This window comes from Lolium rigidum, chromosome 7 (genome assembly GCF_022539505.1).
Source record: "Lolium rigidum isolate FL_2022 chromosome 7, APGP_CSIRO_Lrig_0.1, whole genome shotgun sequence".
Taxonomy (NCBI): Eukaryota; Viridiplantae; Streptophyta; class Magnoliopsida; order Poales; family Poaceae; genus Lolium; species Lolium rigidum.
In genome coordinates, this window is record NC_061514.1 from 237,990,014 (window position 1) to 238,062,102 (window position 72,089).

The 72,089-nt window shown below is 42.1% G+C and overlaps 1 protein-coding gene and 1 long non-coding RNA gene across 4 annotated transcripts; both read right to left on the reverse strand.

The window, feature by feature from the left end:
- Positions 1–32,150: 32,150 nt before the first annotated feature.
- LOC124675041 (regulator of nonsense transcripts 1 homolog) lies at positions 32,151–42,858 on the reverse strand. 2 transcript variants are annotated; one of them, XM_047211104.1, is made up of 29 exons: positions 42,185–42,858; positions 40,638–40,889; positions 40,368–40,538; positions 40,182–40,232; positions 39,975–40,067; positions 39,727–39,822; positions 39,575–39,625; positions 39,374–39,492; positions 38,869–38,977; positions 38,073–38,195; positions 37,914–37,985; positions 37,439–37,510; positions 37,285–37,351; positions 37,025–37,167; positions 36,860–36,931; positions 36,659–36,787; positions 35,834–35,989; positions 35,627–35,740; positions 35,397–35,495; positions 35,236–35,313; positions 34,680–34,814; positions 34,311–34,385; positions 34,119–34,212; positions 33,632–34,002; positions 33,494–33,556; positions 33,343–33,414; positions 33,058–33,186; positions 32,611–32,730; positions 32,151–32,527 (listed from the first exon to the last, which is right to left on the reverse strand). In XM_047211104.1, exons 1-29 carry the CDS (start codon positions 42,761–42,763, stop codon positions 32,447–32,449), a joined length of 3,786 nt encoding a protein of 1,261 aa, XP_047067060.1. In that variant the 5' UTR covers positions 42,764–42,858; the 3' UTR covers positions 32,151–32,446. The 2 variants fall into 2 exon arrangements, with proteins under 2 accessions (XP_047067060.1, XP_047067059.1); XM_047211103.1 differs by having other exon boundaries at positions 34,107–34,212; positions 42,185–42,857.
- A 19,537-nt stretch (positions 42,859–62,395) lies between these two features.
- Positions 62,396–67,370, reverse strand: LOC124676252. 2 transcript variants are annotated; one of them, XR_006993557.1, is made up of 3 exons: positions 66,220–66,569; positions 64,964–65,047; positions 62,396–62,643 (listed from the first exon to the last, which is right to left on the reverse strand). It is a non-coding gene; the product is annotated as an uncharacterized LOC124676252 (long non-coding RNA). The 2 variants fall into 2 exon arrangements; XR_006993558.1 differs by lacking the exon at positions 62,396–62,643 and adding an exon at positions 67,159–67,370 and having other exon boundaries at positions 64,831–65,047; positions 66,220–66,378.
- Between the last annotated feature and the right edge of the window lie 4,719 nt (positions 67,371–72,089).

Consider the following 72,089-nt stretch of genomic DNA (forward strand, 5'->3'; position numbering starts at 1 on the left):
CGGACTTTTCCAACCGGTGCGCAGGACAACCCCAGAACAATTCCATGGAACGTTGTGTGCGTTGGCTGAAGCATGTTTTCTGTTATGCCCAGCGTTTGCATGGTGTGCTTGTACATTATGTTTATGCTGCTCCCATTGTCTATCAGCACCTTGCTGAACTTGACGCGAGTCGTGGGCCCCTTCATGATTGGGTCCACCACGAGAGCGTAGCCACCCGGGTTCGGCATGATTTTAGGGTGATCCCGGTATGACCATGAGAGTTCCTGCTCTGACCACGGCATGTATTTTGGCACCGCCGGCATCACTGCGTTCACCTCCATGGAACGACGGCGCAGGCTTTGCTTGTCTGTCGGCTCGGTTACGAACACGACACAGCACACATCCGGGTCCTTATAAACGTTCCGGCCCAAGGGTGTCGGTGGAGGTGGTTGGCTGTAGCCTTCTCCCACCTGATTGACTTGCTGATACTGCTGCCGGTTTTGCTGAGGGTGTACCGGTAAGGCGTTTGCCCCGGTAAGCGGTGGTGGTGGTGGTAGCTGCTCGCCGACGCGGCATGTCCGGTGGTGGCATCATTGCATTGCCTCCTTGCCCTTGGGTGTCTTTTACTGCCCCTTTTGCATCAAGTACTTGGTCCAGGTACAATCTTTTGTCAAGTGGTTCGACGGGTGAGCCGGATTCGGCGTGTGCCACCGGCAAGGTTGATCCATGGCCGCTTCCATGGTGTATTTCGCGGGTTCTTGCCAGTTCTTTTTCTGGCCCCAGGGTTTCTTTTCGACCCACTGCTTCTTAGGACCAGCCCATGGCTGCGATCCGGTTCTTTGTCTCTGGCTGCCGCTGGCATCAGAGTTTTCCTGCACAGCAGCAACTTGCTGCGAACCATACCTTCGATCCGGGAAATCTTCCCTCCTTTTGTTGTTCCGGTTGTCCCGGCATCGCTGTTGAGGCGGGTTTGACTGTTCCGGCTCAGCTTGTATCGCCGGTTGCATTGGGTCTCCCAACGCATAGTTTTCCGCCACACGCATCATCTCTGCCAACGTTGTTGGCATGTTCCTCTGTAGCCTTTGCCACAAAGGTGAACCTCGTCGGCATCCTTGGCTAAACCAAGCAATGGCCTGCGCCTCTATCACTCCTTCACAAGAGTTTCTGGTGGAATTCCACCGGGTCAGGTAATCCCGGTCTGTTTCTTGCGAGCGCTGCACGCATAAAGCGAGCTGTTGAGGCCTGTTTGGCCTTCTGTAGGTGCTGCTGAAGTTACTCACAAAAGCTTCCTCAAAGTCCAACCAGCCATTTATGCTTCCTTCCGGCAAGTTGTTCAGCCGGATTCTTGCCGGTCCTACTAGGAACGTCGGCACAATTCTCACGGCCCAACGCCGGTTTCCTCCTCCAGCCTATGACTCCTCCGCCACCAGCAACGTATACCGCGGTCACGTAATCCGCGAGCCAGTCTTCCGGCTTAGTGGTGCCATCGTATGTTTTGGTGTCACGGGGCAACTGAAAGTTGCAAACCGGTGGTGGTTCTTTCATGATCCTTGGGCCAAAGCATTTTGGACCCGGCGGACCCTCTGCCTCGATCATTTCAGACAAGTATACTCTGTCCAGACGGTGCCTCGCATCCCGTTCCGGCAAGTTTCTTTCTCCCAACCGCTCTCCCAAAGGTTTGCGGTAAGCGGTGAGTCTTGTTGAATCAGCCTCATCGTAACGTTCTGGTGTCGCGGCCCTTGCCTGCCGGTACCTTGGTGGAGGCATCTCTTCCTCATCATACGCTGCCCTTGCAGCCGGATAGTTTTGCCCGGTTTCGTGTCTACCGGCATGATTGTTTCCGGCATAGCCTTCCTTGGCGTGGCCTCGCTCTGCCCCTTGGCTTTTTCTACCGGCATCGTGTTGCCCGGCTTGTTGTTTACCGGCAAGGACCGGATCGTACACGGTCATCTGCTGTGCGTTCACTTCTTTTTCTCTTCTTCTGTCCGGATGGGGGGACGAGGCCTGCCCATGGGACTTGCTTCCGGCATTCTTTGTTGAACGCGCGGATTTCGAGGCTATAGCCTTGTTCAGCTTAGCCAGCTGCTCAGCGTTCTGCTGCTCTACAGTATCTAGCAGCTCTCTGACACGCTCTTGTTGCTTTGCCAGAGCCTCTCCGGTAAGCGAGTCACACAGATCTACAACAGCCTTAGCAGCTTTTATGGTTTTATCCGGGCTACTGTACTTAGGTTTCTCTACAATGCTAACAGATGCAGAGGTACTCTTGCCGCTAAGAACTTCCTTACGCAAATCCTGATCTAGATTGCGAGCTTTAAGCCGGTTTTCCGGTATCCTAGCAGCATGAGCGCTAACAGAAGCAAAGCCATGAGCAGCGTTATACTCACGTACGGTTAGGTTCAGCTCGCGCTGCGCCCTGACGACGTCCTTGCCGCTCTCGAGTATCTTCTGGCGCTGCACCTCCAGCTCCGCCTGAGCCGTTGCCGGGTCGATGTTCTGCGCGATGGGCGTCGCCAGCACGTTCATCGCCGCTTGGAGAGGTGTTGCCGGTGGTGCGGAAGACGCTCCCGGCGCGCCGGTGTCGCGCTCCAGCGGTGGCTTGGCCGCACGGGTCGCAGCCGCACGACCAGCAACTTCGTCCGCAGCCTCCTTGCCCGCGCCGGCTACGCCAGCCATCATCACCTCGACGCTGCCGGCGGCGCGGCCTGCACAGAGCCACCTTGGTGGGTCCGGTGCCACCAGCACCGGCGAGAGGCGCTGGCGCACGGGGATGGTGCCGAAGTAGACGCGGTGGCTGCCGAACTCGATGATGCGGCCGTTCTTGGGGAAGATGCCGCCGTTGGCGAAGCAGCCCGCGTTGTCGTTGATGAAGTCGATGGAGTAGAAGCTCTGGACGAGCGCAGACACTGTCCGCTCGCCGGCGAACTCGAGGATGCCCGCCCGAATATGTATTCCAAGCATGCGCCACTTCATGCCCCACGGTGGGCGCCAACCGTCGTCGTGGTGAACGGACGGATGCCATAGGATGGCTTAAGTTGGGGCCGAATGGACGCAAGAGGATTCGGGGAGGGTTTGTGATTAGATGGGACGAACTTCCGGATGGTTTCCTCAAGAACTTAGCCAAGGCTAGAGGTTGAAGAAGAAAGACATAAGGAAGAACTCGCTCTAGATCATCATCTTTATTGATCTCAACAGGCTACAAGTTTCTCAGTACAAGTTCTTCTGTGTTCATGCGCGTGTATCTAAGAAGGGCTGCCCCCCTCCTTATATAGGGGAGAGGGTGGCTTACAGGGCAAGAAACCCTAATGGCATCTTTGACTAGACAAACTACTTTACAAAGCTACTTTAATCATAGAAGACACCGGAGTCCTCTTTAATCAGGGACGCTGACGTCCTCCGGCTTCTTTGACCGTCATCCTTCTCTTTATCGTCAGCCCTTCGTCTAAAGTTACTTTGCTTAGCTCATCTTTGTCTTCTAGCCCTGGAGAGAATCTTTGACCAGTCCTGCCGACCTGCTCGTCCTTCCGGAGGTCCGGTATCTTCTTACCTAATTCCGGTATACCCCTCTTGGGGATACCGGCTTAGCTCCACTTAGCTAAGTTCTTACCTTTAAGTTCCGGTACGAACATTAAACCGGTATCTTGATGGCTCAAACCATCCGGTTTGGCATGCCTTTGGCATACCCGGGGTCATCCCCCCAACACCAATGATCCCCTTTATTTGGTTTATAACGCCGCAGAACAGAAAAACCTTGTTTTGTATATTTTTCACTTTTAGAGACCTATACGGAGTCAAACTGACCTGGGATTTTTGGAGAATCACTTTTTCATCGGGAGGAACAGCATGGGCCCTGGAAGCTCACCTGGAGAGGCCCGAGGGTCAAAAGAGACCAGGTGGTGTGGCCAAGAAGTTTGGTCGTGCCACCCATGCTCTTTCAGCCGTCGATCGCCCGTTTGCCCTAATTCTTTTGCGAACCGACGTATTTTTCCCTAAAAATGACTATATATATGACCCCGAAGATTTCTCGGGATGATAGCACCGCAGAAAGATAGAAACACCAAAACAGAGGCTCATGCAGAGAAGATTGGAGGGGGAAACTCACTGCCGGAGGGATCTCCACCTTCTCCAACATCTTCATCATCATCACCATGACTAAGAGGGAGTAGTCCACCTCTGTACTACGGGTTTGTGGTAGTAGCTTAATCTATTTCTCTCATGTTCTTCATAGTTCTTAGTGCCATATGAGCTACCTATCATGATTATGGTCATATTTGTAATACATATGTGGTGGATCCTTATTCTATGATATTGTTTTATGAGATCTGATCTTATTATATGGTGAGATGTATTGATAGATGCATATTATGTACCTTGTTCATAAGTTTATGTTCTGATCCAACATCTATGCAAGAGTGTGTGTGGGGTGATGTGTGTGTTAGATGGAGTAGCATGGTTTTAGTGATTGGATAGTGAAAATATGTTCAAGATCTATTATGGCTTTCCTTTCTTTTTCTACCTCACTAGGGACAAAGTGAATGCTTGTGCTTTGTTCATCATGTGACAACAATGATGATCTTGTTTGTTCAAGGTAGCATATATTATATTCAAACTTCATGTCAAAGTACTTATTGCCATGCTCTTTTTAATTCTTAATACAAGAATGATGAAGTTTCTTTATTGTGGAGTATAAGAAAGGTGTGTTGCATCATCTCTATGTTAGGACGTGATGCCCATATTAATTCTGATCTTACATATAATATTATCTGCACCTTCATATCTCATTGATGAATTGCTTTTTTGTCCACCACAACTTTAAGAGAGAATATATAGTCAAGTGAACCCATGAATCCCGGTCCACTTTTTATCATAAGAAACACCTTTATATTGTTTTTACATTGTTTCTATTTTCTGCACTATTTTAATCCGAAAATATAAAAAATATTAACTTTTCTTATTTGAATCCAAAACACCAAAAACAATCAACCTCTTTACAGTTTTTACTTAGTTATCTTATCTAGTTCCGTTTTTACTTGTTTTATTTCAACTTGTGTTACTTACTTACGTGAAACCTTGTGCTTGACAACCACACGGTGGAGTTGGGTACACAAGGCATTTACTTTACCTGCAGGTTTGCTTGAAGAATAGAGAAGAATACACTCTTTTATCTAGTTCCCCGAGAGTTCGATACAAACCCTCGAGTCACCCTTGTGAGGAAGATACTCCCTCGATACAACACTCTGCACTTGAAGTCCCAACGTACCAAGATCTTTTTGGTGTTGCTAGTAGCCGTCATCAAAAGTATTTCCCGATGCCGTTGTCGAGGAGCTGAAAATAGTTGCATTACAGTGGTTGTTGCGGTAACATCACTGTGAGCTCTCCTATCTCTTTTAGATTTTGCATCGTATTTTATTTATCTTGTTTTTAGTCTTTGTTTTCTTGTTTTTAGTTTTTGCTTGTTAGTTCTTTTTGTTAAAAAATATTAAAAACTCATAAAAAGTTGTGTCAATCATGTTTAAGCAAGGTAAAAAGTTAAAAGGAGCAACATGGGGTTGTAGCCATATTACATACACAACATACATTAGTTACAACATGAGTCCTAAGATAATAATTGCTATCTACAAATTAAGTTTTGATCATGGGAATGCCTTGAAGCTGAGCATCATATTAAAAAATTTGATGAACTTTGTGCTCAAATTGTTACTTCCAACATAGACCCCGATGTTTTAAGAGCTAATCTATTTCCACACTCCTTGGAGAAGCTACTACATGGTATGAAAGTTTGCCTCAGCAAGATAAACATTGGTTTAATATGAGGGCCGCATTCTTAGAAGCATATGGGGATTGCACCAATAATCATAAAAAGCTTGTGCTTTATTTCAAACAAATGGAAAAGGAAACTAGATTTCAAGCTTGGAGAAGGTTTAAGAAATTAACTTGCAATTTAGAATATGGTTTGAGAGATTATATGCATTTGAATAGCTTTTATCTTGGTCTAAGTCAACACAGTATGCGTCTTTTAAAAAAATAACCTGACACACGTTTCGTCTTCCACAAGACTTGTGATACTATTAAGATATTAGATGGAATATTGGTGGACGATTATATTTATAAGAGCATAAAATACACCGAAATTAGAGATAAATTGTCCACGAAAACTATGAAGTTGAGGAAACTGAACCTTTGAGTGCTACGTATGGGAAAGAAACTCTTGTGCCTACTAATGATAAACATATTGAAGAAGTTAAAATGCTTAGTGAAGTGTTGGCGTGCACTTGTAGTACGCAAACACGCTGTCGGGGAACCCCAAGAGGAAGGTGTGAAGAGCACAACAACAAGTTTTCCCTCAGTATGAAACCAAGGTTTAATCGACCAGTAGGAGAAAGGCGTGACTTCTGAAGGTGTTGCTGGCTGACTAGTGGCTGGGAGCACTACCGGTGTCAGCAACAACGTGGAACCTGCGCACAACACAACCCAAATACTTTGCCCCAACTTATAGTGAGGTTGTCAATCTCACCGGTTTGCTGAACACAAAGGATTAGACGTATCGAATGGAAGATATGTTTGCAGAAAGTAAACAGAATAGGATTGCAGTTGAATTTATCAGTAAGGAAATAGGACCGGGGTCCACAGGTCACGAGAGGTGTCTCTCCATAAAGAAATAGCATGTTGGGTAAACAAATTACAGCTGGGCAATTGACAGAATATCGATCGATACATGACAAGATGATTACTATGATAATTTGGTACTGGGCATTACAACATAATACATAGACCGTAATCCAACTGCGTCTATGACTAATAATCCACCTTCAGGTTACCGTCCGCACCCCTTCTAGTATAAAGTTGCAAGCAACAGACTACCGCATTAAGCAATGTGTGTAAAGTAAACAATAGAATTACCCTCGGATAATAACATTGTTGGGTTATCCCTAGTAGCAACAGCACATCTACAACCTTAGAAGTTATAAAGTCGCTCTCCCAGGAAACTAGAGGCATGAACCTACTATCGAGCATAAATACCCCCTCTTGGAGTCACAAGTATCCACTTGACCAGAGTTTCTACTAGCAACGGAGAGCATGCAAGATCACAAATAACATTTGACATGAATATATAATCAATCTTAACATAGTATTCAACATTCATCGGATCTCAGCAAACCAAACATAGAGGATTACATAAAGATGATCTTGATCATGTAGGGTAGCTCACAAGATTGATACATGAAGCACAAAGTGGAGAAGACAACCATCTAGCTACTGCTATGGACCCATAGTCCAGGGATGAACTACTCACGCATCACTTCGGAGGCGGGCATAGCGATGTAGATGCCTCCAGCGATGATTTCCCCCTGCGGCAGGGTGTCGGGAAGAGCTTCAGAACCCCCCGAGATGGGTTCGACGATGTCGGCCGTGATGGAACTTTTCATGGATTTTGGCTCAGGTATCCAGGGTTTTCCCGAGATCGTGAATATATAGGCGGAGGATTGAGGTCGATGGGGTGCCTGTGGGCCCCACACCATGCCTTGGTGCGTGCCAGCCCTAGGCCATGCCAAGGGCAGGTGTGGGCACCCTGGTGCGCCTCTTCGTCCCCCCTCCGGACTTCGTCTTTGTTTCGGTAAAATATTGACTTCGACTTTTGTTTCGTCCAATTCCGAGAATATTTATTGTAGAACTTTTCTGAAATACAAAAACAGCAGAAAACAGGGAACTAGCACTATGGCATCTTGTTAATAGATTAGTGTCGGATATCATGTAAAAGTGCAACGAAGTGTAACAAAACACATATGAATTGGTGTAAAATAAGCATGGAGCATCAAAAAGTATAGATACGTTGAGACGTATCATGAAGCTAGGGAATCACTCTTGGATATTGATAAATGTAGCTTGAATGAATTGATTGCTATACTTGAGAAATTTTCTACAGATCCCACTATCAATGTTAATCAAGATGGTTTTGGTTCAGAGGTATAATAATGAGGCCATGCTACCACCTAAGCTTGGGTATGTGTGGATCCCCAAGATTTTAATATCTATTGATAAAGAAACACACCATGTTATTCTAGATTTAGGATCTAGTGTTTATGTCATATCAAAAGAGCTATATGAATTACTGATGGTGCTCCGGTGATGGTGCCAGACAATCTTGTTGGCAGTTGTTGTGGAAGCGGTTGGGAAACCCCAAGAGGAAGGTGTGATGAGCACAGCAGCAAGTTTTCCCTCAGTACGAAACTAATGTTTAATCGACCAGTAGGAGAAAGACGTGACTTCTGAAGGTGTTGCTAGCTGACTAGTGGCAGGACACACTACTAGCGTCAGCAACAACGTGGAACCTGCACACAACACAACCAAAATACTTTGCCCCAACTTGTAGTGAGGTTGTCAATCTCACCGGTTTGCTGAACACAAAGGATTAGACGTATCAAGTGGAAAGAGATGTTTGCAGTAATTAAAGAGAACAGAAATTGCAGTAAGTAAAAGAGCAGGATGATTGTATCAGTGTAAAGAAAAGGACCATGGTCCACAGTTCACTAGAGGTGTCTCTCCATAAAGATAAATAGCATGTTGGGTGAACAAATTAAAACTGGGCAATTGATAGAATATCGACCATACATGACAAGATGCTTACTATGAGATTTGATTGGGCATTACAACATAATACATAGACCGTAATCCAACTGCGTCTATGACTAATAATCCACCTTCCGATTATCGTCTGAACCCCTTTCAGTATTAAGTTGCAAGCAACAGATTATCGCATTAAGCAATATGTGTAAAGTAAACAATAGAATTACCCTTGGATAAAACATTGTTGTTTTCTCCCTAGTAGCAACAACACATATACAATCTTAGAAGTTATTGTCACTCTCCCAGATTACTAGAGGCATGAACCTACTATCGAGCACAAATACCCCCTCTTGGAGTCACAAGCATCTACTTGGCCAGAGTATCTACTAGCAATGGAGAGCATGTAAGATCACAAATAACATATGACGTGAATATATAATCGACCTCAACATAGTATACAATGTTCATCGGATCCCAGCAAACACAACATGTAGGATTACATAAGGATGATCTTGATCATGTAGGACAGCTCACAAGATCTATACATGAAGCACAAATTGGAGAAGACAACCATCTAGCTACTGCTATGGACCCATAGTTCAGGGATGAACTACTCACGCATCACTTCGGAGGCGGGCATGGCGATGTAGATTCCTCCGGCGATGATTCCCCCCTCCGGCAGGGTGCCGGGAAGAGCTTCAGAACCCCCGAGATGGGTTCTTTGATGGCGTACGCGATGGAACTTTTCGTGGATGGAGGCTCAAATATCCAGGGTTTTACCGAGATCGAGAATAAATAGGCGGAGGGGCAACGTCGGTGGAGGCTAGGGTTTCCCACACCATCCCTAGGCGCGAGTCGGGGCCACGTCGCGCCTAGGGCAGGTGTGGCCGCCCTGCTGCCCCCGTTCGACTCCCCTCTGGACTATGTCTTCGTTACGGTAAAATATTGACTTCGGCTTTTGTTTCGTCCAATTTCGAGAATATTCCTTGTACAACTTTTTTGAAATACAAAAACAGCAGAAAACAGGAACTGGCACTATGAATTTTTTTTAATAGGTTAGTGCTGGAAAGTGTATAAAAGTGCAACGAAGTATGAGCAAAACATATATGAATTTGTGTAAAACAAGCATGGAGCATCTAAATTATAGATACGTTTGAGACGTATCAATTACTCAACCTTAAAAATATGAAAAAAAACTCTATTGATTTGTTACTTGTTGATGATTCAACCAAAAAATCTATAGGCAAAGTAAAATATGTAATGGTTGAATTTTGTATGGCATATGTGCCTGTTGATTTTATTGTTATGGTCATAGGGAGAAATACCTCTAGTCCTATAATCCTTGGAAGACCTTTTCTAAGAATAACAGGAGCTATCATTGATTCCAATGAAGGGAATGTTAAGTTTCACTTCCCTCATAAGAAGTGTATGGAACACTTTCCAAGGACGGAGGTAGCATTTATGCTAACACATAATTTCCATGTAACTTGAATCAAGTAAGTAAGCCTAGCTATATAGATATAAAGAAAGAGCTTTACAGAAGGCAACCCGAGATGTTTTTATATGTGGTTTTTTTTGCATGCTTGTTGTAGCATGTTAATTTTATTTTAGTTTACTCTCTGGTTTTTTAAATAAAGTATCAAATTTTTACCCGTTTGGATGTTTAAAGTTGCAAACATAATATGGAGTTGCTGATTTCTGCGCTGCACTTTGTAGTGCATGATTTTTGTCTCCTTACTGGTAGCTCCTAAAATTTGATATTAATGTTGTAGCTGCAAATTTTCATCCTATATTTTCACGTAAATTTTCTTAATTTTTTGAGGTGTCTAAGTCATACTAAAAATTCAGTTTTTCTGTAGCAAAAATACTAGACAGATTCTGTCTTACTTTGTTAGATCCATTCTTTTGAGTGTCAAAATGATTTTTAGTTGGATTTTTTGATATGATAGAATGAGTAGAACATTATGTGCTCTTTGGTTCATTAAGATATAATTTTATTCTTGAGTAAAATATCAGCAAACATGATTTATTTGTACCTCTAACATCACCCATAGAAAAGAACGCGCGGAAAAGTTTGTGTTGAAGTTTTTTCACAAAGAATGGAGGAATATTAAACTAAGATCATTCAAGTATGATGAAGATCATAATCTTGGGGGATGCCCATGCAACCCCACTGGACTCATTTAGGATTCCTGGTTTGAGCACCTCTAAACTCTGTTTTTTGAGCAACATAGAATTTTCGCAAAAACTTGAAACGTCCTTGTTTTAGTTGTGTCTAGATTTGTTTTGTTTTATGAGAGGATCGACATATTGAGTGTTTATAATGCATATGATTGAGCTACTGGACCAAAATGTTTATCTCTGAATGTTCAAAGTAAAATAAGTTGCATGCTTTTGAAAGAAAAGAAGGAATGCCTAAAAGCTGAAATTTATTTTTGTATTGTATCTCTAGTTTCACATGCTCTATTGAGTGATAATTTTTTATGTGCTTTATTCAGTGTTAATTCTTGCTAATATACATAGATGTTTCATTTTAAGTATCATTGTTTGATGATGAATGAATAGTCTATGGATACTATTGCATGTTTTTAGACCTCTTGCTAGCCAAAATATTTGAATTCTTACACAAGCATTGACTTGTTTCCAAGCTCAACTCAAATTTAATGCCTATCATATCTATCTACATAGCACTTGCTATTCCAAGTATAATGTGTGTGTTTTTCCTCCAACCTTTTCAAATTTTCACTTTTGTGTAATTTAAAGCTCATAAGAAAGTAAGGTTTGGTAGGAAATACTACTATTTATGTTGTTGGTTTGACTGATTATGAGTAATGAGCTAGACCGTAACCATGTTTATTGGGGAAGTCTTTCAACATTGCACTTTTGGTGTATTACACCCTGTGTTTATCATCAATTGTTTTGTTTTTTATGGCTATCTCTTGTGGAATGAATGGCGGTTATTTTTAAGCTAACCAAAGTCATGCCTGATCATGGTGGAAGTTTCAGCAACAAGCATCCTCAATAGGAAGAGTGAAAAAATAGTTGTGTGAAAAAAGAGTTGTGAAAAAAAGTGTATGAGAAAAGAAACAAAAATATTATGAGAAAAAAGTGAGAGAGAGTTAGAGAGGATGGTCAACGTCTGTTGTTCATGTTGTCCTGGTATGGATGGCCTATAGTTGAGATGCACATTTTCTTTGGTCCTTTGTAAAGGAGGCATGAAGGTACCCCATTGCGACACATGGTTAAAACATGTATGTTGAAAGGTCTTGGTAACTCGAAGTTGTGAAACGAGAGGTGTAGTCCTTAGCATTCAAGAAAATGCGGCAACACAGTTACTCATAAGAGCAAGATCTATATCCCGTGTTTTGTGTGTTTGTTGACAACACTTGAATAATTCTAACCGTGCACAAAGATTGTCTTTGATGGATTTGTAGGTGTACGGTGCCCTCGCTGAACACACTAGGATCGGAAGACTGAAGCATAGATCTTAGGTTTTCTGGTTTTGTGTGTGTGTCGTGAGGTAACATGGTAGGAGAGGAAAAGAGGAAAAATATGTTTTAGCCATAGCGGTACTACCTGTACCAGGAGCGGTAGTACCGCTACCCCTACTAGTACCGCTCTGAGATACCGCTCTGAGGATTGCACACGACATTGTCTCACAGTACAAGTGGTGGTACCTTTGCGGTACCATGAGCGGTAGTACCGCTTGCTAGCGGTAGTACCGCCCACGGTACCGCTCAAGAACCTTAACTCGTTACGGTTCTACCGCTTCGGTACCGCTCCGGTACCGCTTTGAGTCCAGTAAGGTCTGGACCCTATTGCGGTACCTCAAGCGGTAGCGCGAGCGGTAGTACCGCTCTGTGTCCACGTGGACAAGTTCTGTGGGGATTCGAACTCAGAGCGGTAGTACCGCTTCCCAAAAGCGGTAGTACCGCTTAGGCCAAAACAACACATAACGTAAAAAGGCCCCTTCTTCCCCAGCTCGTTTTTAGCTCTTCTCTCTCTCTCTCCTCCATTGTTGCTGAGCTCAAACTGAGTGGATCTCCCTCCCTACCCAATCAATCTTGCTCATACTTTGAGGAGTGGTGGAGGAGACCCCGATCTATCGTTCTACCGAGAGAAATTTCACCAATTCGTGGTAGTCCTTAGTGGATCTTGGTGGTCCTTAGTGGATCTTGGTGGTAGAGTTCCTATGGTGGAATCTTGGAAGAAGTGCATCCATGGAGGCTAGCTTGGTGTTGTACTAGCTCCATGGGTTGTTGGGAGCCTCCTTGTGGTGTGGAGCTCGCCCCAACCTTGTGAAGGAATCACCGCCTCGACCGGTGCCTTAGTGGAGAAGGGGGAGCACCTTTGTGGAGCTCTCTCGAGGAAGAAGGTAAGGCCTTTCTTCGTGGTGTGGCCGTCTAGCCTCTTGTGTGAGGCTAGCACCTCCTCAACGCAGACGTACTCCCTTTTGTGGGAGGAATTGCAGGAAACAAACCTCGCCTCGTCTCCGCGCCCTCCGGTTGTCCCGCTCCTTACTCTTACTATCTTGTGTGATTCCTTTGCTTGTTGTACTTGTCTAGGATCATTGTAGGAACACCGCCATCGCTAAAGCTATCACCTTTACCTTCCGTTGCACCAAAAATTGAAAAAGCCTAAAACTTGACGTAGTGTCCATTCACCCCCCCCCTCTTGATCGCTACGATCCATTCAAGTGGTATCAGAGCAACGTTTTCTTGCTCGGGCTTTACCGCCTAAGAAATGGCCGATCAAGAGGTAGATGTGAATGGAGTCCTTCCCGGTGAGCAATCATCTCCATCATCAATTGTCGATAATACTCTGGCTACTTTTGATGACCTCAAGAAATTGGAGTCATCCATTGTATCTCAAATGAAGGCTATGATGATGGAGTTGATTACTCCAAAACCAAACCCCATCATAGATCCTAAGAGAGGTGTCAATGTTCCCCCACCACAAGTTAACACTTTTCCTCTTGTTGGATTTGTTGAGCAATCGACAAAGCCACCTCGGGAAAAGGATCTTGAGGATGTTGACACCTCATCAAAAGGGAAGGATGAAACTCCGGTTGCGGGACAATTAAGAGATAATCATGCGGTGTCTCCACCAAGTGATTATGCCGTAAATGTCCCAATACTCATGCCTTGCATTTTGACTCATGGTTCACCACCACTACTTGAATCTAATAGCTTTGGAAATTGGAAATTCTTAATGCGTTCTCATGTGCGCAGTGCTTCTACCGAGCTTTGGCGTATCATTGAAGAGGGATATTCACCACAAGACCCAATGAACTTGACAAGAAGGGAAGTGGTAGACGACCAACTCAACGCCATCGCCATCAACATGATTCACTTGGCCGTTACTCCCAAGGACCGCTCTCATATCCGCTCGCTCAAGATCGCCAAGGAAGCTTGGGACGAACTTGACAAGCTCTTCCTCGGAAATGGGAGCATCCAAAGCTCTCGTTTTAATGAAGTGAACAACATGGCCAACGACTTCGTCATGAAAGAGGGAGAATCGGCCGAAGAGATTTACCGGCGCCTTATTGCTCTCGCCGTGCAAATGCAAGATCTTGGAGCAACGTTTGTGGATGACCCTTGGATCAAGAGAAAGTTCTACAATGCTCTCCTTCCTTATGAGGAAGTAAATTTGATGGCCATTCGCCAAAACGGCTCTTTCCGTTCTATGACATCCAATGAAGTCCTTTGTGAAGTCATCGCGTTGGACATATCTAAGAAGAATGCAGAAGACCGTGTTGCTCGCGCCCACAATACCCGCAAGCTCAACCTTGCATTGAAGATGAAGGAGCATGAAGCTAGTGAAAGCAATGAGGATCCCATTGAGTGGGGTCCGGATGATCTCAAGGCCAAATATCATGAACACGTGGCTCTTGCCGTCAAGAGTTTTTGGAGTGGGAACAAGAGACGAAGCTCAAGACCATCTTGCTACAATTGTGGCGACATACGACACTTCGTTGCGGATTGTATCTATGAGAGAAGGGATGAAAATGGTGGATACCTCATTCGTAAGAGAAAGTTTAGATCTCTCTCCAAAGGGCTCACCAAGCTTTCCTCCAACAACGACGACACCAAGATCTCCTTCACCGAGAAGCCTAGAAATAACATGCTAGGAGATCAAGACCATATGATGGAAAAGGAAAGGCTTGAAAAGAAGGAGGAATTAGAGCTTATCTCTCTCGCCCAAGCTTATGAGGAAGAAGTGTGTATGTGTATGACTCTTGAAGCTAGTGCTCTTATTCTTGAAGACTTCAACAACTCTCTCATCTCCCAACTCATCAAGGACCGAGATTATGCTCTTGGTTGGGTGGATGAGCTCAAGGCAAAGAAGTGTTATCTTGAAGAAAACCATGAATGGTCACTTGAGGATGTTGCAACCTTTACCAAGAAGAAAGAAGATGAAGGTCCTAATCCATGTTGTGACAAGCTCTTAGACGAAGTTTGCTTCTTGAGAAGACACAATGCAAAATTCTTGGAAGTCATCTCAACTCAAGAGGAGGCCTTGGATGAATACTATCGCTTGAGTAAAGAGAAGGTGCAATGTTGTGATCACGAAGAAGAGATTGCCACTCTAAAGAAAACACAAGGCCAAGCTATTTGAAGTGAATGAGAGGCAAAATGAGTCCTTGTTGGAGTGGATCCGTTTGAGCAAGGAAAATGTCACTTGTTGTAACCATAAGGATGAAATTGCATATCTAAAGAGAAGCAAGGACAAACTTATGGTGATCAAGCTTATGCAAGATGAAGCCTTAAAAGAATACCAACTCTCAAGCAAGGGACACACTTGTTGTAATCATGAAGATGAAGTTAATCACTTGAAGTCCAAGATTGAGAGTCTCCAAGTCCAAATCAAATTCTTGGAAGGAGTTATTGAAGCAAGAGTTGAAACTTATGAGGACTCATTCAATGAAGGAGAAGTGGCAATCATGCCAAAGAAGATCGAGAGAGGAAGAAGGATCAATGAAAAGAAGAACGTCATGATAGGGCCCATTGAAAAATGGGTTCCTATTTCTAAGTCTTGATCCATGAAGGACCTTGCTTTCGGAGGTGCTTATTGGGTGGTTGATCTTGAAGCCACAAGTCTTATGTCCGGAAGCAAGGAATTTGTTGCCGTCATCGAGTCACTTATCTCTATCATTCTCATGACGTCAACACAAGCGAGCTTAAAGGTATTGGAGCCTTGACAAGGTGGTGATCATGTCCTACCTTGTCAAGACTCTTGCGTATGTTCTCTTTGTTCATTGCATTACACTCTTGGGTCTTTGTACCTACTATAATGAACATGTAGTGGTTCTCTTGTGGAGCTAGTCTCTTCAAGAGGCCACGGTCTAGGACTAATGGAATTTGCTTCTTTGTGTAGAGATCGTGTTTTGTAGGAATTGTGTTGAAGGAAAGGAACCATGATGAAGTTTCTCAAACAAATTCAATACAAGTTCTATGACATGTTCCTTGCAAGAAGGAGCAACAATGGAATGGAGTTTATGCTCAAAGATCTTGGATGTCTTCATTGGCAAAGAAGGAATCCGTTATTTACTCCTAGCCATACTCTTACCCTAACTTCATGGGGTTACCGGAAGTGAGAGACAAACCTAAGATGAAGACACTAAAACATGATGATGGAGTATGAGTTTATTGTGTGGTTGTGTTTTTGTGTGATGAGACTCAATTGATGAATATCAAAGTTCTTTGGAGGAAGCGAAGTGCTTCTTGTGAGAAAGGAGATGCAGTTCCCCCGGTTACCATAGGAAGGATGGGTGTTGGCACTCGCCGATCTCAAAAGCTACCTTCTATGAGTGCCGGGGAAGGACGAAGTTCCACCCATGTGGAGCCATCTACACCACAAGGCCAAGTCTCTTGGACAACCAAGTGCTAGATCACCTCTTCCACAACCTAAAGTTCGGCATCAACAACAATGAGGGTCAAAGCGAGGACCTAAACCATGATGAAGTTCAAGGGACCTCACAAGAATCTATCCTTTTGGTCCATTCTCGCCGGAGTGCTAAAGCGTCAAGACTCTTTCATAACTCAAGCAAAGTACAAGACATACTCAAAAGCAAGATATGAGGGGGTCCAACGGTATAGCAACCCCAAGTATCAACACTTCCTTAATGAGTCCGACAAGACAATGGTCACACTCTCTACCGATAAACGTTGAGGTTTGCTTCTCTACTTTTGTGCTTCTCATCCGGACATTGTGTCAAAAGTGGGTACTTATACAACTCTTGTGCTATATGTCTAGATGTAAAGCACGCATGAACATAGGGGGAGTGCAGTTTAAACTTATTGATCTATCCCTCCCCCCATAATGCATAAAGAAACCCAAAGCATATGCTATTTGTCAATTAAGTGACTATGAGCTTCATATTGAGTTGTAGCCGTGAGTCCTAGGTACTTCTACGCGACCTCACACTACCAAACTCTTACACGGTGGCTTCGGCCACCAACCTCCTCCTTGAGGAGCTTTTGTTCTTTTGTTTTCTTTTCTCGTTTTGTTTTTGTTTTTCGTTTCTCTTTTTCTCTTTGTTTCTTCATGGGAGATTCACCCAAGTTTGGCTTTTCTTGCTTTGATTCTTGCAAGCTTGATTGGGTAGTACCTTAACAGTTCCGTCATCTAATCCTAAGCCATTATCTATCTCTCGAGCCAACTCAGTCTAAAAGCACAAGTCTACACCAAAATCTGAGTGTCTTTGAGTTTGGAGGCCGGTACTACCGGATCTCAGGCCGGTACTACCGCTTTGGGCAGTAATCTGACGAAACTGAATTTTGTCCCCAGAGCGGTACTACCGCCCGAGGTACCGGGTAAGTACCGGTAAGCGGTACTACCGCTTTTACGAGCGGTACTACCGCTTGCGTTTTTGACTAGAGGTACCGGTTGTGTCGGGATTCATCCCAAACCACCACAAACCCCCATCCTCCTCAAGTCAACAGCGCCCCCAAGCTCAAGACCTCGAGGAAATCGGCCCCGATCTCCTCTTCCAGCCGCCGCCGACCAAATCTCCTCAGTGGAGAAGCTTCCCCACCCTCTTCTCCGCCATGTCCTCCGGTATGAACCCTAATCTCTCTCTCTAGGGTGTGTTGAACTCTCTAGATGCATAGGCTAGGGTTTGATGGAGGTTTACGGTGGAGAAGCCCTCTTGGAAGCTCTACATGTGCGGGGATACTAGCTAGCAACAATGTGTGACACTATGAACTACTTTGCCATGTCCTCAATCTCGATCTAGATGTGCTGAGCTTGAGCGGTAGTACCGCTCGTTCACGGGCGGTACTACCGGTTCGAAATTGCGGTACTACCGCTTTGACTAGGTTCACCAATGTTGCTTGTTAGTGTCCTCTTTGATCTTTAAATTCATGGCTTGTGCACTTATCCTCTATTCCCTCCCAAACCTTTGCTGATTCACAGGAACATCTAAGTCCCGTGGTGGTGGCGAGGTCAAGCCATCCTCTCGTCGTCATCGAGATGAAGACAAGCAAGAGGAGATCATTCCAGTGAGAACCACCAAGCGACAAAGGGATGCAGCAGCTGGGGCAAGGGGTCCTCAAAGATCAATGATTGACATCAAGAAAGGCCAATTCATGGAAGTACGAGGGGCCAATCCTTATTTGCTACCAAGAAATGCTCGTCAAGGCCCCAATCACTATTTTCATCATGTCAACCAAGAGAGGATCTACAATGAGGTCTATGGGGCCAAGGAGTTCAAATGTTGCCCCCAATACTCCATCAGCATGGACAAGCTCAACTCCAACCTCGAGTACTTTGGAGAAGCGCTTAAGATATGTGACGAACAAGGTCTTACACCTCTGATGACCTTCTCTCACAACTTCTCCAAGGAGGTGATTTGCCAATTCTACGCCACGGTTGTTTTCCTTGAGGATGAAGGAGGCTTCCGCTCCTTGAAGTGGATGACAAGGGAACATGTGATGGAGACCACGTGGGAGGAGTTTTCTAGATGCATTGGTTATGAGCTCCCCGACGATGACTCAAACACCTTCCGGATTCATCTCCAAGCCAAGCCAATGGCCAAGGAGAAAATGGCCGACCTCTACATTCGCGGGAGGATGTTGTGTGGAAGCACCAAAAACCTCCTTCCCATCTACGACATCATGAATCGCATCTACCGCAGCACCATCAACCCCAAGCACACCAACCATGATGAAGTGCATGGGTTCCTTGTGAACCTTCTTGTGCGTACTCATGAGATGAGGGGCCGCGGCAAGCAACTGGACGTCATGGACTACATTTAGCATGAGATGCGTGATTGTGCCTTTCTTCGCATGCTTCCTCAATATGCGCCCTACATCATGAGGCTCATTTGTCTCAAGTGGGAGCGAGCGGGCCGTGGAGATCTTCTTGAGCAATGCCGGCCCAACATCACTATACATAAGGAGAAGAGTCCTCTTGTCAAGAACCATGACCTTCCAAGGTACGGCAAGGGGGCTCCCAAGGACAAGGACGAAGAAGACGATAGTGATGACTCCGACTACGTGCCCAACTCCGTCAAGACCAAGGGCCTCTTCTCCAAGCTCACCGCTCGCCTCAAGAAGTCCTTTTGCTTCAAGAGGGACCTTGAAGATAGGATGTATCAAGCTCACCATGACAACAAGAAGATCCGCCAACGCCAAAAGGCGATGATGAGGCATATGCAGCTTCCTGTCTCCGAGGGTTCCGAGGACAACATCACTCCTCCCGGTGAGTGGAAGTCCAAGCTTACTTGGTCGAGTTCCGAGGACTCCATCCCCGAGCACATTGTTCGTCCCTCTCCACCACCTCATGGCAAGGGTCTTGCTCAAGATGAAGACGACGATGATGAAGGCGAAGATGAAGAGGAGGAAGATGTTGAGGACGAGGGTGATGAGGATGAAGATGACAACAACGAGGATGATGATGACGAGTGATCCCCTTGGGGCGTTAGTATGATCCTTCTCCCTTTTTGGTGTCTCGATGCCAAAGGGGGAGAAGTTGATCTATTAGGACGGGAATTTGCATGGGGATGCCAAGGGCTTGGTGCTTCTTTTTGGTTTTTCGGCCTTGGCATCATATTTCATCTCTAGTTATTCAGAACTTAATTCGTATTCGTATGCTACTCTATTTGTGGATCTCCCGATCCTCTGGTTTGTATTAATACTTATTCATGGTAGCCTATATTGGTCTTCGTTATCTATCTCATGATTGGCTACATCAATTCTATGGAGGTACTTATTGTGAGGTTGGTTTTTCTCAAAGCAAAGGTATGAAATTCGCCCAAATCTCCTATATGTTCTTGTGTTGCCTCCATAGTGTGCATATGCTATTCATCTTGTCAAAAATCTGTGTTGCATATGAGCATGGTTTGTAGAATCTAGGGGGAGTCGTTTCTCTAGGATGTGTGCATTTGTATACAAATGCATATTTCAAATATGCACGCATCTAGGGGGAGCTCCGCCTACTTCTTACAAATCAAGAGCCTTATCATAATATCTTATGATATATTGCAAATTCTTGTGTTGTCATCAAACACCAAAAAGGGGGAGATTGAAAGAGCAAAGATCTATATCCCATGTTTTGTGTGTTTGTTGACAACACTTGAATAATTCTAACCGTGCACAAAGATTGTCTTTGATGGATTTGTAGGTGTACGGTGCCCTCGCTGAACACACTATGATCGGAAGACTGAAGCATAGATCTTAGGTTTTCTGGTTTTGTGTGTGTGTCGTGAGGTAACATGGTAGGAGAGGAAAAGAGGAAAAATCTGTTTTAGCCATAGCGGTACTACCGGTACCAGGAGCGGTAGTACCGCTACCCCTACTGGTACCGCTCTGAGATACCGCTCTGGGGATTGCACACGACATTGTCTCACAGTACAAGTGGCGGTACCTTTGCGGTACCATGAGCGGTAGTACCGCTTGCTAGCGGTAGTACCGCCCACGGTACCGCTCAAGTACCGTAACTCGTTACGGTTGTACCGCTTCGGTACCGCTCCGGTACCGCTTTGAGTCCAGTAAGGTCTGGACCCTATTGCGGTACCTCAAGCGGTAGCGCGAGCGGTAGTACCGCTCTGTGTCCACGTGGACAAGTTCTGTGGGGATTCGAACTCAGAGCGGTAGTACCGCTTCCCAAAAGCGGTAGTACCGCTTAGGCCAAAACAGCACATAACGGTTGGATTTGAGGGGACCTATAAAAAGGCCCCTTCTTCCCCAGCTCGTTTTTAGCTCTTCTCTCTCTCCCTCCATTGTTGCTGATCTCAAACTGAGTGGATCTCCCTCCCTACCCAATCAATCTTGCTCATACTTTGAGGAGTGGTGGAGGAGACCCTGATCTATCGTTCTACCGAGAGAAATTTCACCAATTCGTGGTAGTCCTTAGTGGATCTTGGTGGTGGAGTTCCTATGGTGAAATCTTGGAAGAAGTGCATCCATGGAGGCTAGCTTGGTGTTGTACTAGCTCCATGGGTTGTTGGGAGCCTCCTTGTGGTGTGGAGCTCGCCCCAACCTTGTGAAGGAATCACCGCCTCGACCGGTGCCTTAGTGGAGAAGGGGAGCACCTTTGTGGAGCTCTCTCGAGGAAGAAGGTGAGGCCTTCCTTCGTGGTGTGGCCGTCTAGCCTCTTGTGTGAGGCTAGCACCTCCTCAACGCAGACGTACTCCCTTTTGTGGGAGGAACTGCGGGAAACAAACCTCGCCTCGTCTCCACGCCCTCCGGTTGTCCCCCTCCTTACTCTTACTATCTTGTGTGATTCCTTTGCTTGTTGTACTTGTCTAGGGTCATTGTAGGAACACCGCCATCGCTAAAGCTATCACCTTTACCTTCCGTTGCACTAAAAATTGAAAAAGACTAAAACTTGACGTAGCGTCCATTCCCCCCCCCCCTCTTGATCGCTACGATCCATTCACAAACTCATGACACATAGATATCTTTATACATGAGATACTTGGTACCCCATCCATATTTTTAGTGTTGACATGAATTGCATAGCTCAAAACCATGTTTTATGCTTTTTTTTTTTGGAGGTTTAACACATACATTTCCTGCTTATTTTCTTGTGTTCAAGAGTCAAAAGAAATATTCCTGAAAAGAGAGAACAAAGTCTTTATTGATTGATAATACTTATCATTCATGTTACTTAGAATTCTATTTAGTTTTATGCATGCTATGTGGAATGTAAGAGTTATCACTTGATGACTCCATATTACTTATTTTCATTCTTTATTGACTAAACCTTGTGATACTTTGCATTATTATTTAGAAGCTATATATTATAAACTCCAAAGTTCATGTTAGTTTTATCACATTCATGCTCGGGACGAGCATAGGTTATGCTTGGGATGTTGATGCATGTAAAATGCATACACGAACTTTGTCCTTTATCATATGGAATTCCCACATATTTGCAACGTATATGATGATAATACCATGTTTTACATTGATTTATGGGGATTTACCAATGATCCCATTTATTTGCTTTATAATGCTCCAGGAAAACCATGTTTTGTGTACTTTTCACTTTTAGAGACCTATACGGAGTCAAATTGACCTGAGATTTTTGGAGCATCACTTTTTCATCGGGAGGAACAACATGGCCCTTGGAAGCTCACCTGGAGAGGCCCGAGGGCCAAAATAGACTAGGTGGCGCGGCCAAGAAGTCAGGTTGCGCCACCCGTGCTCTTTGAGCCGTCGATCGCCCGTTTATCCTTATTCGTTCGCGAACCGACGTATTTTGCCCTAAAACGACTATATATATATATATATATATATCGACGCGGATTTTCTACCTAGGGTGGTAGCTATGCATATGTTGACAGCCGTTGGATAGTAAGGCTCTCTTTCTCTCCAGGTGCTGATCAGGGCAAAGGGGCCGTCATCTTGTGTGACGCCGTCGGTGTGGGGCGTTTCAAAACTGCCACGGATACCATAGCGTGTGCAGTTTGTTGTTTTTTCCTCATTTGACAATCTTGTATCGGGATATGGTTTGAATCCGCTCCAGAAGCCTCTGACAGGTCAAAAAGAAATCCACTGTGTAGCTGCCGTGATTAATCTATCATTTTTACCCAAAATGACAAACAGATAACGGGTGCTATATGTTAGGTTCAAGTACTACCTACGACCCCTACCGTCAAAAAATATCAATCCTTCTCGGTTACGGTCAGCCGATAGCTAACTTCGTTTTTTGCTGGATTGATGGGACAACTCCTTTATCTCGATCCGTTGTTTCAGCCTATAAGAAAGGAGGTCACATGGCAGGTGAACTTCGATATGAGAAACAATCCATCCTATACGCGATGGGTTCGTCCTTCAGAATACAAGCTCCACTTTTAATTGCTTCATGCCTTTAGTCAAAGAATCGATGGCATCAAGTATCATGGAGATAAGGAGAAATATGTGATGGGTACCATCTTACATAATTTAGAAAAAAGAAGTCCAAAGCCCTAGTGGTAATGAAAAATTGTACATAGCCATAATCCCAAATTTCATCGATGGACAACAACAGTCTACGAACACAATTGTAAGTCTTTTGAGTATGACTGTTCGAGCAATTACCTGAGGTAAGTGTTGTTCCTACTGTTTCCGTCAGAAGAGCATCAGGACCATGAGCAATCAGGGGTTAATTTTGCTTGTCTCTAGCGTCTTCTTCAACCCAAAAATTGAAATCAACTACATCAGCCGCAGGTGTGTACCCCATAGTGGTGCCCTCTCCTCTTATCTGATTCCCAATCCAGCTCTGTCTCTCCGCTCTGTTTCTCTCTCAAACAAAGGAAACAACAATTTGAACAAGCGACCTGCTCTATATCTCACGAAATTAGTCTTCAACAACAGCACATACGGGAGGACAATTTGACAAGAACAAATCAACCAAGAATCTAGCTTCTGCAGTGCCGTCCTCCAGCTTGAGTGCTTGACCTCCATCTGCTTTCCCGTTCGGTTTACTAGATCTTTTACACATCAAGCAGGTACTGCACAATTTTTTAAAAAGGAAAATACTAGTAATCAAAAGAAGGCACCAAGCGCAGGGACACACATCTGTGTACCTATACTTCCCCTGGCGTCCGTCAACGCAGCTGCCGTCGACGGGGAAGGATGGGCACCGTGGGAGCCTGCTGGCCGTGGGCAAGGACGGGCGCCAAGGCAAGGGTCCCACCTGGACATCGAGCAGACTCCAGCGTTCCCGAACGGGAATTTGTCCGTATCACCAAGGCAAGGGCAGCAAGAAATAAATAATCTCACCTCCTTCAACCATAAAATCACAAATCCATCGACGCCATAGATTTTTCCCTCCCAGCCCCAAATCCATCAAAGCGCGGGGTGAGCACGGGCTGCCTCATGCGAGCCAGTTATGTGCCGGAGAACAAATCTGTCACCGCCTCATCGCGAGTCGAATCCGTGAACGGGCCAACATACAGAGATGGGCGGAGCACACTTGCGGACGGAGATGGGTGCGACACGGATGGCGACAGCGATCAGGAGCTCCTCCATTCGAGCGCCGAGAAAAAGGGCAAAGTGAAGTCCAGGAAAAAAATAGGAAAAGGGAATGAATCACAAAAGCAAATAGAGGCAGGAAATTGAAAAATAGGATACGGTGCGGGTCGCCGGTGGTTGGATTCCCGGTGGGGGCGGCATGGTAGTTTCCCCGGAAAGGAGGCCACAAGGAGGCAAGGTGGACCGCTCGCGGGGATGAGCTGCTGATCCCACGGGGCAGTTGGTGCACGCGGTGGAGCGGGGGAACGAGCTCCGTGCGGTGGTGGACGAGAACAAGCGCCGTAGATGTGCCAGATGGAGGACGAGGACGGGCGCCGGCCGACCTCGCCCCCGCCGCGAGCCCTCCACATCCACGCGCTCGTCAGCCTCCTCCCATCTCTCCGGTCCGCGCGCCGCCTTGATTTCTCCCCACGCGCTTTGATGCAAGGGTGGTCTTGCGTCGGTATGAGCAGCAGGAGCCAGGTGTCCCTGCTCCCCCAGCCATCGTGGATTCTGGCTCCGTCCCGGGCCTCCCTCCGCACCGGACGAGTGTTCCAGCGCGTCGCCACAGGCGCTCTTCCGCGCGATACGATTCTGCGACGGAGATTTCGGGAGGAGGCGAGCGATGTGATGCGTTTGAACTGCGAGGAGAAGGAGAGGGCCAGTGGTGGGTGGCTTACCATGGTTCGGCACGGACGGCGTGCTGGATAGTCCGCTGCGGCGTTTGCCATTATGGAGGAGGAAGGAGGAGTGGTGGAGGGAATTAGCCAGGCACGAGTGTTTGATGGTGGAGGGGGTCGAGCGGGGCTCAGGTGGCAGAAAAGGAGGAAAAGTGGAGGGCTGCGCCGGCGCAAGGGATTTCGCTAGAGGCGCCGTCGAGAAGTGGTGCCGTCGCGTAGGAGGAGGCGGTGCAGGGACACGGCCAGCCGGCGGCGGAAGGAGGTTGGGGAGGGAAAAAGGGGACGGGTAGGGAAGATAGGTTGGAGGCGCAATGGAGAATGGCTACAGGAAGGCGGGGCTGTGGACTAATAAGTATTCCCCGTGTGACGGCGTTAGCTACTTCTGTTAGTAATTTGTGCTCTCTAGATGCAGTTTCATGCTCCCTATAGAAGATCTAATGGTTGGATGTGTATGCATAGCTATGCCCCATGGTAGCCCACTATTTCCCATATATATATATATATATATATATATATATATATATATATATATATATATATATATATAGGTCTGCTATTCTCGAACCGGTTCGAGAATAACTATTCTCGAACCCTTTCTGAACTTCCGTGTGTTTTCCTAGTGAACTTCTCGACGGAATACCAGAATTGCATGTTCGTGCGGACAGTATTTTCATGATGATTTTCAAACCGCTTATCGGATTGATGCGTATAATATACCGTTGGATTCGCACGGAAATTTCGCAACTTTTTCGTGTTCATTATTTTCCCAAATTCTATATTGATTAAAACTAATTTGAAATATACAAAACAACGTTTTCGCGGATTTCTCTATTTTTGTACAGTTTTGGGGTTCCAGTTTTCAAACCGTTTATCGGAATGATGCGTATGATATGCCGTTGGAAAGGTGCTGACTAGGCGCACCTTTTCGTGAAGAACACTTTTCTAAATTCTTTATAGTTTAAGAGCAGATTTGAAAATACGTGATTACGTTTTTCGAACTTCTCGGTTTTTCAAACTGTTTTTGGGACTTATTTCCGAACCACTTATCGGAATTTTCCAAATGATATTGCGTTGAAAAGATATTGATTAGGCGAATCTTTTTCATGTTGAATGTTTTTCCAAATTCTAAATGGTTTTAGTTTAATTTCGAAATACATAAAAGTGAAGATAACGTCGACACAAGAACATTTCGAAATTGGCTCATCTAGATTGATTAGGTGTGGCATTGCGATATGTTGGAGTATTAGTAGAGTTATATTAGTGCTAATTGTACGTTGAGTTGGTCGATTTGCGCAATCGGTGGTTGTACGGACGATTTCTATGCGTATGATTTCCGTCCAGAAAAACAGAGTGTATGAGGTGCTCGAATATAGAAGTGAACTTCCTTATATCTGTTAGTGAACTTCTGATCGCGGTATAAAAGTTTCAGGCATGTAATAAAATTATAGCGAACTTCTGTGGATGTGAACTTCTTCTCCCCTGAATCTGAACTTCCCGACGGACTTCAATATTGTACAGGGCGAACTTCCAAAACTTTGGTCTAGTTTGAAGTGAACTTCAGAAAATATAGCGAACTACCGTCGCATCCGCACTATCTCGAACTTCCCCTTATCTCGCATCCGAACTTCCGGACGGACCTCAACATTGTAAGGAGTGAACTTCCATTTCAAATATGAACTTCTATACGGGGAGTGAATTTCCGTATGGAGGTAAATGAACTTCCCGGTGGTGGCAAGTGAACTTCTGAAAATATTGCGAACTTCCACCTGTTCGAATTGAACTTCCGAGTTGTTTTGTCTTTTGTTCGAAGTGAACTTCCCAAAATAATGTGAACTTCTATTTTTTTGTGTTTGAAGTGAACTTTTCGATTTTCATGTTTAGTTATGCAGCAGCCTTCTGAACTTCTGAATTCGGCGAAAGTGAACTTCACCAATCTGCAAAAGCGAACATCTAAATTTAGGCGGATGTGAACTTCCCATTTTTTGAACTCTAGAAAAAAAATTCTAAACTTCTGAATTTTGCGAGTGTGAACTTCCAATTCTTTGCAGATGTGAACTTCCTGATTTTTTGAAATCTGGAGAATTTTATAATTTTAAAAATTTCGTGTATGTGAAACATCCAAGTTCTGCAGATGTGAACTACCGAGTCTTGTAGATGTGAACTTCATCTGGAAAGAAGGCGGCGGGGGTTCTTGCCGAGGACGAACGCGGCTCAGATATTCGGGCCTGTGGCCGGAGAGGGAGGAGGCGCGGAGATGCGGGGCAGCAGTCGGGGATGGAGGCGGTGCGGGGATGCGGGGCTGCCGCCGGGGCGTGCGGCAGGCGGTGTGGGCGGCGCGCAGGCGGGAGGTGGTAGGCGGCGCGCCGGCGGGAGGTGGTAGGCGGCGCGCCGGCGGGAGGTGGTAGGCGGCGCGCGGGAGGTGGGAGGCGGCGGCAGCTGGGGCGCACGGCAGGCGATGTGGGCGGCGTGCAGGCGGGAGGTGGTAGGCGGCGCGCGGGCGGGAAGTGGTAGGCGCCACGCGGGCGGGAGGTGGGAGGCGGCGCGCGGGCGGGAGGTGGGAGGCGGCGCGCGTACGGGAGGTGGGTGGTCTGGGGTTCGGTCGGGTTTGGTTCGGGGGGGGGGTCGAGAATAACTATTCTAGAACCACTCTTAAGGGGGGTTCGAGAATAGTTGGGCTCTCTCTATATATATATATATATATATATATATATATATATATGATCCTGAAGAGTTCTCGGGAGGAGAGCGCCGTAGAAAGACAAAAACACGAAAACGGAGGCTGCTGCAGAGAAGATTGGTGGGGGAAACTCCACCAGGATCATAGCCAGAGGGATCTCCACCTTCTCCAACATCTTCATCATCATCACCATGACCAAGAGGGAGTAGTCCACCTCTGGACTACAAGTTTGTGGCAATAGCTTGATCTATTTATATCATGTTCTTCATAGTTTTTAGTGCCATATGAGCTGCCTATCATGATTATGGTCATATTTGTAATACATATGTGGTGGATCCTTATTCTATGATATTGTTTTATGAGATCTGATCTTATTATATGGTGAGATGTATTGATATATGCATATTATGTACCATGTTCTTAAGTTTATGTTCTGATCCAATATATATGCAAGAGCGTGTGTGTGGTGATGTGTGTGTTAGATGGAGTAGCATGGTTTTAGTGTTTGGATAGTGACAATATGTTCAAGATCTATTATGGCTTTGCCTTTCTTTTTCTACCTCACTAGGGACAAAGTGAATGCTTATGCTATGTTCATCATGTGACAACAATGATGATCTTGTTTGTTCAAGGTAGCATATATTATATTCAAACTTCATGTCAAAGTACTTATTGCCATGCTCTTTTTAATTCTTAATACAAGAATGATGAAGTTTCTTTCTTGTGGAGTATAAGAGAGGTGTGTTGCATCATCTCTATGTTAGGACGTGATGCCTATATTAATTCTGATCTTACATATAATATTATCTGCACCTTCATATCTCATTGATGAATTGCTTTTTTGTCCACCACAACTTTAAGAGAGAATATATAGTCAAGTGAACCCATGAACACCGGTCCACTTTTTATCATAAGAAACGCATTTATATTGTTTTTACATTTTTTTATATTTGCACTATTTTAATCTGAAAATACAAAAATATTTACTTTTCTTATGTGCATCCAAAACACCAAAAACAATCAACCTCTTTACAGTTTTACTTAATTTTGTTATCTAGTTTAGTTTTTATTTGTTTTATTTCAACTTTTGTTATTTACTTACGCGAAACCTTGTGCTTGACAACCACACGGTGGAGTTGGGGACACAAGGCATTTACTTTACCTGCAGGATTACTTGAAGAAGAAAGAAGAATACACTCTTTCATCCAGTTCCCCGAGAGTTCGATATAAACCCTCGAGTCACCCTTGTGTGGAAGATACTCCCTTCATACAACACTCTGCACTTGGAGTCCCAACATATCAAGATCTTTTTGAGGTTGCTAGTAGCCGTCATCAAGAGTATTTTCTGGCGCCGTTGCCAGTGAGTAATCAAGCCACTCCATCAAGTCCCGTCAACCGCCATCAGATGCTTGCATAAACTGCCGTAGATAAAGTTGCAAAGTTGTTTTCTATCGGGTGCGTGACCAGCGATTCCGATGGGAGTAGCCCCCGAGTCTGTGGGCGGTGCTTGCAGCTACGCGTAGACTCAAATTATACTACTCGAAGAACTCAGTCTTTCACAGGTGGGGTGTCAGACGCTCGGAGTCAATAATACATTGAGGCGTTTACCGCTCAAAACTGATATTGTTTTCTTTGCAGCCTCCGAGTATTCGGGTGTATTTTTGTTATGAAGTAATAGCGCAGCCCCTGAGCGCCAGGTACGACGAAAGTAAATAAGAATTGAGTCTCGGAAGAGAAACACTTAGCTTTTTTGTCTAGTGCAACATAGTTGACGCGGAAGTAGGTCATGCGGAACGTAGTCGTCGGATCAAGTGGGTCCATGATATCAAGTCCCGCGCGTGGCGAGTGCCCGATGTTGAGTCCGCGCGCGACAGGTGGTGCACGATGACAAACATGGTTGATACAACAAAGTAGTTGAAGCATATCCCGTTCCATACTGGTACTAGGGCGAAAAAATCTACACGCAGATAACAGCACAAGCCAAAAAAAAATAGCTAAATAATTTTACGAATAGTAATTAATTAGAAAAATAGCACCCGGTGTTTTTTTTTTTTTTGAGAAACACAGTACAAACGTAGACGCTCACATACACGCGCATACACTCACCCCTATGAACGCACACACGCACACCCCGGTGTTTTTGAGAGTACACATGAATGATTTCTGGGTTTCCGATCCGATCACGCTTTGCGCTCAGCCTGAGCCGCTGGATGCATCATAGAAATTGTTATTTGCATGTATGTCACATAATCTGGAAAAGGCTTGCTACAATTGATATGTATGTATAGTATCTTGGAGGGACCATGTTTGCGGGTGTTTGCAGGCGAATAGCTAGTTAATTTTTACGAATAGTAATTAATTAGAAAAATAGCACCCGGTGTTTTTGAGAGTACACATGAATGATTTCTGGGTTTCCGATCCGATCACGCTTTGCGTTCAGCCTGAGCCGCTGGATGCATCATAGAAATTGTTATTTGCATGTATGTCACGTAATCTGGAAAAGGCTTGCCACAATTGATCTGTATGCATACTACCTCCGATTCAAGCAATAATGCACCCTCGTTTTACGTCCTTTTCGTTTCAAATATATAAAGATTGTTTGTATGAAATTAACATCATTAGAAAGCTTTTTTCAATACGAATCCAACGATACTAATTACATATAATATAATCAAGATTTTGTTGCTTAATTTTTATGGTTAAAGTTCGCCTTTGAATACGCGTGCGCCTTATTCCTTGGGACGGAGGTAGTAGTATCTTGGAGGGACCATGTTTGCGGCCGAACGTCTCGTTTTCGCACGGTTGTGCGGTCAAATCAGCGTCGTGGTGGTCGCCACGCGTGCATCATTATGATGGATGGGTCACCAACGTCTAGAAACATCAAGCATCTGTGCAAATGCATCTCAGCACACCATCATTATCAGCAATAACGTCATGTGTGTATTGAAAAAACTAACAAGTACTGGGAGGAGAAATCGAGTGGATCTAAATCCTTAGGTGTATAAATAGTAGCCTATCCTCGACTACAAGCCACTCGAGCATAGCCTCGAGAGCTACTCTTATCAGGAGCGTTGATCGGCACCCGATATAAAAATAAGAAGGGTATAATCTACAAATATTATTGGAAAAATTGAAGAAATCGAGTCGAGCAATTCCTTGGATGACAAGACTTCTGAGCCTATGCCCGGTTACAAGTACCCGACCATATCCTCAAGAGCTACTCTCATCGCAAGCGCTAATCGCGCACCCGATAGAAAAGAAAGCAGTCAACTACTTAAGTACATTTTTTTATAAACAAAAATAAAAAAATATATGCTGAAAAGATTAAAATTTGAGCCTATCCTCGACAACAAGTACTCGAGCATAGCCTCGGGGCTAGTTCCATCGAGAGCGCTCATCGCGCACCATAATCGTGCACCAGATAGAAAAATAAATATGTAGTATACATTCACAAAAGAAGAGTGAAAGGCGGAATAAATTAAAGTTTCGAGTCTATGTTCAGTGGTAAATACTTAGAACACAATCCCATCCTTTACTCCCATTGGGGACAACTGCATGCGTGTCCAATAGAAATGACCGAACAACTTTGGCTATTCTAACAACCAAACAAAGCATCTGATAAAAAAATCATAGACCGCGATAACATGTCTGTGAGTGGCCTAGTATTCGCACAAGAGTACGCTCTGCTAGAATAATACATATATCAACGATATGATGAAAAATCTCGACAAACGCGTTTGGTACGTTTAAACATTTAGACTCCACGGCCCGAGCTAAATTACACCAGTAACACGGATTTGTATCCGGAAACTCGGATTTGAAGTAGGTTCAGATGTTTTTACCCTCAGGTTCCCAATCCATCAGATGCACCAGGCTTGTTTACTAATAGCCCTATGCCAATGTAAACGGAGAACACTGAAGCAAAAGCCGAAATGTTTTTACTAACCCTAACCCTAACTCTAACTCTAATAAGCAATCAAATGAAACCAGCTTGAATACAACTTTGAGTTCATGCCACAAAAGAAGATGTATTCAAGCTGGATCTCAGGGGCTATTGGGTACTCGACAGAGTAACCCCCAATTTTGAGGTTCCCATGTGACGCCTTCAAGATTTTGTGACAATGCTAGGAGGATAACAAGGTCCTCCTAGCATTGTCACAAATATCTACACGGTCACCGGCAGTTCCAAGAAGAAGGCAGTTGCCACAATCACTGTCCTGCTATCTATACGCTTCACACCACGCCACTTGCAACAAGAGAGTAAATGAACAGCAAAACGGAAGACAATGTGGTCAAATTCAGATAGCAACATAAACTTGAAAACATTACTTGGGTGATAGCAACACAAGCTTCAAAACACTCAGGTTAAAAGCCAACCCCATGCTGATTAGTATTCAGTACCAAACCCAAGCCAGAGTAACACCAGATGACCAAGAGATCCAATAAATCTCACTTTCCCCCAATACCACAAGCTACTGCACTCGTTGTTCCAAGCAACATTACCTACATTATCGTTTTTTTGTGAAAAATCGAAACTATATAGAAAGCATACATATCAGGCAAGTATCTTGGTCATGTGCAAGATCTGAGGGTTGGCCTCCCCACCTATAGCACCTCTATACAAAGCCAATCAGCAGGCGTCTTCATGATACCATGGAGGCAGGCAATAGCCGCTGCACCTTTGACTTCGATGGCAGCACATATTCACATCAAACCACTACAAACCCTGTTTCGCCTCCTATATAGGTGAGGTATGGAGTAGCAACGGCACCCTTTTCTCTCAATGCACAAGTGGCGACCTGTTGTTGTTAATCCCCATTGAGAACTACCACGACAAGGAGATGTGTCGCAATCCTTGAGTTCCTTACCAATGGTGTATGATCGGTAGCCACAGCCATCTCGTACAGGCCTGACCCAATAAACATCTGATATGTAGTGCACCAAAATATGCTTGTCCACTTTGCTTGCAACTGATAACTATGCACCAACACTTCTGCATTGTACAGCAGAAAGGCATAACCAAGCTGCCATGAGCCAAGGGGATGCAATTCATGAAACTTCCAAAATTTAACCCTGTTTCAGCCATATGTGACAAGCTTTCCTGATCACTGTGGAGGAGGCTGCAGGGACTGGGGTTGTGTGTTATAGTGAGCATAAGACTGAGAGTACATAGGATTCATCATGCTCTGCAACAGATCATCACGTTAGCTCCACTTGAAACGGTTTTCCGATCAAAAAAACATTGAACACATGGAAATAGATGAACCACCTGCGACTGAAGATGGCCAGGAGCACCCATCCCATAATGCATCTGAGAAGACTCGTCTTGTGATGGGTCATTGTATCCCGCTTGTGTAAACATTCCATGTGAACCATGGGCCATGTGATCCTGGATCGTACAAACATGCTTTAGTCCAAAGAGCATCAAGTTGTTCAGGGAAATGCATCAAAAGAAAAATTAGATGTACTCCACCTTGCCAAAATGTACTGCATATAAGCTTTTTAAAAAGTCAAGCGGTATAAAGTTTGACCAAGTATGTACTCCCTCTAATTCACATTACTTGCCACTAGTATGGATGTATCGAGAACAAAATATGTCTAGATACATCTATATTAGTGGCAACTAATATGGATCGGCGGGAGTAGTATAATATATCGTTCGACTTTTCAAGAAACTTGTATGCACTATATTTGGTTATGAACTGCAAAAAAGTACCTGAGATACAATATCATTTGTTGCACCCATATGTGGGTATCCTGGATGCGCACTTTGGTTCAAATAATTCCCAGGATATCCAGATTGGGGCCCTTGTGTATATTCAACACCATAACCACCTTGAGAAGCCTGCATATCACAGTTAAATTCTTTTCAGAAGCCACTTCAAGACTAATAGTGAGGTTTAAACTTTTGCATAATACAAAGCATCGGCTTATACAAATTCCAGAGCCGCCGATCAATCCGAAAACAGTAGAAAAACATTTTTACAGATGGGAAACAAACCTGAGTAGAAAAATCTGCAATGTTGTATGCCACGTGAGATCCTTGACTCTTAAAATCATCTCCAAAGAAGTCCTAATGACCCAGAAAAAATATATTTAGCCAAAGGGATGAAAAGTAAAATAGTAATGCATGCATCTTTAGTTGCCACTACCTGAGACATTCCACCAACGGTAAATCCATCGCGGAACGTTTGACTGAGACCTTGAACAGGCATCTATTTTGGAAAGGCAAATGTTAGTGTTGTTCTATTGTTACTTCATGGAATATTACAGTGGAGAAACAAACAAACCTGTGTCATCAGTCCAGGTTGGGACATCGGGCCTCCACCAGAAGGCTGACTGCTCGGGTTCTCCAAGCCAGGATAGTTATAAGTTGGCCCCATAGCTTGCTGAGAGTTCTGTTGATGAGGAGGAAGGTGCCCACCAATAGGGCCAGCAGTATTTGCACGAGGAGCCCCAAAGTTTCTGCTACCAGGTTGAGGCACCGCTGGAACAGCTCCAATGGCTCCATGCAGGGATCCCCGGGTAGGAATTGCATAGGGTTGAGAATGAGGAGACCCAGGAAATGGAGGAAATGGCATACGGGGTAAAGGATAGCCTGATGGGTGCACACCAGGCTTGTGAGCACCATTTGGCGGCCCAAATGGAACAAACGGGTGACCTGAAATTTTGGGGGGAAGAATAGTGTGTTAGAGAAAAGAGTTAATATAGAACCTTTGTTAATAAAAAGGAAAAGGACAGTTCACTAAATATAACTGTACCAACCTTTTCCCCTACCACTTCTCTTATCTACTGAGCCTGCTGCGCCGAAGGTAGATCCATGCATGACACCTTGACCACCACCCAGGAACAGTCTCCGATCATTGTAGATCTACCCGCAAATATAAAATTGAGAAACAAGTTAAAGGAAAAGGAAAAGGAAAGAAGACAATGTTTTCCAATAGTTATCTTGAAGAGGAATCTATTCACCTTTTTGGGTTTTTGAAATTGCACCATACTCTGCTTCAAGTTGTTCAAAGGTCCCTCTACCAAGCACTCATGCTCCTAAAAACACAGATGTTATAATGTTATTATATGCTCCATCCGTCTCTATTTACATGGGGCCACGTATTCGAGGTTCAACTTTGACCAACAAAACGTAGGTTATTTGACACAAAAAATTACATTACACAATTCATATTTAAAAAACTTTCCAACAGGTTAGTTTTTATGACATGTAAGTATGTAACCATATATTACAGGTCAAATTAAGGGTCAAAACTTAATCACAAAATACAATGGCTGCTCGCTTAGAACTTTCAGATTCCAATTGATATGTATTGAGGGAAAGGCAAATACCTTGTAATGTGTCAACAAGCTATTCCAAAGAGGTTGCTTGCTTAGAACTTTCGGATTCCCAAGAACGACTATACCATACCGAGCACGAGTTAATGCAACATTTAACCTGCGTGGATCATTGAGAAACCCAATACCCTGAAAAGGCATGAAAACACAGTATATATTGTCATTTAAACAAATAGTTGCTCATCAAGGACTAGCTAAGTAACACCGCACAAATTAATAAACATCAAGGCTCAGTATATACCAAATGCACTATAAGGAAAAACATGAATGGATAGATGTTTTAAATAACAATATACTAGTAGAGGTTCTTTTACAGCATTGAGTGTCAACTTCTACAAGTTGCAAAAAAATACTCCACTACATAGAAAGCAAATGCCAATATACAAACTGATAAAACCAGACAATTAAATAACTCAGCATTATATTTTATAATGACGAACTCAAGATTGGATGGGACGTATGTAGGATGCTACAATTATAAATTACCAGCATGTCAGACAAAATAGTCACAGGAATATTATAGGGCAAACATGATGGAACAAAAAAACACCTGGTGTTCATTGCTTCTAACACAGGACAGAATAATGTAATCTTTTTCTCTTCCCTGAAAGGAGTCGACACTTGCCACCTGAAACAAATACAAATAATATAGCAAAAAACTTCCAATATGAGGGGCAAACAAACAATATAGTTGCATGTTTTATGGTTCACCTCAATTTCCTTATAAAGCTGTTGGCGGAGAGAGCCATTCCTTGACATATAATTTACAATATACGCCCTTTGCCCTTCATAAGGTGTGATAACTCCAATCTGCACATTAAAAGATCCATGGGTACACATCCAGTTCCAAAAGCATATATTATGTCTTTCATAAATCATAATGAAGGGGGCTAGTGCAAAAACTTTTAAATGACAAGTAATCATCTTTACTCAGTACACACCTGGCTTGGCACAACACCACTTCTTAAGAATGTAGTCACAATTTTCTCTACATTTGCAGCTTCAGTTCTATTGAGGTAAGATGTCCCACTAGCACTTATCTCTTCTACTCCCATCTATAGAAAATCAGTATATGAATTAGTATATATATATACAGGAGAATCGTTTGTGCGTATGAAAAAAAAGCAAGCAATTGTCCAAGAAGGTACCTGCACATAGAAGAACATGGGTCGATTTGGAACAGGCCAAGGAAAATCAATTCCAGTTGTTTGCCTTTCATTTATAGTTACTCCATTTTGCAGTGTGCCTTCATAGAAACAGTTGGACGGAAATTCTGAAAGACAAGGGTGCATTCTATATTGGACCTGTAAATCAGGATGATTAATTAATAACATTAGCTTTGAACTGAAATATTTCAGATTTTGGCTGCAATGTTGTAATGATTGGTTTGATGTAGAGGCTGGGCCTGTATTCTCCCAATATCTAGAAAAAACTCTTGTCATAGAATGTTAACAGTTAATCATTGCAGTATTATAATTTAAAACTCGGGTATAACTTGGCGGAGTTGACAACTCATTCGTCATGAAACTTATTTCCACTAAATTCGATATTCCAAAGTAACATGAGTGGGAAAAATTATATGCACTTCCAAGGAAATGAGAGTACATGAAGTAACATGTTGCATGGAGCACAAAAAGTAAATGCAATTTTGTTCTGCATCAAATAACATACTCTTACGTATTTTATTAAAATAATATAATGTATAATAAGAGAGCAGCTTAGGAGTCTTAAATGTGATAAATAAATTACTGCACATATATCTTGACAATTCTCTCCACAAAATAATACTCCCTCTGTCCCGAATAACTGGTCGCAGATTTGTTTAGATATGCATGTATCTACACATTTATAGACACATGTGAATCTAGACAAATCTGTGACATCTAATTCAAGACATGAAAATAATAGTACGACAAAAAAAACATATTAACAAAATGATAACGCTACTATGGAAAAAGAAAGGCAACAATTACCTGTAGCCTGAATGGCTTGACTCCAAGGATAACAAGGCGCTCAAAGAGAGATTGTGCTAATCCTGCTCGTGCTGCCTTTTTGCACATGATGACAGGACCCAATTGGCAATGATCTCCAACAAGAACAACCTACATGGATCAAAAAGGTATGAATAAACATAATCAAGTTAGCCTAAATGAACTCAATAATTATGTTTTTACCTGCTTGACACCAAGAACCAACGGAATAAGACATTCCGGCTCTGTTGCCTGTGTAGACTCATCGATAAGAACCTGCCAGTAGCCATTTAAACCGCTTCAGGATATAATACAGAACAAATACGGGCACTTGCCTAAAAACAGTGAAAGAAGTAGATAAATCAGTACCTGGCGAAAACGGAAGTTTGACAAACGAGGGTCTCCAGCACCAACACAAGTGCAGCAAATCACATCAGCACTTTGTAATATCTCTCTTTCAGTGGCTCGTTTTAGTGCCTTGTACTTTTTCTCATCACTGCTCGATAATTCCCCTGTAAAAATAGAACATAACCACAAAGAGCTCTCAGCCAACAAATTGCAGTTATATTGAGTCTCTTCGAAGAAAATGTCAAATCACGGATCATGCTTGTCGGGAACAGATAAAACACCTTGTTCATCTTTCAGTTGCTGTAGCTTATGCATTTCGCTCTTTTCAGAATTATCGAGATGCCGAACCTATATAATTGCAAAAGCACATGATTGACGTCCACCAAAAGGTTAATTTGGATGCAAGAACTCGATAGATAGGAATCAAGAGCATACCTGATAATGAAGTGTCAGATGCTCAACAGGTGATGAAACAGCTTCTCTAGATTTCGCACAGAGCCTAACAACCTGGAGTAGAGTATTCAACCACAGTTACTCCTTGAAAATAAATAGAACTAATACATCATCAATTGCACTGTGTAGTCTACTACACGTTATCAGAGCACGTGTGTAGTGTGTACTCTGTCCAACTATGATATCTCCGATTCATATTAATTGACTTCAATATGGATGTATCTAGAACTAAAATGTGTCCAGATACATTCATATTAGAGTCAATTAATATGAACCGGAGGGAGTATGTTCTTTTCAATTATTCTTGCAATCACGTGAAGCATACGAGCGCTAACTAAAGAGTATAATAGTTGCAGTGCTCTATAGACGCCATACTCAATTGATAAGCAGACGATTTCAAAGGCACAGATGGGAAACAATAGATGATCAACTTAAACAGTAAATGCATCATATTCACCTTGAGACCTGTTGAGCTTATCTTCTCTGCCAACTGATCAACAGCAACATTACTTGGTGCACATACAAGGACCTGAGATTTCAAAACAGATACAGAAGATCAAAATAGTAGTTCCAAGCTGTAACAACACATCAAATGTACAACATGCCTTCTTTTTACCTGTCCTTGACCTTGTTTTGCCATGTGGTACACGATTGCAGCTGATGTAACAGTTTTCCCAGTGCCAGGTGGGCCTTGAATCAAACTAACGGGCTTCTGAAGAACACTTTTAACTGCCAAGACCTGAATACACATGCCACTCCCAAACATCAGATCAACAAGAAGACAGACATAAGTTTGCTTAAACTACTTTAACATCAATAAAGCTATAGCAGTGCAACAGGTGTGTGCCTCCGCCCCAAGTTTAAGTTACATAATTACTCTTTCCAATTGAAACTACACGATGTTCTACACTTACACGGTCTCCAAAAAACTACTTTGAGCAATTTTTGTGTAATATTACCTCCGTTCCAAAATGTAAGCCCTTTTAGAAAGCTAGCTTTCTAAAAAAAAGGCTTATATTTTGGAACGGAGGTGAACCACTTATCCATGAACATATGCAAGTTAAATATTATAAAAGAGCATTGTGAGGTGAACCACTTATCCATGAACATAAGTACACCTAACCAATAAAATATATTTCATAGTGGTCAAGGATAGAAAAGTTTGACAGCACGCTTCCTAGTTCCAAGGACATCTTCTATTTTGGAAACAGATGTAGTCCATATAAGAACCCTATGGGACGTCCTAGAACAAGGAGAGCACTTTACCAATCTAAGCCAAGAAGGCATGTTGCTATAAGAAGCACTAATTAAAAGTAGCATGAACAGGGAGAGCAGTTCACCAATCAAAGCCATGAAGACATGTTGCTATAAGAAGCACTACTAGAAGTACCAACACACCAACATCAGAATACCTGGGAAGCATTTAGTTCTGGAAGTCCAGGTGCACCAAAGCGTTTTGGCAGTGTATTACGTATTATCTGATGCTCAACTTCGTGGCCCAAAAGATGGTGGTATATGTATCTGTGTAGAAGGAATATAAAAAAAATAAGAATTTGCTGAAGGATATAGTCATATGACTATGACATATATTGTGAATTATTGTGAATAAACCAAGAATCCAAGTACAAACTTAAAAATGGAAACATCCTGAAGACTAAATCCCCTGCCTTAAACCCCATATCCAAATAAGGTAAGCCCTAAGCAATAAGTTCTAGTACTTAAAGAGAACAACCAATGGACGCACAACTAAACAACTCCTTGTGTTCTTTCATAATGCTGGTTAAGCAACTTTGAAATAGCTTCAAGGGTAAACTGAGGTACTTGTTGGATTTCATGTTGATTTCCCTTCAAGTCAAACTAACGAAGCATGCATCCATGCCCACGAAGGAAACATACATTAGTAATCATAGAACTTACCCACTGACACTTGTCTCATCTACAGCAAAAGTCTTCATTGCCCCTTGCATCCTATCAAAGCTAGTACTCTTCCAAACAAAATCCACACTGAATCCATGGTTCAATTCAACAGGAACACCCTGAAATCCAGAAAGGTTTAAGGTGGAACTACACAAAACTGAGGGAGTGTTAAAAAAAAACAACAGTGAACTGACTCTATACCTGACTAGCACGAAGCTCCAGTGCTACCTCCTCTTGTGCAGTGAGTTTAATCTGTAAGGAAATAATTAGCATGGGTGCCAGCATAGAAATAACTCTACCAAGGTTAGGGTATAGATACCAATTACCAAACGACATGTTTATAGTACACATACCACGTGCCCCACAGATTGCCATGCAGGGTGTGAAGTACCACCAGAATATCTCAGACGCAGCTCATCTCCAGGGACAAGTCTCAATTCATTATCTTCCTATTATTTAAAATTGATTTCCCGAGATTAACAGGTGTCGTTTGGTAACAAGTGCAGTTAAAAATAGTCATGAAAATTAGGAAACTACAAGAGGATAACGATCAAGGAGGCTCTGTATTCAGAACCATATGCATTTCCTTCCTCAAACAAACCTTTGGAAAGACAAAATATGCAACACGCTTCTTGTTCAATCCAACGTCCCACCGCACAGTTAGACTGTCCTTGCTCTGTGACTCCTTCATCATCTACAGTAAAACAATAAGAGGAAATGAAACAAAACAAATCAGTTCTATGTGTGTAGCAGGTGTCCTGCTAAAGAAATACAAGCACATTCAGAAAATATTGGCAAAATGCAGTACCTTGTCATAGTCAGCCTCAAGCTTTATCAGCGGAGCAAAGACATTTTGATACTGGCAGAAACAATAAAGGCATTCTAGTTACAGTGCCAGTATACACAAGAAGATTTAAAGTAATTACTGACACACCAAGATATAAGATAGCTGAAATAAGCTCAAGGAACAAATGCCCGCGGACAATTTCAAAACCTGGTAAGCATCTTCATACTTCAAAACCACTGGCTGAGGTTCATCATCAACACCAGGCTTTTCAAGATCTTCAAGAGAAGCATCAGGATTTGTTTTCCAGAGCTCTTCTACTTTGTTAATTTGCTGGGCACTAATTTGACGGGCTCTCAGCTGCTCCTGTTCTGAGGGAACCTGGAAGTTGTTCAGTTATTAGATAGAGAAGGAAATGGTAACAGCAAATATGTATAGACACTCACTACCAAACAAAATAAAAAAGGAGAAAAATTTTACCTTGACAAGCCATGATAAGAAACACCTGTCGTCAATAAGAGGACACCACTGACTGAGATCCCAGTTCATATCCTTCAATGCATTAACATTCAAACAGGGCTCTCTGCACAGAAGAACAACAACATTCTCTGCCTTTGCTGATATAAAACCAAGAAGGAATACATTCCGACAGCCACAATTGTAGCATTCAAGGATTGTTTCACCCAGAGGGCTATCCTTGTGAAGGCAAACTTCCTTATGTTTTGCTCTAACCTGTGAAAAATAAACAACACATATACACTATAAGATATAACTAGTAAGATAGCCAAAATGGATAACAATTTCTTAATATAAGCAGGTGGAAGCATGGATTTTCTTGTGGTATGACTGACAAATGTTGCTTACTCTCAAAATGCTTATTGGTGGACAGAACAAGGTTAATTGTTATGATTAGTATAGCTATTTCTAGAACACCAATAAGCAATTCTTTCTAGAAGACACATAACTGAATCAGAGTTTACTTAGGATAATCCCCATCCACATATATGACAGGAAAAATATATAATGTAAATAACAGAGTATGCATCAATATGCATCGTATAGAATCATATGCATACAGCAGAAAAGGTATCTCCAAAGGGGTCATAATATAATAAACAATGGTAGCTAGGCATACAGGAACAAAGTAAAATTTACCAACATTTTTTTAGATCTTAGCACTACCTGACAGGTGCTGTGACCTATTGGACAATATGCACTACCCCTGGTTATGAGACAATGTTGGATACAAAAATATATCTCTAAAAATGTTGAACCATTTTCTGTGTATCCTAGGCAATTTGAGATGATCTTGCATACAAAGTGAATATAGTTTGCAGAAAATTGTACACCATGGATATTGTGAACCGCTGCCCAAATTAACTGTGCTTGCAAGATTGGATAAACATATGTAACGTCCTATTCCTGAAATCTTAAAATATAAAATACAAAAGTAACAACAGAAAACAGCAGGAGAGGAACCAATAAAGCACGTTCACCTATTTTGCCGGCCTCGTGACAAACATTACCAAAAAAAAACTAAATAACTATAAACGCTGTCAAATTTCAAGCTGGGTTAGTCTACTCCGAGGGGAGAGAAAAGTAACTTGACTTTAGACAAATTATATACGGGAATTTTCACATGCCCACATTCTGCGTCAGCAGCAGATGACTAACAATAGACTAAAGAAAATATTGAATGTAAGTACCCTAAACAGAAGACATCAATGATCAATTCAACATACATACGTGATATATATTATTTACTAAGCAACTTCCTCCTTTCCTTATCAAGATAAATTACAAATCGCTAACCTAGAATCAGTCTCGGGTTACAAAAACTATAGCCCCATAGAAGTGGCAACTGTATCACGTTGTTAGCTCATCGACTAATCCAACACTAAGAAACGCACCATGCTACAGGAGAATCCTTGTTGAAACAATGTAACAGATTTCACGGTAATTTTCTACTTCAGTCCTACAAGCTTAAGAATAATAATCAAATAATCGAGAGAGGGTAGGGGTCGCACCAGGTGGTTAACGATGTGGGAGCCAGAGGTGTTCCCCCTCGAGTTGCAGAACCACTTGCGGCAGGACGGCACGTTGCAGCGGGCGACACATGCGGGGTTGTGGATCCCGCAGTAGCGGCAGGCGTGCTCCACGAAGTCGCCCTTGCCGTAGTCGTAGCCGTCCTCCCCTGCTCCTGCACCGGGAGGCTCCTCGAAGCTGAGGGAGGCGACCCCCGCGGCGAGCCCGTCCGCCGCTGACGCCCGTGCCTTGGACGCGGACGAGCGGGGCGAGGGCGAGGAGGACGAGGCCGGTGGGGTGGAGTCCTGCGGCGCGAGATCGGGGTCGGGCGAGGCGTCGGGCGGCGGAGGCGGCGCCGGCCAGGACGAGGATGGTGAGGAGGTGACGGGGGCCGGAGGCGGCGGCGCGGATCGGGCGGGCTGGGAGAGCTCCGGGAAGTCGGGGTACTCGAAGTCGTCGCCCTGCGTGTTGAACTCGAGGAAGGTGTACGCGTCCCCGGCGGCGGAGGCGGAGGGGTCCGGCTGCGAGGCGGTCTCGTAGAGGTCAGCGGCCGCAGCGGAGGAAGGCGGCTGCGTCGCCATGAGCAGCAGCTAGGGTTAGGGTTTTGGCGCAGGATGGGGAGGCAGGGAAGGAGACGGGGCGAATCGGGAGGGGAGAGGAGAGGAGGACTCGGGGAGGAGAGAGATGTTGAGGTAGTGGGGGATTTGATTTGATTTTAACCCTGCGGGGTGGCCTCTGATTCTGGGTGCACGAGGGGAAGCAAATGGAGTCGCGTTACAACGCGACGGTTGTTCCCGTGGACCCCGCTTGCCAGCCACGGATAATGTACACTAGATTTAGATGTGCGCCTTGGCGCACGATCCCGTGGAACTCATGTCAATGTCTATTTCGTATAATTGCGATAAAAATAGCTGCCAATATGACAATCCATTGCTTATAAATTTGAAGCACACGTACAAAGTCTTTTCTCTAAACAGAGTATGGCAAGTAGCAGAAAGTACGAAGAACTAAAAATAAGAGCGGAGATAGCAGCATGAAGCAAAAGCATTCCTACACAACGAAAGGCACGGAAGGGTGGAGCTACCACCTAGAAGAGATGCAGAAGACAACCATCGCATTCTACGCTTGATTTATATGTACAATACATAGCAAAAGAGAAGAGGATAAGCACCGGTGACCCATGTCACCTATTAGACAACTTTCCTGAAAAGTAATTCACGTAACAATCAACATTAGGTCTGACTTGATGGTAAGCAATATAGAGTTGGTATCATTTTAACATGAACGGTTCAAACTCACCTAACGGGGAATCAAGTGATGTTTTTCTTGCCATCGGCATCGAGCACGTCTTCCCTGTGGTTTGTTCCATATCTGCAAGTATATCTATGTTAAACAAATGCAAAAGTGATCGGTGAAGAAGTACCCACTTTTTATCAGTTAGCATAGGCAGATATTCGACCGCTGTTTGTGGGATAACCGGTGTATCTGGCACATATGTTATCCGGCCATCAGCTCAACTGCATGTCCATTGGCTTCACTGTGACGAACTGAAGGCATCGTAACATGTAAAACATGACCTACAGAGAAAGGAAGATAAATACAATTAATCGACGTATGTTAAGAAGAACAAAAAACAATGTGTGAAAACATGACCTAGAGAGAAAGAAAGATAAATACAATTAATTGACGTTCTCAAGAAGAACGAAAAACAATGTGTTAAGGAGCGATGGTAACACCACCTTTAAACCTAGAACGGTTTGAATCAATGATCAGCTTGTGTTGTTTTCGGTTAGCTGCAGCACAGGCAGAGGAAACGAGCAGCAACGAAAGTCTTCTTTCTCGGAAACAAACACAACAATGGACGACATGTTAAAGAATAGTAGTCGAAGATAGCGAAGAATAATATTATTTGGGTACAAAGAGATATACTCCTTCTTATAAGCCAAGGAAGCCTACGCCGTTGCATAGGTATAGCGAGGGTTCCACGCAGTTCATCGCTAGCCTCCATGGTACTGTAATTGTAGAGTAGATTGTGATGACCCAGCGTACCACTGCATGGTGTAGTACACAAGTCGTTGACATAACACAAGTGAAACACCGTTCCACCCATATTACATCTCTCAGAGTGGTACAACAGAAACATATGCGAGTCCAAGGTATGTCTATAGAAGTACACACGAGCTGTTTACATAAGATCAACACAACCTCCTACTATACAGGTGAGGTAAAACTTCAAATAAAGCTCCGGAAGAACGACTCGTAATCTATCTTATTGCTAACTCAAGTTCAAGAGCTACTTGGCTTGCTATAGAAATCTAGCTACTTAGGTGCTAGGATTAGGGAAAGATTCCCTTCTATTGCTAGTCTAGGTTTCCATTATAACTGATGCAGGAGTTGACTCCATTGACTTCGTTGATTGGATTCTTCATCTTGTTGCAGTTGACTCCTTTGTCATCGAGTTCCACGGTAGTTTCTCCTTCGGTGCATTGCTCTAAGAAGGGGGTTCAAACGAGATAGAATGAGTACGAGCGTACTCAGCAAGTTCATATTAGGGAATATGTGTATCATGCACTAGCTACAGCCATAGACCAGAAAGTCATAGGCCAATGCAAGTTTTCATAAACATTTCTTCAAAAGGTTTATTTTATTCTGAAAACTATGCCCGTCGGTCTTCACAGAGTTGACCGAACTTCGTGGAGTTCCTTTCCTGCCGCGTTCGCAGCTTCCTTCCCGAACAGGGAGTGACAATCACAATTCGGTATCCTCTCGCAGAGGTGCGTTACTTTTCCCATAAGAGAACTTATCCTTGTTGCCAACCGAGTAGCATGCTCGTCCACACTTCCTTTGGTGTGAGGCCGGTGTAAGATCCAAGCCCACACCGCCTTCTCCGCGACCGCAAACCCACCCTTTTGTCCACCCGCACACCTCCGGTAGACTTCCCCGATAATACGGCTTTACTCATGGTGTACTTTGGACAATCCTTCATAGATCGTAGAGCCATCATCACTAATGGATGGGGATTTAAAAGGCTATCCCAACCTACGGCAGGTGCCTCCAACACCCCGCCGGCTCTACCAATCCGTTGGCGTGCGAGAGGGAAAAGATACGGCTGGCTTCCCAGAGCCATTATAGATCTCATGGTCAACGCGGTTTGTACGGCGCTAGAATCACTGGACGGCATTGGTAATTAATCCTAGGGTGATATAACCCATTGCAATGGAACCTCCACCATATCAACACATACCATGGTTCCATTGCCCACCACATAGTCATATTCATAATTGTAAAATAATACTTTGCTTTTCAATGCATGAGTGATAAGTATAGTACTTTGCATATAGTTTGATAAAAATAATCAAATGACATGAGCAAGCGATGAACTTGCCTTTCTTGACCGCAAGATTATGCAGCAAAAGCTTCGATACGTGATAACTCCAAATGCTGAAATACCATCATCGTCCGGTAAGGACAATGTTTAAAGAACTGGCAAAGATGCTATAATGCATAATATGAGATGCAATCGTCCCGAGCGTAACCTGATCTCGATGATTTAAGATTGATGAGTTGTAAAGATTTCTTTAGGGTTGGTTGCACTTTTAGAATGGTTCTCAAACAAGGTTCTTATTAGGGTTTGGTTATATTAGCATCATACCCAAGTGATATAAGACATCATAACAATCATACACATAAGAATAGTGATGGAATAGTATGTAAAGAACAGTTGTCAATTTTAAGTGCTACATATCATGGTTGATGATTACTTATACTATACTTCAAAAGAATAACTTTTGAAGAACATGTTGTTTAAGAAATATTTAGTATTTCAAAGAAGGATTAGGGCTTCTAAGGTTTGATCGACATTTGTACTTCAAAAGAATAACTTTTGAAGAACAGGTTAAATAAGAACAAGAACTACTATAATTAGGGCTATGGCTTCTAGGGTTTACTTATTAGATTCGTTTAGTTCTCTAATAGGAACTAGTTGGATTGTTAAATAGAATTGGTCTATACATAGCAAGTATTAATAATTTATTACTATGGTTGATTATGGGTATCATATCAAAGAATGATGGTCAAAGTGTTGCTATAAGTTAGGGTTTACTATGGCTTCACATTTGTTTCACTAAGTAATGCTTAATAGCTTCTAAATTAGATGGTTTATCTCTTCCCGAATAGGGTTCAGTGGAATAGGAGCATGTGATGTGTATTACTACACAAGATATTGGTACTAGGATTGATCTCCATGGTTCTTCTAGGGTTTGATGGTTTAGGAGTATTTCAATGGTGTGGTATATAAGAATGGTAATCAATAGTGCTAACATGTGGTATCAAGCTAGGGTTTATATCTAGGTGGTATAAGTGGATCATATAGGTGTTAACCAAAAATAAAGACATGGAATGATGGCCTCATGTGATTTGTACCTAGTTTTATTTTAGTGGATCATGAGTATGTACTCATTGGTTGTTTATTAAAGTCTTATATGTAAAGGTGAAGTGGCTATGATCATATGGGCTAAACCACTAGGGTTTTAGGATTGGAACTATTTTAGGATGATCATATAAAATCATGAGGTTGGTCTTTTATTTATTTGAGAACTAGGTTCCTAAATTGTGATATAATTCTTAAAGTAATAATTGGTAACAAAGTTGAAATTATTAATCACTTTGATATAATAATAATAATGGATTTAACATTGTATTATAAAGAAAATAGGATAAATACTATTAGGGTTTAGGGTTTTAATTGAAGTAATGGTCAATTAGGATTCTCATGTGATTAAACATAACCATTAAGAAACAATTGTTGTTTTATATGGCATATTAATGTGAAGTAATATTTAATATTTTATTTATGTGAATAATTGAAACAAGAAATTATCTTCTTAGTTTTTAGTTTTAATAGTTTAAGATTTAAAATTTGGTCTTCTAAAATTTTAGAGGAAATTCATATTGTTGTTCCTTTAAACTTTAAGTATTTGTTTTTCTATTTTATTTATAGAGGTTATTTTATGATACTCACTTCTACTTATTGTTTTCTTTATTTTACTTAAATGTTTAAAAGATTTTTCCTAAAAATAAAATAAAAATAAGAAATAAAATAGACCAAGTGGTCTGTTGGGATGGCCCAATTGGTTTGGTCCAAACCTGGCCCAGCCGAGTTGATCTGGTTGGGTCAGGTGAACCCAACCCCGACCCAGCCCCTCATTCCCTCGTCGACATCCTCCTCTCTCGTTCCTCTCGCTCCTGCTCAGGCGACCATGGCTCCGCCGCGCCGCCTCTCACTCCTGCCCGACTCTCGTCCTCCCCGACGCCGGTGTGGTGGGGATATGGACCGCCTCGTCGTGCTCTACCCTTCTATCCAAATCGATTTGATTTTCCCCACTCTTTTCTCCGGATCCCGACCCTCGGAACCCTAGGTGGTCACCGACCAGTCCGGCCGCCGTCGCCACCACTTCGGCCGGCTCCGGGCGTCCCTGCGACACCTCGACTTTCCCCACATAACCTTCATCGGCATCATCCTCACCACGCCCCCGTAACATGCTCGACGGCCACCCTAGCCGTGGCTAGGTCGCCGGTGTGGGTTCCGGTTGCCACGCCCCCGCTGCTCGTTTCACTCGCCTACGAGCACTACTTCGTTCTTCTTGAGCTCTTGTCTTTGGTGGAGTGGTGCTAGTGTGGTGTGGCTCCGGTGTTGCTCGTGGTGGTGGTGCTTCCGTGAGCTGCGGTGCTCGACCTCGATGGACGGCGCCATAGACGCAACCTCGGCGTCGGTGTACCGGTGGTGCTCGTCGCTGTCCTCACGGCATCCTCGACCTCGACGCCGGCGAGACGGCGTCGCCGACGCAACCCCGGCGTCGCCTATCGTGCTTATATCTCTCGCTGCAATCACGGTGAGATAATTCACTCCCCTTTCACTACTCTCTGTACTCTCTATGGCTATGAAGGGTGGTATGTGCTGCAATATTGCTGCTTGGTCTAGTTGTCGTATGCCGATGTTGATCCTCAAATGATATTACTCGTTAGATCATCTAGTGTCTTGTGCTTAATATGATCCCTACGGTTATTGCATCTACTGCCCGAGATTGGTAATTCATATGTGAACTGAAATGCTTCCTTTTTGGATGGATTAATCCTCCAAAGCATGTGTAGTCCGTGGGGGCATGAGTCCGACAAAACCGAATGTATAATTTCAGTTAAGGATTTGGTTACATTTGTTTTTATCTCAAGCATGTGTTGAGCTATGGCAATATACCAGTATTGATGTGTACAGAGACCTGATTTACTTGATGCTTGTTGTGAGCTTGTATGCATATTTGTGATAGTTTTACTGGGAGATTTGAGATGATCCATTAATTGTCCGTGATTCAAGTATGTGTGGAGCAAAGTTAATTCCGTGGTCATCCCCCGATGGGTTAACTATCGTCGCTACTTGGGTTACTTGGTTGGCTCGGGAATAATTCCCGGACCCCAAATAAACCCTTGTAACCTGTTGACAAAGGATGGCTGCTTGAATATGATCTAGCTGCTCGGTTAGCGACTAATAAATGATTTTGGTATTGTTGGATTTTACTCGGTGGATCTTGTCTGTCCCATTTTCTTAGCTATAAACCGATAAGAACAGATTATATGTCTGGATCTTGTAGCCTTGCCGATGATGCAAAGGCTGAGGCACCAATTTAAAATAAGAACGGATACTATTGATGTAGCTTAAAATTCTCTCGTGATGATTCTTGCATAGCATCTCTATGCAGATCCGAGAGAAAACAAATCCTTCCAATCCTTCTAAGTGAAAACTTAGTTGAAGGTTAGTTGGATTGGATTGATGTGTATTTCTCCTTTTCCCCTTATTGATGTGCTCATGCAAAACTAAGAGATAGATGCTACCACGATCTACTCATCCTATTATCGGTTTCTACCTGATGCACTTTGTAGCTTGTTAGCTCTGGTTCTTCCGGCTACCGTTGATATGCTTGCTTCTTGTAGCATGCCTTCTCCTCCTTGCTTCTTGATCTCGCTTCCATATGATCTATTTGTTGATCTTGGTTTCTAGTTGATATGCCTGTATTCTGCTAGAACTGATGATATTATGAGGTGGATTTGGCTAGATGAACTACCGATTGATTTGGTCGAAGTGTGTGTGCTCAAAGAGCCGTTGCTACCGCATTTGGCAATGAAAAGAACAAAGGGTGCGTGTACTGGAGAGGTGTGTATGTGCTGCTAGCACCACTCATTGTACTATTTATATCTTGCAGTGGCTGCTATTTGTGGTGTGTGACAACACATGTGTTTGCATGTGTGTGTAAGTCTGCTTAGTAGTGACATCATCCGATGGTACAAGTTTCAATGTTGCCTCACTTTTCCTCTTGTTGCAATCATACCACTACCCTTGCCTTATCCATGAAAATATCTCTCCCTGGGCCATCGCTTTCCTTTGTTTACCGAACTAGTAACATGTGAGCTCAATTATTGTCTCATGGGCCATGTGTCTATGATTTAATTAGGCCTTGCTTGAATTAATATGTGGCTCGGATAATTGTATTCGGATCATATTGACTTTTCCATGTCAATCATGATTCATTCAATCAACTATGTGGCTTTTTGAATGGATTCTAGCTAGATTAGAGGGATATGCAAATTGTTGCCTTGTTGCCTAAGAATGAATAGAATTATCTTATGGTTGCCTTTACTCATTCTCTGATGTGGATCAAATATTGCCACTTGTTCCCGATGCCTACTTGTTGATTGATGCCTTATGATCAGAATTGATCCGATTGATCCTCTATAAACATGACTGATAGCTGATCCAAATGTTGCCTAAATACTGAATAAATCCCTCTAATTACCATTTGAGGACTAGGACAAGTTCCTAATTCTCATTAGCTAGCCTCCGATATTAAAATTGTCTCACCTAAAATATGGAGACAAACATTTTAACATTAACCCAATATTATTTCTTCTTTGTCTTTGCTTTATTTTTCTTTTGCAGGAAAAGAATAAGAAGATTGGGAGATATTTGGAAGATGAAGATTTAGTTTAGGATTTCCCTTTATTACTTTTGTAATCTTCTATTTCTTTTCCAACATGTAATATTCAATAAATGTTGTAAATGAAATACTTATGTGAAATATTATTTGTAATATTTGATTCTCATTTCTACTTATATTTACTTTGTATTTATATAATTGTTTAGAATTCAAATTCCAATTCAAATTATTATTTGGATTATGTCTTTCATATTTGAATTTGAATTCAAACTATTTCCCTCGAAAACATAATAAATCAACAAAGGTCATGTCGAAATTTATCGCACTTGTGTGGATGACACACATCAATTCCATCGACACAAGAGAAACCTCGATCACTTTGTGTTTTAGATGAACGCGCGAAAATCCCCGGATTTTCTATGCATGAATGCAGTGCACACTCTCGTGTTCTCTCTTTTTCTTGCCTCTAAACCTGGGATATTACAGCCTCTCCCCCTTAAACTGAACTTCGTCCCGAAGTTCGAACGCTCTCATGTTTCAGAACGTGGAACTGACTTGAACAGATCACCATCCTTCAACTCCATGGTGATCACACTAGATATAGTTGAAATATATCCTTTGTCCAGATCCTTCCGGATTATTCTTATATCCGGCACCGATACTTTCTTTCAATTCTATGATTTCCTCCAACACTCTAAACTTATAGGCTTATCCATCCAAAAATTCTTGGATTAGGACATCTTATTGTGTTAATGGACTTTACTAATGGTTGTGATGACATCTTCCTATTTGGGTACTCAAAGCTTGGTTCTACCAATTGCGATAATCCAATTGCGATGTAATATGGCACTATGGTGTACCAGCTGCGATACTCAAACCTTAATTTTAAAAGTTTTATTTAAGGTAGGGTATTGTTTTCCCTTACTACCATAACGAAAGTAATGGTACTTGGTAAGGTATTAACAATAGGCATGGTCCTAGTTGTTTAGTCATACGAATGGATTAGACTCATTTAGTCCATCCAATCATGGCTTCTAATTTATACTAGTTATCCTCTTTTTGGTTTCTTTAGGTTCCATGAAAGGAATCTTTCTACTAGGCTTATGTTTTAGTATGGTCAAACTCCTTCGGTCTTAAGCCTTCTTAAGCTTCGATTGTCCTTTGACATCTACTTCCTCCAACTTCATTATCTAATACTTACTTAAGTTCTCCTGGTTTCGAGTAATTACAATTAACCACTCAAGTTAAGGTCTAACCCTTACTTCCTCGAGATATGAACCTCGGCTTCTGGTTTGACAACCTCCTGAGAGTACTTTTATATGGGTAGTTCCCAACAACCTTATAAGAATAAGATCGGACTTCCTCTCAGTTCAGACCTTCTTCTTGGTTCATCATACTCCGAATATCATATTTTAATACTTCTCCTTCAGCCTTCCTCTCCCCCTTGGAGTTTACTAATGATCTTCAACTTCCTTTATTCTAATCATTAAACTCCAAGGTTAGGTAGTTGGTTTAAGTCTGGTTTATATTTTGTACCTTTCTAAAGTCTCACGAAGAATTCTTTGCGGTGTATCCACACAGTTGTGGGTATCCATTATGAATCCTCCGACTAAATATTTACCAACCACGAGATACCAGCTGTGAAATACTAGCTGCGGAATCCCCCTTTCTTTTAGGTAAAGAAATGTTTAGGCTGTGGCTATCTGGTACCAGCTGCAGACTACCTAGTACCAGATGTGGCTTATTGGATACCAGCTGTGGCTATGTTATGGTTCTAGTCAACATCTACTTACCAGTTGTGGCTACTTATATAGTTTTAGTTAAGATATACCTAACTTCACATACCTTCTCTTCATGATTATCCTATATTAGTTGCGGTCTTATCATACCAGCTACGACTTCACTTGTCTATTTTCCTTCTTCTATAGTGAATATGGCTCCACTTCTACTGCTCCATATTCACTATTTTCTCACTTTCATGATACTTCCATGTTGAAGTACTCCTTGATTGAGGATAAAAGTGAGTTTTGATTGGTCCTTTCTTCAGATTGTTGTGGTTGCTTCCCACAATTTTACTTCCTTCTTCAAGTGAACCTTCATCTTGTCTTCAAATCTTCAGAATTCGTCACTTCCTTACACGAATACCTTTACCCTCTAGACCTATAACATCAAGTAAGAGCTTGATATTGCAACATGCATTTGCATATCAAAGTCAAACTTCATGTATGGATCTAGTCAATCAATGAAAATCCAATAAAATCCAAGAAGATTCAGCTTTGTGTTCATAATACACATCCTTATATGCCTGAATATAATAATTGGGTAAGACATCCCTAAACATCAGGTGTAGATGTGCAATATATAACACCACATAAGATAGGCTTAGGTTGTGATACTTAGCACTTATACGTGAATTTCTACTATTTGTCTCAACATTTATCTTAATTGCACATTTGCAATGAGACAAACTTGAAACAAAATGGCTTGGGGTAGTTGAAGTTAACCTAGTTTTCTTTGGAAGTACTAACAAAATAGTATACCAAATATATGTGCTATTGATAACTACTTCCTATAATACAATTAGATCTAACATGTCTACTCTAAACACATGATTGTTTAGAATATACCACCTATAACTCTAGGATTTCTCTATGTGATATGCTCTAAATAAGCCTTCTTTAAATTAAGTACTATGATTCTAACATACTTGGTACAGTTATTAGGATTTTAAGGCCTAAGCTTTCGAACTATTCTCTAAATCCTACTCCTTATCATTCTTTTGTTATCGTACTTATGATGTTCTACTCCATCATACCATGATTCCCAAGTGATTCATATATGAGTACCTAGTTTATTATTGAAAGTAGACTCATTTAACTCCTATCACTCTTCCTTACCTCCTATGATTGACTCATCATAGACATATACTACCTTATATAACTTATCTCCCTTACTTAACATCAGTCATTTAACATTTTTTTAATGACTCCTACATAACCATAACTTGCATTGGTATACTTCTTCCAATAGGATATCTTCCTTATGGTTGTATCCTCTCTTTGGACTACCAGGCGTGGTATACCAATTGTGGTCTACTACCACCATTTATCTTAAGCTTCAATGGTGTTCTTGTTATTTGGAATGAAGCAAGATAACTAACTAACTTTACTTAAGAAAATAGATAAGAAAGATTGACTCAAGTGTGTCAGGATTATTCTCAAGTGAATACCCATCTCAAGTCAAAATAATAGTTGGTTTAACTAAGACAACTTCCTATAGACACTACCAAACCTATAGGTCTCCTTTAAAGGGTTTTAATCCTAGGGTCAAAGCATTTGCTCGATACCAGTTGTGATGACCCAGCGTACCACCGCATGGTGTAGTACACAAGTCGTTGATATAACACAAGTGAAACACCGTTTCACCCATATTACATCTCTCAGAGTGGTACAACAGAAACATATGCGAGTCCAAGGTATGTCTATAGAAGTACACACGAGCGGTTTACATAAGATCAACACAACCTCCTACTATACGGTGAGGTAAAACTTCAAATAAAGCTCCGGAAGAACGACTCGTAATCTATCTTATTGCTAACTCAAGTTCAAGAGCTACTTGGCTTGCTATAGAAATCTAGCTACTTAGGTGCTAGGATTAGGGAAAGATTCCCTTCTATTGCTAGTCTAGGTTTCCATTATAACTGATGCAGGAGTTGACTCCATTGACTTCGTTGATTGGATTCTTCATCTTGTTGCAGTTGACTCCTTTGTCATCGAGTTCCACGGTAGTTTCTCCTTCGGTGCATTGCTCTAAGAAGGGGGTTCAAACGAGATAGAATGAGTACGAGCGTACTCGGCAAGTTCATATTAGGGAATATGTGTATCATGCACTAGCTACAGCCATAGACCGGAAAGTCATAGGCCAATGCAAGTTTTCATAAACATTTCTTCAAAAGGTTTATTTTATTCCGAAAACTATGCCCGTCGGTCTTCACAGGTTGACCGGAACTTCGTGGAGTTCCTTTCCTGCCGCGTTCGCAGCTCCCTTCCCGGAACAGGGAGTGACGATCACAATTCGAGTATCCTCTGCAGAGGTGCGTTACTTTTCCCATAAGAGAACTTATCCTTGTTGCCAACCGAGTCGCATGCTCGTCCACACTTCCTTTGGTGTGAGGCCAGGTGTAAGATCCAAGCCCACACCGCCTTCTCCGCGACCGCAAACCCACCCTTTTGTCCACCCGCACACCTCCGGTAGACTTCCCCAGATAATACGGCTTTACTCATGGTGTACTTTGGACAATCCTTCATAGATCGTAGAGCCATCATCACTAATGGATGGGGATTTAAAAGGCTATCCCAACCTACGGCAGGTGCCTCCAACACCCCGCCGGCTCTACCAATCCGTTGGCGTGCAGAAGGGAAAAGATACGGCTGGCTTCCCCAGAGCCATTATAGATCTCATGGTCAACGCGGTTTGTACGGCGCTAGAATCACTGGACGGCATTGGTAATTAATCCTAGGGTGATATAACCCATTGCAATGGAACCTCCACCATATCAACACATACCATGGTTCCATTGCCCACCACATAGTCATATTCATAATTGTAAAATAATATTTGCTTTTCAATGCATGAGTGATAAGTATAGTACTTTGCATATAGTTTGATAAAAATAATCAAATGACATGAGCAAGCGATGAACTTGCCTTTCTTGACTCGCAAGATTATGCAGGCAAAAGCTTCGATACGTGATAACTCCAAATGCTGAAATACCATCATCGTCCGGTAAGGACAATGTTTAATGAACTGGCAAAGATGCTATAATGCATAATATGAGATGCAATCGTCCCGAGCGTAACCTAATCCCGATGATTTAAGATTGATGAGTTGTAAAGATTTCTTTAGGGTTGGTTGCACTTTTAGAATGATTCTCAAACAAGGTTCTTATTAGGGTTTGGTTATATTAGCATCATACCCAAGTGATATAAGACATCATAACAATCATACACATAAGAATAGTGATGGAATAGTATGTAAAGAACAGTTGTCAATTTTAAGTGCTACATATCATGGTTGATGATTACTTATACTATACTTCAAAAGAATAACTTTTGAAGAACATGTTGTTTAAGAAATATTTAGTATTTCAAAGAAGGATTAGGGCTTCTAAGGTTTGATCGACATTTGTACTTCAAAAGAATAACTTTTGAAGAACAGGTTAAATAAGAACAAGAACTACTATAATTAGGGCTATGGCTTCTAGGGTTTACTTATTAGATTCGTTTAGTTCTCTAATAGGAACTAGTTGGATTGTTAAATAGAATTGGTCTATACATAGCAAGTATTAATAATTTATTACTATGGTTGATTATGGGTATCATATCAAAGAATGATGGTCAAAGTGTTGCTATAAGTTAGGGTTTACTATGGCTTCACATTTGTTTCACTAAGTAATGCTTAATAGCTTCTAAATTAGATGGTTTATCTCTTCCTGAATAGGGTTCAGTGGAATAGGAGCATGTGATGTGTATTACTACACAAGATATTGGTACTAGGATTGATCTCCATGGTTCTTCTAGGGTTTGATGGTTTAGGAGTATTTCAATGGTGTGGTATATAAGAATGGTAATCAATAGTGCTAACATGTGGTATCAAGCTAGGGTTTATATCTAGGTGGTATAAGTGGATCATATAGGTGTTAACCAAAAATAAAGACATGGAATGATGGCCTCATGTGAATTGTACCTAGTTTTATTTTAGTGGATCATGAGTATGTACTCATTGGTTGTTTATTAAAGTCTTATATGTAAAGGTGAAGTGGCTATGATCATATGGGCTAAACCACTAGGGTTTTAGGATCGGAACTATTTTAGGATGATCTTATAAAATCATGAGGTTGGTCTTTTATTTATTTGAGAACTAGGTTCCTAAATTGTGATATAATTCTTAAAGTAATAATTGGTAACAAAGTTGAAATTATTAATCACTTTGATATAACAATAATAATGGATTTAACATTGTATTATAAAGAAAATAGGATAAATACTATTAGGGTTTAGGGTTTTAATTGAAGTAATGGTCAATTAGGATTCTCATGTGATTAAACATAACCATTAAGAAACAATTGTTGTTTTATATGGCATATTAATGTGAAGTAATATTTAATATTTTATTTATGTGAATAATTGAAACAAGAAATTATCTTCTTAGTTTTTAGTTTTAATAGTTTAAGATTTAAAATTTGGTCTTCTAAAATTTTAGAGGAAATTCATATTGTTGTTCCTTTAAACTTTAAGTATTTGTTTTTCTATTTTATTTATAGAGGTTATTTTATGATACTCACTTCTACTTATTGTTTTCTTTATTTTACTTAAATGTTTAAAAGATTTTTCCTAAAAATAAAATAAAAATAAGAAATAAAATAGACCAAGTGGTCCGTTGGGATGGCCCAATTGGTTTGGTCCAAACCCGGCCCAGCTCGAGTTGATCTGGTTGGGTCAGTGAACCCAACCCCGACCCAGCCCCTCATTCCCTCGTCGACATCCTCCTCTCTCGTTCCTCTCGCTCCTGCTCAGGCGACCATGGCTCCGCCGCGCCGCCTCTCACTCCTGCCCGACTCTCGTCCTCCCCGACGCCGGTGTGGTGGGGATATGGACCGCCTCGTCGTGCTCTACCCTTCTATCCAAATCGATTTGATTTTCCCCACTCTTTTCTCTGGATCCCGACCCCTGGAACCCTAGGTGGTCACCGACCAGTCCGGCCGCCGTCGCCACCACTTCGGCTGGCTCCAGGCGTCCCTCGCGACACCTCGACTTTCCCCACATAACCTTCATCGGCATCATCCTCACCACGCCCCCGTAACATGCTCGACGGCCACCCTAGCCGTGGCTAGGTCGCCGGTGTGGGTTCTGGTTGCCACGCCCCCTGCTGCTCTGTTTCACTGCCTACGAGCACTACTTCGTTCTTCTTGAGCTCTTGTCTTTGGTGGAGTGGTGCTAGTGTGGTGTGGCTCCGGTGTTGCTGTGGTGGTGGTGCTTCTGTGAGCTGCGGTGCTCGACCTCGATGGACGGCGCCATAGACGCAACCTCGGCGTCGGTGTACTGGTGGTGCTGTCGCTGTCCTCACGGCATCCTCGACCTCGACGCCGGCAGGACGGCGTCGCCGACGCAACCCCGGCGTCGCCTACTGTGCTTATATCTCTGCTGCAATCACGGTGAGATAATTCACTCCCCTTTCACTACTCTCTGTACTCTCTATGGCTATGAAGGGTGGTATGTGCTGCAATATTGCTGCTTGGTCTAGTTGTCGTATGCTCGATGTTGATCCTCAAATGATATTACTCGTTAGATCATCTAGTGTCTTGTGCTTAATATGATCCCTACGGTTATTGCATCTACTGCCTCGAGATTGGTAATTCATATGTGAACTGAAATGCTTCCTTTTTGGATGGATTAATCCTCCAAAGCATGTGTAGTCCGTGGGGGCATGAGTCCGACAAAACCGAATGTATAATTTCAGTTAAGGATTTGGTTACATTTGTTTTTATCTCAAGCATGTGTTGAGCTATGGCAATATACCGAGTATTGATGTGTACAGAGACCTGATTTACTTGATGCTTGTTGTGAGCTTGTATGCATATTTGTGATAGTTTTACTGGAGATTTGAGATGATCCATTAATTGTCTGTGATTCAGTATGTGTGGAGCAAAGTTAATTCTGTGGTCATCCCCTGATGGGTTAACTACTGCTGCTACTTGGGTTACTTGGTTGGCCTGGGAATAATTCCTGGACCCCAAATAAACCCTTGTAACCTGTTGACAAAGGATGGCTGCTTGAATATGATCTAGCTGCTGGTTAGCAGCTAATAAATGATTTTGGTATTGTTGGATTTTACTGGTGGATCTTGCTGTCCCATTTTCTTAGCTATAAACTGATAAGAACAGATTATATGCTGGATCTTGTAGCCTTGCCGATGATGCAAAGGCTGAGGCACCAATTTAAAATAAGAACAGATACTATTGATGACTTAAAAATTCTCTGTGATGATTCTTGCATAGCATCTCTATGCAGATCTGAGAGAAAACAAATCCTTCCAATCCTTCTAAGTGAAAACTTAGTTGAAGGTTAGTTGGATTGGTTGTGTGTGTATTTCCCCTTTTCCCCTTATTGATGTGCTCATGCAAAACTAAGAACAGATGCTACCTGATCTACTCATCCTATTACTGGTTTCTACCTGATGCACTTTGTAGCTTGTTAGCTGGTTCTTCTGGCTACTGATATATGCTGCTTCTTGTAGCATGCCTTCTCCTCCTTGCTTCTTGATCTGCTTCATATGATCTATTTGTTGATCTTGGTTTCTAGTTGATATGCCTGTATTCTGCTAGAACTGATGATATTATGAGGTGGATTTGGCTAGATGAACTACTGATTGATTTGGCTGAAGTGTGTGTGCTCAAAAGCTGTTGCTACTGCATTTGGCAATGAAAAGAACAAAGGGTGCGGCTGGAGAGGTGTGTATGTGCTGCTAGCACCACTCATTTGTACTATTTATACCTTGCGTGAGGCTGCTATTTGTGGTGTTGACAACACATGTGTTTGCATGTGTGTGTAAGTCTGCTTGTAGTGACATCACCGATGGTACAAGTTTCAATGTTGCCTCACTTTTCCCTTGTTGCAATCATACCACTACCCTTGCCTTATCCATGAAAATATCTCTCCCCGGGCCGTCAGCTTTTCCTTTGTTTACTGAACTAGTAACATGTGAGCTCAATTATTGTCTCATGGGCCATGTGTCTATGATTTAATTAGGCCTTGCTTAATTAATATGTGGCTCAGGATAATTGTATTCGGATCATATTGACTTTTCCATGTCAATCATGATTCATTCAATCAACTATGTGGCTTTTGAAGGATTCTAGCTAGATTAGAGGGATATGCAAATTGTTGCCTTGTTGCCTAAGAATGAATAGAATTATCTTATGGTTGCCTTACCATTCTCTGATGTGGATCAAATGCTTGCCACTTGTTCCTGATGCCTACTTGTTGACTGCTGCCTTATGATCAAATTGATCCAGATTGACCCAAAACATACTTAGCTGATCCAAATGTTGCCTAAATATGAATAAATCCCTCTAATTACCATTTGAGGACTAGGACAAGTTCCTAATTCTCATTAGCTAGCCTCCGATATTAAAATTGTCTCCCAAAATATGGAGACAAACATTTTAACATTAACCCAATATTATTTCTTCTTTGTCTTTGCTTTATTTTTCTTTTGCAGGAAAAGAATAAGAAGATTGGGAGATATTTGGAAGATGAAGATTTAGTTTAGGATTTCCCTTTATTACTTTTGTAATCTTCTATTTCTTTTCCAACATGTAATATTCAATAAATGTTGTAAATGAAATACTTATGTGAAATATTATTTGTAATATTTGATTCTCATTTCTACTTATATTTACTTTGTATTTATATAATTGTTTAGAATTCAAATTCCAATTCAAATTATTATTTGGATTATGTCTTTCATATTTGAATTTGAATTCAAACTATTTCCCTCGAAAACATAATAAATCAACAAAGGTCATGTCGAAATTTATCGCACTTGTGTGGATGACACACATCAATTCCATCGACACAAGAGAAACCTCGATCACTTTGTGTTTTAGATGAACGCGCGAAAATCCCCCGGATTTTCTATGCATGAATGCAGTGCACACTCTCGTGTTCTCTCTTTTTCTTGCCTCTAAACCTGGGATATTACATAGATGATGGACAAAAAATGTAATACCTAGCGTAGAAACAAATATCAAAGCATTTGTGCTTTGTGTGCCAAGTCAGCAGGCTATATGGACTAACTAAAGATTAATGGAGCTCCCATCATCGACTACATGGACCAAAAGAGACACGATAGATTTTCAAGTAGCATGATCAGGTGCACAAACATACTATGGGGCAGAGTATCGGACGAGTGAATCACATCGAATTATATCTAATACTCAATCAACAACTAACAGCATGTAGTTTAAGTAAAAAAAATTAAATGATGGGAAAAATCAATCTTCACTAATTCCAATCTCAGTGGTCCTACCAGTAAGGTAACACGATCACATCAAATGGGAAAACTTCTCAAATATGATGGTACACAGAGCGAAGGAACAACACCGGCTCAATTGCACATGTGATCACAAACACCTTTCAAAGAGGGTATATTAGAAATTGCTGCTCATAAAATAAGCATTGACTATTTTTCCAAACATTATGAAGTCAGCAGTAACTCGGTTACATTTAAAATGCTACCACTAACAGGTAAAAATTAAGTAGACCTCTGGTAAACCAGAAACTTTTTTGTAATGAACAGAATTTCATTATGTCAAGTTCAGTTCAGAATGGATAGGTTTATTTATACCTACCAGAACAAAAGTAGCCAAGAATATAATAATAAATATAGTTAGACATCCCCTCTTATCATCCATCTTGCAAAGGGAAGAACATATTTAAAACCATACAGGGTAAATCGTGTATGTCATCCCTTTTTGGACCCTCTTCCTCTCTCCCTCAACCAAAGGATGAATGGATTGTTTTGTAATTGGACTACTCAGTGGACTAATTGACACAAAATTATTACGCTAGAAGTTTGAAGCTGTGGTTCTTTCCGGATCCTACCGATACCATTCACACCCCAAGGCCAACATGGAGGACACAGCACACACACACCGAGAGTGGCAGCTGTACCGGTAAATAAGGAAGGAAAAGAGCAGACTCTTCAGGATTGGAACCGAACAGCAACCAACAGAAGTAGCCGCGTCCACCCGACGCGACAATACCTGCAGCGCGGTGACCTACAAATGGATCCAAAAATGGAGGGGAAAATAGGAGATGACGAGCATCCTGTGGCACAAAGTAAATAAATGGAAGGAAGAGGCACACACCAAACATGTGAAAAAAACCAGAGGGCATGCTTCTATCAAGAACATATCAACATCATTTGGTAACAAAAGTAAAATACACATAAAGATAGTAGATGAACAGACGGCCATACCAAATGAACAGATGCCACTCAGACCCTTCTTGCCTATAGAAAACTAAAACAAAGCAACTGTTAATTCCCATCAAGGTACAAATGTTAGTGAAGACACAAATGAATACATCAAGAAACAGAACATGCCCAACTGCTTCCTTGGAATAAATAACAACCAGTAGAAAACATTGCAATTAACATATTTGAGGAGGAAAGAGAATATTGCAGTGCATAATGTCCACTCTTCAACTTTAATGATGATTCTACAAATATAGGCTACAGTTCATTCGTGCTTACTATTTTTACTGCCTCAAATGGTGTTTAGAGCAGAGTAAACACATGGGGATCAATATGATGCAACCTATCAAGATTTTTATTTCCAAGCAAATGAGATCTACAATTTTAAAAAGTCACATGTGTCTACGGAACAATAACCATTTGTGTGCATTGAGCCTTCATCCTAGTATTCAGATCTTATTCCCAACAATGATCAAATGCTCACACCATAAGAAAAACATTCAGTACATTCATCCTACCCACGGTGTGTATCTTTGCCTGTTTCCCGCTGCTCAGTAAGCCCTTCACTCTGAATCAGCCTAGTACAATTAGGGCATATGATGGCATTAACCGTGCATCATAATTAACTTCTCGATGGTTAAACAACATGAATAATACATAATCATTACATCTCGGATTGGTGAATCCCTTGGAAACTGGAATCACCCACAAATATTTGACCTGCATTCAGACTACTAAGATCATAACTTTTACCATGGATAACTATAATTATGTACAAAAAAAAAATCAGCCAAACAAAGTGTCAAATCAGTCTGCTTGTGTGAAGGCCACACTATGTTAGCACAATAGTTTAACATTTTGGGTGATATGAAATTAAAAGTTACAAAAACTCCGACACAAATGTTCCAAGCAAAGAAACAACTTACGAATTAATCATGTTTGCAATTATCAGAATTATACACAGAAACATCTCTTAGGTATCAACATCCAAATTTAACAAACAGGTCGTAACATCAGCTCAATTCACAGATAAAAAGGTCTAAAAATCTTTTTTTTGGAGGGAAAAGAGATTTATTGCATATTGTTAATAATGTCTTTACAATAATATTGCACAAGGGTGGAGATAGCTTCAGCGGGTCGGTTCATCCAGCAGCCAACCAATCCTTCTACCCGAGCTAGCCTAATTCATGGGCAATCAGGTTGCCATCTCTTCTCAAAAACTGGAAGTTGCAACAAGATAACCTTGCTGCCAGGTCCCTGACATTATAGATCACATGGTGTTTTGATCTGTTTATACTCTGTCGTTGTTGGAGCGTCGATAGTGCAGTCACTCTCCACGATCACAGGTCCCTGGATCATCCTCGCCGCCAGCTACACTCTATGAAGCACCGCATATGCTTCATCTTCTTCCGCAGCTGCTAATCCTTCTAGATTTCTGCCTGCACAAAAACAGAATTGATCAGCACTATTACGTGCAATAAGACCAATAGAAGCCTGACCCGTTTCGGCAACATAGGAAGCATCAGTGTTGATCTTAATGCAATCTCCAAACAGGGCTGTCCAGTGTGATTTTTCCTCCAAGAGTCAGGAATGAGATATATTCCAGTGGTGTTGGTCATTTGTACCAATCAGTAGTCCTTTACCTTTGTCATCTTCTCATTTAGGGATTTCTGAATTGAGCATCTGGTAATAGTTCTTGAGGAAGACAAATTCTCTAACAGTAGATTTCCCTTTACCATGGACAATATCATCTCTTAGGAAAGGATTGGAAAAGGCTATCAAGGAGTAACCGTGAGCAAAAATAGTGAGGAAAAATGGCAGCAAGCATTTGATTCTTTTTCCCATGAGAAGGGAGGCCAGAGGACTCACAGTTTCATTATGAGTCTTGAGTTTGTCTCTTAGAAACGTCCTACTCGATAAAAGCGTTCACATGTTTGCTTCCCATCTTATAGCATGGATAAATCAAACAAACTATTGTACTCCACCATTTGACTACATTATTACTTATCTATATGTTAATGTCGACGATAGAAACTGAAGTTGCAAGTAGCAAGCAATGCTGGTAATAAAAAGAAGCAACGCAGTAATAACTGATTTGTCCTATATTAGCATGATTAGATGTTCCTAAAAATGATGCACAACATGGTAAGAGAACCATTTACACCATAAGAGAAAAAATCTTGTTCAGTGAGATTCTAACAAGAATAACTACAGATCATGGTAACTCTAAAAAGTTCGTGTTTTTCATGACATGTGTGAGACATGTGTATAACAAAACCACATGATAGAATAGCTTGGTTAGTCCTAGTTGTGTTTTCCATAATTACAAGTAGGACAAGTCCTTGCAGTTTCAAAGCACCCAACAGAAATATATCATTCCTCGTTTATCAACTATATCATATTTCTACTTCACTTAGAAAATACATCTGATGTACTTTGAAAAGTAAATGAGACTTATTCGAAATTATAAATTAACAAAAACATTTTCCCCCGAAAAGGAGCAGCAGCAAGACTCAGTTTGCTCAAGATATCAGTAGGAGCTTACCATAAAATACACACACTTGCATGTCATAAGTAGTTGTTTCTATTCCAAATCAACCCCATCGTGCAACAACATAACCTATGGCACAGACCATGAAATGTTCAGAAACTATCGAACTGTAAACTGTTATTTAGCGAAAAAACGGTGCATTAACATGAAACCTTATACGCAGAGTGATGGAATTTTCTCCATCTATTTCCAGAAAAGGCCTCTTTGCAACTATTGGCTCCAAAAATATCTCTTTCAAATAGAGTGATCATGGTACAATAAAAATAAAATCTTCCAGAGGAACGGAAGGCAAAAACAAAGGTAAGAGAAAATACAAATTGATTCAGTGCTGAAGACATCAATTCAGATTAGAGTGTGATATACAACATAATGTATATAAATTGTACTTTCTATATAGTAACACAAAATAACACCCAACCAACAAGTGCCAACTAAATTTATCGCCAAGTTATGTATTTAGAGATAGCAACAGTGAACATTTGCTAGTCCCTGATGTACAAGGAACCATCAAACTAATGGAAATGTATTATCTCCTGATCATATTGTAGCTTTAGGATAGATATTCTGGAATCCTCAAGTCAATTAAGATGAAAGAAGAAAGTGGATAAATGACAGGCGTCGATCCCCAGATATAGTATTTTCTGCAAACCGACTAAGAAAACAATAGTAAACTGCTCGACCTAGATTCAGAGGTTTAGCTGATCAAATGGAATTTTATCGAGACTCTAGGTGTGAAACTGAAACTACTTGGTCCATCAGATCCTCACAAACTGATATATGGCATGAATGAATTTAATAAAGAGCAAGTAGTCGCACTCGTAACAAAGAAAGCATTCAGAGTTTCAGACAACAAAGAGACATGATTACATGTTCCAAACCTGTACGTAGGAACCCAGTGCACAAAGTGATAAAACCTGCCTTGAGTTCTCAAGGTAAACTGCTCGACCTAGATTCATAGGCATTCAGGTTTCCACGTAAATCAAGTTGTAAATTTTTGGTTGTACATATCAGGTACAGGTACAGATTCTATAATAAGCTTATCCTGAACTTATCAGAAAAAGCTGGAACTTGGAACAGAACACTACAATTCTCATTGTCAAAACACAGCTGCCTGCCCGACTTTGCTCTCGAATAGGATGATTGCACTTATTAGTCATCACATTAATTAATCTCAAGAGCACACAAAAGGGACGAATTTTTTTACGTACCGTGTCGATGTCTAGGACATCAATGATGGAGCACCAGATCTTGTAGAACTTGAACGACACATCCAATTGGTTCACCAGGACGTGCTTCAATAGTTAATACATAGAGGAAATTAAATCAGACGAGTGTTGTTGAGCATATGCTCAGCTATGGTGAAGATAAAAAAGAGCACATCGACTCAGCTATGGCGACAATGAACAGGCATGAGCGGCGCCGCCCGTAGTACAGTCTACAGTACACAAAATTTGAGCAACGAACAGGAATGTGTATGAGTATGTCACAAGGAATGTGACTCAACTAACATGTCAGTGGTTCCGATAAAGACACCATAAAAATGGTTCCGATAAAGTCACCATAAAAAAGTGCTTCCTCCTTCACCAATGTAAGAACTTTTAGCAAGCTAAATTAGTTTGCTAAAAGGTTTGACATAATTACATTACTGAACATAAGAAGAAGTAGAAAGCAAGACTTGGAAGTATGTCAATAAAGCTCAAATTAAAACATTAGAAACATTAAATATTTAGACTAAAACTAAATCTACCCTGAAAAATAAAAACTGGAACTAAGGGATAAAAAGGCAAAGAACCCTGTATTAACAATTTGTAGTAAAGTAAGATAATCAACTCTTTCCTCAATCCAGAAATAAGTGAGCCGGAATGGTCAAGATTCAGTTGTATCTATACAGTGAAACACGTCTAGATACATGTGAATCTAGACAAATCGAAGTCACTTATTTCCGGACGGAGGGAGTATATCTTTTCTTAGGTAAATATCTCAAATGCAAGACTACACGCACTACACATGCTACACATGCTGGAAATTTTAATTACCATCTAGCTCTACTCAGTTAACAATGGATGGAAAGAAAATCTCTCGTCAGCTATCAAATGTTCTACAGTAGCAAGATGGAAATCTCCATAAGTTGATGCATTGTAAACTTTGGTTGATTATTAGAGAAGAAAATGTCAAATGAAAATATTGCTCCTTTAGAACCCCAGTTGCAATTATAGCAATTGACAAACTGCTTGAGACTGAATTGACTAAAGAGAATCCAAATATGCCGTAAAACAAATACAAATATCAGAATGATTGATTAGGCTATGAACACCCACTGTATGGATCTCATAGTCTGCAAGAACCTCTGGACATAGAAGAAATTGAATGAATATCATGAATATTTGCATTAGTGTGATGGCTCATTCAGCCACGATTCATTCTCGTAAGATACAAAATCTAAAAACAATCATTGTGTACTTACAACAATGATCGAGGATTATATAAAGGATTCAATTAACAAAGCCGTATGAGCCACTAATGACCGATTCACAGTTAGAAGGCGAGTGCAAATAGTGTCTCCGGCAGTGTCTTCATCCCAGTCACAAATAGGAGTGTTGGAACCATGATTTCCTTGTCTGGTCTGATGATCAACCAAACATTTTGCAGTTAAAATATGCCATGGCAAATGATGAGTAATAAACATAAAAATAAGAAATTATCACATTATTTCAACACATAAAAAGAACCAACATTTAGGGGATCATCACAGATGTTCCTAAGGGGAATTTGTAATGTTGTAAACCCAAAGAAATTGCCTCTCCTGACAGCTGAAACAATCCGTAGAACTTCATAAGACAATTTTGACCTCAAAATGCTTAGTGCCTGCGAAAAACCACTAATCATCTGGGCAGTTAAAAAATTAAGGCCTACATAAATTTCTTGTTTTAGTCTTGGGAGTTTGCAAACCGTTCTTTGACAGCTATCAATTATTCTTGCTTGTAAATTATAAGCAAATGTCTTTTTCCGAAAAAGACAGTAGTATCTTCAACCGTGTTGTTATTTGTTAGTCTAGTATTTAATACATGGTGTTTAGAGCAGAGTAAACACAGGGGATTAATATGATGCAACCTATCAAGATTTTTATTTCCAAGCAAATGCGATCTACAATTTTAAAAGTCACCTGTCTACGGAACAGTAACCATTTGTGTGCATTGAGCCTTCATCCTAGTATCCAGATCTTATTCCCAACAATGATCAAATGTCTCACACCATAAGAAAAGCATTCATTACATTCCTCTACAGAATCTTTAGAACTGAACCCATGGTTGCAAGTTTATTTAGAGGAACTAAAAAATTCCAGAGTACAAAAACATAGCACATGAAGCACAATAAAAAGAAAATGCCTACTACAACAGCTCACCACGGATCTCACGCGGTGAAAAAAAATAGATGGCTGGGATTTGCTGGGAGCTCAATCGGACGGCCATCATGCGCTGAGATCAGAGGAGCCTCATGGGGGTCTCACCAATTCTCTATACCACCATCCTCCAGAAAACACAAAATCAACCAAATCAGAAAATGAAGACTACTTTGCTTCAGAAGGAACATAAAAGAGGAAAGTTATAATGCTAAGAGTACTTTTCAAGCCAATATACAATTAACAAGTCACCGTATCCTACTAATAATATTTCCAAGTTTTTTTCGTTTACAGCAGTGCATTGGTTTATCATTGTTTCTCTGTTTTCAACAGTTTTCTTTAGATTATTTGTCGACTTTTGAAAATTAAAAGGCATTCCTGTTTAAGAATCATCTAAAGCCATGGTTAGTTCAAATAGGAGTAGCTGTAGAGACACGTGTGAATGAAATTAGAGAATGAACCAAACCTGCAGTATGGTTGTAAGTAATTTTACTTGAACAAAGAAAATCCACAACTTGCAGTATGGTTCGAAGCATAAATGGCAAACCCTTAAATGCCCGAAGAGCAAGATTTTGGCCCAAACTTCCACTTCCAACGCTGAACTGATTCAGGTAATATGTGAAGCAGTGAGTATTTAGCACAATCAGCAACAACAAAAGTCTGAATGTTGAATCATAATACCTGCAGCTCAACATGTGCACAATTTCGAAAACAAATCCATGCAAGAGAGATAAGTTACCTTGCAAAATTAATCTGTTTCTACCTCGAAGTGGCTCCACCTGTTGAACTGTGGACCAATGGAGCAAAAAAAATAGCCAAGCAGACTGCTAGCCAAGCACGCACGTGCAGCTCTAGCAGCCCCTCCTGCTTGCGCCGGCGGTTCGCTGCTCCCGCTGGCCAGCGGTCGTCCAGGGAGGCCGAGCGGCGAGGGCGGCTAGGGAGGCGAGCTCCTGCCGTGTGGGGCGAGGTCGCCTTCTCCCCCATGCCGAGCTCTGCCTCCTCTAGCCATGGCGCCCAAAGGGGAGTTGAGGAAGACGAGGACGAAGATCCGCCGCACATCTCTGCCTCATCCAGCCATGAGAGGCCCCGCTGCCGTCCGACCGCCGCCGCAGTCGGAGCTCCCGCAGCGACATCCCACACCCACGATAGCCGCCCTTCTCCGCACTGACTCTGCCCCAACGACCTGCTGCTTCCACCGGGCAGCTGCCGAGAAAGAGGGGAGGCACGCACAAGAGGAGGAGGCGCAGGGGAGGGCGCGGCTGGAGGCGTGAGGATGCCCGGCGGCGGCCATGGAGGCGTGAGGGGAGGGGAGAAGGCGAGAGGCGGCTGCGAGGGGAAGAGGATAGGGTTTGGCTGGTGGCCTCCCGATATTTCTTTGCTGGTCTCTTCTCTCCTCCTTCTGCTGAGCCAATCGTATGGTGCCACGTGAACCAACTGGTGGAGATCGAGCGAGCCAACGCCCAGCCGGTGAGCGCGATGTGGCGATCGTGGATAGCCTGAGGAGGCCCCTATGGGGGGCATCGTTTATACCTTTAGATGGGCAGCTATGGCCCCTTCAGATTTAAAATTTTCATAAATTCAAAAAAAAATACCATCCTCTTTCATCCTGACAGTTAGATATACTCCCTCGGTCCCGCGAATGTTGATCAAAAATCAAATGTATCTAGAATGTCTAATATATTGAACAATTTAAAACTTTTACTATGATTTATATTTATAAAATATATTCATAAAATATGTACAAATATATTTGGGACGAAAGAGATTTTTAAGACGAATGCAATGGTACCATTTAAACATTTGAATCCATGTAATCTGATATATATATGGGTGGCCATGTGCATCAAAAACCACGAGAAAAAACGTGCCTCATATTTTGGGATAGAGTGAGTATTGTTTACCGCACTTTCCCTCGAGATTATCCGGACGGCCACTTTCAAATTTTCCTAATTATGAAAAATGCATAAAATCAAAATGAAATGTTAAAAAAACCTAAAATAAAATTGCAGTATATATCCGGACATTCTATGTTTGCACATAAGTTTTAAGGGAAAAAATATTTTTTGTGGCATGTGTAAAAAAGACAAAAAGATGTTTGGTGGATAGTCTAGAGCCTTAAATTTTGTCTTACTTGCATGGGACACAAAATGTTCCTCTATCCCGAAAACTTGTGTATGAATATGGAATGTCTAGATGTTCATGAGGAATTTTATTTAAGAATTGTTCAACACTTTAAAATGTGTTTTCGCACAATAAGTTTATATGCACTCGTGAGCTGAGTCGTATTTAAAAGTGCATGGATCCCCCATGTGTGGTTTTGATAAAATGGCAATCCTTATGGACTAATGTTTGTGTTGAGTTATATTTGTAGGAGTTGTCCATAGGTAATGTTTGAACCATATGTTGTCTTCAAGGTTGCAACAAGGATCAAATGAAGAATATGAAGTGACAAGTATGTCTTGAAGAAGAAGATTGAGTGAGCTCTCATGTGTATCTTCAAGACATCAACAAGACAAAGAAAGAACAAATGTAGTGCAAGTTTAAGATGAGCTATCTCGAAGATGGCATATGCTTAAATCTTGCCATCCATATGGTGATCAAAGATATATGAATATTCGCTGAAGAAGAAGCTCTCCCATAGTGGTGTATGGGGGAGCAATTCGCAAGACTTTATCAAGCAAGCACAATCAAGAAATTGTTGCGGTCAAAATTGTCATCATCGAGCTCAAGTGGAATGCTCAAGGTTAAGGTTTGCCCTTGATAGGTTTTCTTTCTTACGGGTCTCGTGGTTTAGTTGGGAGACCGGTTTATAGCTAGGTTAGTTGTCGTACTATCAAGAGGGCTCTCGAGTAAGTAGCTCGATCGTATCGTTTTGAGAGAGCTCAAACCTTTGCATCCTTGCATCATATTTCTTCGTTGTTATTTGGATCTTATCCATGTGGTGATTTAGAGGTCGTGGTTATTTCCATAGCAAGCTCTAGTTCATCGAAAACAGATTCTACATGAATCACTTGTTGCGTATTCGATATTGGAGTTTTTCTCGGTTTCTCGTATTGAGAGGTTTCACTCTAAATTCCATAGAAATATCTACCCCACTTATTCTTAACTTCACTATTTATGGGGGTAGATCTTGTCATCCTCTTTACAACAAAAATGGTTTCACCTAATTTCGAGTTTCCTAACTCAAGCTGTTGCATTTTCCATATTGGAGGTTTTACCGGTTTGTCTTTTATAGATAGGTAAAATCTTTATTCATTTGTTTCTATCCTCCTTTGCTATACTATGATGATTCTATGCATATTTTTGTAGAGCTCGTTGTTGAGATTTCAACGAGATCAGAGTTCGGACGCAAAAGTTCTTAAGGTTTTCGTATCGGGTGTCTGGGTTTTCTCAGGGACGCCGGCACTGCCACTGGCAGTGTCGTTGTCTATTTGACGGTACCTCGGAGGAGGGATCCTCACGAGGGGGAAAATAAGGAGGGGACATCAGGCGGAGAGTCCTCGGGACGGTGGTACGCGATTTACCCAGCTTCGGAACACCTGCGCGATGACAGGGTCTACTGCTGCTTGTCTGGAATTATCTCGGCGCTTTCGCGTTGTTACAATGAGTTGTGGTTGTGCCTCTAGGGCTCCCAGGATCCGGCTTATAAAGGTGCCAGGATCTAGGGTTTACACGGAGAGTCCTAGCTGGAATACAAGTCACCTAACTACAGAATATTGCATTGCCGTGCACGTCAAGGATCCGCCTTTCCTTATACGCCATACCGGATCCGGCTACCCATAACGGGCCAGGCCGGATCTAACTTCCAGGGTCGGTCGATGGATCCGGCTCCTTGTTCCTGGGCTGGACTTCATCCATCTTGATCTACAGCAACTGGGCCGCCCGATGGGCCATACGCCACTATCACCGTCTATGGGCCACCCAGGCTTGCCGAATCTAGGCACTATCGATGGTACACCTATGAAGTATATCCACAATAGTAGCCCCCAGAGTTCTCTGAGATTCACATCTTGTTTCCGCCTTGCTCGAATCATCTTTGCTTCTGACAATCCTCTCGTTAACATGGGGAAACTTGAAGAACTCCAACTTCATGATCCTTTCCAGCTCGCATGTCGGAAAGATCCCTTATCTCGCGGGACTTCATCCATCGACCTCATTTTACAACGAGTCTCCGGGTTAATCCCCTGCAGAGATAACGGCTCGTCGTTTTAAATTCCTACCCGGAACCTTGAAACGTTCAAACGGTTCCGCCAACCTTGGTGCCATTTTCGGGTAATTTGAATGGTAACTTATCCTTAGCCATTTTTACCGCTAGTGTTTTCAACACGTGTCCATCATCCAACGGTGTGATGCTTGCATTCCGACCACAGGATGCAGAGCACGAATCTCATCACGCACCTGTAAATATCCCCACCGCACACACCTAATCACTTCATTCTCCCCCATTTCACCTCTCGTTCGAGCGCCGCCACTGAGTCTTGTGACGGTAAAGCACACGTCCGTTGGGAACCCCAAGAGGAAGGTATGATGCGTACAGCAGCGAGTTTTCCCTCAGTAAGAAACCAAGGTTATCGAACCAGTAGGAGATGAAGGCCACGTGAAGGTTGTTGGTGAAGGAGTATAGTGCGGCGCAACACCGTGGATTCCAGCGCCAACGTGGAACCTCGCACAACACAATCAAAATACTTTGCCACAACTTAACAAAGTGAGGTTGTCAATCTCACCGGCTTGTCGAAAACAAAGGATTAAACGATGGTGTGGAGAATGATGTTTGCTTGCAAAGAACAACAGAGAACAATGATTGCAGTAGGTTGTATTTCAGATGTAAAAGAATGGACCGGGGTCCACAGTTCACTAGTGGTGTCTCTCCAATAAGATAAATAAAATGTTGGGTGAAAAAATTATAGTTGGGCAATTGACAAATAGAGAGGGCA

Coding starts and splice junctions, on each gene's coding strand:
- LOC124675041 (XM_047211103.1), bottom strand. CDS start 42,763: ATGGCGACGCAGCCGCCTTCCTCCGCTGCGGCCGCTGACCTCTACGAG. Junction 40,890..42,184: donor CCCACATCGTTAACCACCTG/GTGCGACCCCTA, acceptor TATTTTTCACAG/GTTAGAGCAAAACATAAGGA. Junction 34,213..34,310: donor AATTTCAAAAACCCAAAAAG/GTGAATAGATTC, acceptor ATTTGCGGGTAG/ATCTACAATGATCGGAGACT.